Here is a 72089-nt window from a genome sequence, read left to right as displayed (position 1 = left end):
AAATGAAACATAAAAGGGCTCATTTCTATGTGCTGTTTATAAAAGTCCTTGCTCAATAGAAATATAATGCAAGCCATGTATGTAACTTTTTATTGTCTACTAGCCATATTTACCAAAATCAAAGGTGAATAAATTAACTTTAAGAACATATTTTATTTAATCTACTATATCCAAAATGGGTAACATATTTGCTATCTTTTTGGCATGTAATAAAAATGATTAATGACATAGTATACATTTTTTTCATAATAAGTCTTTCAAAGCCTGTCTGTGTGTTGAACTTAAAGCATATCCTCTTTTGGATTGTCACATCTCCATTTTTCAGTAAGCCATAAGACCATGAAGAGAAATCATAGAAAGATTTCCCTATATCTTTGCTCTACATTGTGGGTCATTTCTGAGATACTATTTAGTCAACTGCTAAGAAACAAAGAAAAGTAGAACTGAAATTTGCTAGGAAGTTACTAATTAGCATATTAAGTAGTTGACCCCAAATTATTTGGAATACTCTATATTGTTTGATGACTGTCTCTCTCTCCCTTTTTTTATTTTTATTTTTTTATCTCTCTTTTTTTAGTGCTTTCTTTTTTAATTAAGGAAATGTCTCATTGTATTTGCAAAAAAGCACTTTTCAAACTCTTTTATATTTTGCTTCCTGTAGATTCTTTTCCCACATTCTTTAAATTTCTGTTCAAGTTTAATTTTCTGCTAAACTATTTCAAAAAGATTCCAACATTACCCTTGCATTTGTCAATGATTTTGCATGAAGAAAAGAACCTGTTCATGTGAGTTTTTTTCTTTGAGGATGGTGGGATTTTTGAGATTGTTCAAACTATGTGAATAACCCAAAAATTGAGTTGTCCAATTTAGTTATACTGTAAGAAAGTTATAATATGAAGGAATATTATGGTTTAAGATTTATAGAACCTATCTCTCCCCAATAAATTCTGTATTTATTTTAAAAGTTTGTCTTCAAAGGTAGGGCATTGATATGCAATTATAACCCAGATGATATTGGACAAGGAGGCATTGGATTGTATGATCCACTTTCTGCTGGTTCTTTGGTGTTGTTTAATGATGTAGTAAAACAAAGCATTATTTTAGACACTGTTCTTCCCAATAGGATATCCAGCTTCAGTTCAAAGTAGAGAATCTATCTGCCAAAAGATGCTAATAATATTCCTCTTATTCTTACTGCAAGACAACAAGAATTTGCTAGAGAGAATACCAAAAGAAGCACAAAAGCATAACAAGGTGTTACTTTGCACCACCACCCAGCCCTCTGCACCTTCCCCCCGACCCCCCTCCTCAGCAAATATTGTCTTTATTCTACCTGGAAAAATCTACTGGTTTCTTTTCAGAGAGAGTGAGAAAGAGAGGCTTGATTGATCGCTAAGTATCAGAGCAGAATTACTGAATCAGAATCTCTTGAGATGGGGTTCTGCAATTTGCATTTTAAATAAGATTCCCAATTGATTCTTATCTGCTTTAATGTTTGAGAACCTCTAGTTAAAGAAAATATTTAGAGGCATCATTCAGCCACTTTTTTGCAGGTCCGGAGAGGGGGTTTAATTTAACTAGGCAGATGTAATTTGCAGAACAGATTCAAGTGAACAAAGACTGATAATTGATTCTGTACTTACAGTACTTGAAGCACATGCATAATCAAAGAGTAGAGAATGGAGTGGAGACGCCCTGGCCCAGGGGTGTTTGGGGCTTCCCCAAAGAGTGTCCAAAGCCTTAAGGTAAATATTTTGGTCAATGCAGTATTACATTATAATGCTGTTTTGCTTTCCTCTCTCCCTGATTCTCTAAAATTATTAGCAACCAGAAAGAAGAGCATAACGTATGAATGGAAAATGTGCCTGCTAAATCAGTACTTGCTGACGTGAGAATATAGTGCTTCCACTCTTCAGGGAGTTGAGAGAGTATAGGAGGCCTGAGGAGTTTGAATACATTTCATATAATGTCCTTTTTGGATTCTTATTGCCTATAGCATTTAAAACAAACTTTTTAACCACAGACATGCATCTTACACAATGAGCCTCAAACTATCTTCCCAGCTTTTCTCTTCATTATTCCTCTCATAAATCCTGTGTCTGTCTAGCAACAATGAGCTCGGCCAGTCTTAAAACCACCCTCTTTTTAAAGAAATGTAGGATAATATTTTTAACAATAGTATAGATGCACAGAATTTAAAATTAAATAATTCCATAAAGATTTAAAGGGAAAAAGCACTTTCCTGTGAGTCTCCCATGTTCCCTGCTCACCAGAAGCAACCACTTTAAATAATTTTAGTTTTCTTCTCGTTGGTATATCTGTATTTTAGAATAACATGACTTTTTTTTTTCCTTTTATATCTGAAAAAAATGATGATTCTGCACTCCTTCACAATCCTTTTTCTTCTCCTATCCAACGTATTTCTGCTTACCCATTTCCACAAAAATAGTTTCATCATAATTTGTGGCTATATGTTCTCTGTAATATGACTGTTCACAGCAGAGACAGGTACTGTATTGGGATAACACCTCTTTCTTTCCACAAGTAATACTAAGTCACACCCCAGCAGTTCAATATAAATATAGACAACATATTCAAAACCATCAAGTATTATTTGTTGTTGCTGTTTTTCAGTTGCAAAGTCTCATCCCACTCTTTGGACACACACCAGGTTGTACTGTCCTCCACTATCTCCTGGAGTTTGCTCAAATTCATGTCCCTTGTGTCAGTGAAGCTATCTAACCACCTCATCCTCTGTCATCCTAGAAGCATCTTTCCCAGCATCAGTGTCTTTCCCAAAGAGTCAGCTCTTTGCATCAGGTGACCAAGAGCTTCAGCTTCAGGATCAGTCCTTCGATAAATATTCAGGGTTGATTTCTCTTAGGATTAACTGGTTTGATCTCCTTGCAGTCAAAGGGACTCCCAAGACTCTTCTCCAGAACCACAATTTGAAAGCATCAGTTCTTCAGCACTCAGCCTTCTTTATGGTCCAACTCTCACATCCGTACATGACTCCTGAAAATACCATAACTTTGACTACATGGACCTTTGCCAAGTGTTTTTATGTTTATAATATTGTAGATATTTCTAGAACCTCTGACCTCTGAACAGGTTATGCCTGAGGTTTGTTGCACAACTTTCATGGCCCTAAATCTCTTTACCATCAACTTGACTGTTGCTTTCTTCGGTCTCTTATATTTCATTTCCTGATTCCATGTGGTACCTTTTTATATTCTTTTACTTCGTTCCACATATTCTGTAACTTCCTGAAAACAGAAAATGTTTTGATAATTTGCCTGTCTGAAAATGCCTTTATTTTACTCTGTTTTACTGTCAGCTCAGGTGAGTAAAGTATTCTAGGTTGGAAGTAATCCCCCTTTTGCAAGTTGAATGCATTGCTTGAATTACAGCTTCTCACTTAGTTCCTGTTATCAATAATTCTCCTAATCTCAAGTATATCTAGAGTTCCTGAAACAAAATGCCTCTAATATATCACCTCTAAAAAGTAAGTTTTCCAACTGCTTCAAAGTGGCTAAGGTCAGTTGTGTAACTGAGGAAAGTTCAATTCAGTCGCTCAGTTATGTCCAACTCTGAGACCCCATGGACTGCAGCATGCCAGGCCTCCCTGTCCATCACCAACTCCTGGAGTTTACTCAGACTCATGTCCATTGAGTTGGTGATGCCATACAACTATCTTATCCCCTGTTGTCCCCTTCTTCTCCCATCTTAAATCATTCCCAGCATCAGGGTCTTTTCAAATGAGTCAGTTCTTCGTTCACATGAGGTGGCCAAAGTATTGGAGTTTCGGATTCAGCATCAGTCCTTTCAGTGAATATTCAGGACTGATTTCCTTTCGGATGCACTGGTTGGATATCCTTGCTGTCCAAGTGACTCTCATGAGTCTTCTTCAACACCACAGCTCAAAAGCATGAATTCTTCAGCACTCAACTTTCTTTATAGTAAGTCCAAGTCTCACATCCATACATGACTACTGGAAAAACCATAGCCTTGACTAGATGGACCTTTGTTGGCAAAGTAACATCTTTGCTTTTGAATATGCTGTCTAGGTTGGTCATAACTTTTCTTTCAAAGAGCAAGCGTCTTTTAATTTCATGGCTGATGTCACCATCTGCAGTGATTTCAGAGCCCCCCAAAAACTAAAGTCTCTCATGGTTTTCATTGTTTCCCCATCTATTTGCCATGAAGTGATGGGGCCAGATGCCATGACCTTAGTTTTTTGAATGTTGTGTTTTAAGCGAAGTTTTTCACTCTCCTCTTTCACTTTCATCAAGAGGCTCTTAGTTCTTTTCTTTCTATCATAAGTGTGGTATAATCTGCATATCTGAGGTTATTGATATTTCTCCCAGCAATCTTGATTCCAGCTTGTGCTTCTTCCAGCCCAGCATTTCTCATGATATATTCTACATGTAAGTTAAGTAAGCAGGGTGACAATATACAGCCTTGATGTACTCCTTTCCTGATTTGGAGCCAATCTGTTCTTCCAAGTCCAGTTCTACCTGTTGATTTTTGACCTGCATACAGATTTCCTAGGAGGCAGGTCAGGTGGTCTGGAGTTCCCATCTCTTTCAGAATTTTCCACAGTTTGTGGTGATCCACATAGTAAAGGCTTTGGCATAGTCAATAAAGCAGAAATAGATGATTTTCTGGAACTCTCTTTTCTGATGATCCAGCAGATGTTGGCAATTCGATCTCTGGTTCCTCTGCCTTTTCTAAAACCAGCTTGAACACCTGGAAGCTCACGGTTTATGTACTGCTGAAGCCTGGCTTGGAGAATTTTGAGCATTACCTCGCTAGCATGTCAGATAAGTGCAATTGTGTGATAGTTTGAGCACTCTTTGGCACTGCCCTTCTTTGGGATTGGAATGAAAACTGACCTTTTCCAGGCCTGTGGTCACTGCTAAATTTTCCAAATTTGCTGGCATATTGAGTGCAGCACTTCCACAGCACCATCTTTTAGGATTTGAAAGAGCTCAGCTGGAATTCCATCACCTCCACTATCTTTGTTCTTAGTGATGCTTCCTAAGGCCCACCTGACTTCACATTCCAGGATGTCTGGCTCCAGGTGAGTGATCACACCATCGTGATTATCTGGGTCATGAAGATTTTTTGTCTAGTTCTTCTGTGTATTCTTGCCACCTCTTATTAATATCTTCTGCTTCTATTAGATTCATACCATTTCTGTCCTTTATTGTGCCCATCTTTATATGAAATCTTCCCTTGGTATCTCCAATTTTCTTCAGGCGATCTCTAGTCTTTCCCATTCTATTGTTCATTTTCCTCTATTTCATTCATTTTCCTCTATTTCTTTGCATCAATCACTGAGGAAGGTTTTCTTATCTCTCCTTGCTATTTTTTTGAATCTCTGCTTTCAAATGGGTATATCTTTCCTTTTCTCCTTTGCCTTTCACTTCTTTTCTCAGCTATTTGTAAGGCATCCTCAGACAACCATTTTGCCTTTTTGCATTTCTTTTTCTTGGGGATGGTCTTGATCACTGCCACCTGTACAATGTCATGAACCTCTGTCCATAGTTCTTCAGGCACTCTTTCTAGCAGATCTAATCCCTTGAATCTATTTGTCACTTCCACTGTATAATTGTAATGGATTTGATTTAGGTCATACCTGAGTGGTCTAGTGGTTTTCCCTACTTTCTTCAATTTAAGTCTGAATTTGGCAATAAGGAGTTCATGATCTGAGCCACAGTTCACTCCTTGTCTTGTTTTTGCTGACTGTATAGAGCTTCTCCATATTTGGCTGCAAAGAATATAATCAATCTGATTTTGGTATTGACCACCATGCCATTGACATACCATGGTGATGTCCATGTGTAGAGTCTCCTCTTGTGTTATTGGAAAAAGGTGTTTGCTGTGACCAATGTGTTCTATTGGGGTAACTCTATTAGGCTTTGCCCTGCTTTATTCTGTACACCGAGGCCAAATTTGCATGTTACTCCAGGTATCTCTTGACTTCCTACTTTTGAATTCTATTCCCCTATAATGAAAAGGACATCTTTTGGGGGTTTTAGTTCCAGAAGGTCTTGTAGCTCTTCACAGAACTGTTCAGCTTCACCATCTTCAGCATTCCTGGTTGGGGTTGAGGAAAGCGGGCCTAGAAATTTGGCATTCTAGTGCTTTCAAAGTGCTTTGCCTAGTCCTCTGGTTTTGAACACTACCTTTCTACACTGTCTTACCAGCTGATGCAATGGGACAGGTTTTTCATTTGTTTCCTTCCTTTAGTCAATTATTAATTTTTGGTAATTAGTTTTGAGAAGAACTAGATTATATGTGTTTTTTTATTCTCATTATGCATAGTTATATTTATTGCAGTGTTAACAAGTTAATATGACATATAATGTAGTGTATGTACCATATTAACTTCCTAAAGTCACACCTGTCAATCCTAATAAGATCAAACCAGTCAATCCTAAAGGAAATCAGTCCAGAATATACATTGGAAGGACTGATGCTGAAGCTGAAACTCCAATATTTGGCCACCTGTTGCGAAGAACTGTAAAAGACCCTCATGCAGGGAAAGACTAAAGGCAGGAGGAGAAGAGGACAACAGAGGATCAGATGGTTGGATGGCATCACTGACTCAATGGACGTGAGTTTGAGCAAGCTCTGGGAGTTGGTGGTGGACAGGGAGGCCTGATGTGCTGCAGTCCATGGGGTCACAGAGTCGGTCTCGACTAAGCGACTGAACTAAACTTCCTAAAACTCAAAAGTAAGATCTGAATCTTGATACTCATCTATTGTCAATTGATTCATATAAGTGATATGAATCTGAAATTTGCACTAAACAACTTTTGAGGTTTTTATGTAAGAAATCAAGTTGCATCTTGGCTTCCTACTCAGAAGGCTTATATTCAAAATTGTTCAGATATGGTAAATCAGCATTGCCTATCTTCCTGTTTCCCACCTCCATAATTTTTGTTTTCTTCCCTTCTATTTTCTTAGTATATGTGAGTGTGCATATGTGGAATGTGTGTACCCTTAATACAATCAGATAATTTTATTGTTATTCTAGTGAGGTTTGTGGAGGAAGATTGATTTAAGTTCTATCAAAGAAAGAAAAAAAAAAAGAATGGCTTCTCTTTACAACAGAAGAACTAGCACCTGTTGGATATCTTTTGGGGTGAAAGTTATGAGCATATGCATTAATAAATTTAAATGTTTAATTAGATAGAATTCTTTCTGCACTTTTCCTTCAATAATAAAAAAGTACATCACATGTTAGAGTAAATCCTTATTCTAATTTCTATTAGATATATATATATAGGAGTCTTTTCTCCATGAATCTCTTCTCCTTGATTGTTGGATTAATATTCTGCTGCCGAGAGAGAAAACATAGTCAAGCAAATAGAATCTGAATACAATTTTACCTCACTCTAACTTAGATCTCTTTATGGCTATATATTTTAAGGGCAAGAATAAATAATAAACAATGTAGTACTTACTTTATCTGTACCTATTTCTCCCACTAAAGAAAGTGAACTGACAATTTTTTGAACTTGTGAAAAATAAGTTCACAAATGATTTTACTAGCAATATATATATATTTACTAGCAATATATATATATATATGGTGCATTTATTTAACTTGTAATAAAACAAAATTTTATTATGAAAGGCATATATTCTAGAATATGCATGCACACTCCTCATGGAAAAACTAGTGATAACCCTTGCATGATGAAGGAAAAATCCCTGGTTTATTTAGTTGCTTCATAATCATTTATGCCTAACTAGCTTTTTTTGCTGTCATATGGCATTTTTCCAGTTTATTCTTCAGTTTATTTCATAGTCTATTGCTGGATAGTCAAAATACTTATTACCATTACACACTGCTTCTGTATACATATATTATTACTCAGATACCTTTAGCATATTCTTGATAATATGATATACAAAATTGCGCTTGCTCTAATGTCTATGTTTATTGCTAATCCCAAGATTAGAGTAGATTATAAATACTTTTTATATTATGTATTACTACTGCCATGATGAATAATGTTCACGTGACAGCCATTTTTATCTAGAAGTTTTTTCAAATATTTATTTAATTGGTTGTGCTGGGTCTTAGCTGTGGCATGTGGGCTCTTTTGTAGTTGCGGCATGCAAACTCTTAATTGCAGAATGTGGGATCTAGTTCCCTGACCAGGGATTGATCCCAGGTTCCCTGCATTAGGATTGCAACTTCTTAGCCCCTGGGCCACCTGGAAAGTCCCTGTAGTGAGGATCAATCTATAGAAGAGGCTTGAAACTGTGCCTAGCAGATAATAAGTGGTAAAGTATTTATTGAGCTTCTCCAGTGGCTCAGCAGTAAAGAATCCTCCAGCAATGTAGGAAACACAGAAGACACAGCTTCGATTCCTGGGTCGGGAAGATCCTCTGGAGGAGGAAATGGCAACCCACTCCAGAATTCTTGCCTGGAGAATCCCAGGGACAGAGGAGACTAGCAGGCTAGAGTCCATAAGTTTGCAAAGAGCCAGACACAACTGAAGTGACTGAGTATGCACAACACAGTTCTGTTTACTGTTGGTATCAAACAAGCTTGGATAAATTGGACAAATGTTTATGTCTTTGGGAAAGTGATTTTGAGGGAAGAGAAATGAGAAAAGGAAAATTGCTGATAATTGCCATTTTGTTTTTGTAAGAGAGCGAAGAAAAGATCAGGGATGGAATATTCCTCAAAAAGGTCAAGTTGAAGTCTAGATTAAAGTAAAATTATGGGGGGAGAAAAGCAAGAGTTTACAGAAGAAAAGAAATTATTTAAATTTAGAAAGAGAGGAAATTAAATAGAATTGCCACTTCTGTTTTTACAGTTGAGTTATATGTTTTGAAATATCATCTGATTTAGAAAGTGATTTAAAAACATATTTTAAAGATAAAATAATATTCAGAAATAATTTAAAAGTAAGATGATGGAATTTAAAAGTCTGAAATATATAACAGTGTGAGATTGATCTAATGCATTAATTTGACATTGAGAATCATTTTATTGAATACCTACCATGTGGTAATAGCTATAGTATGCAAAAAAGCTATTGTCTACAATCTACATAGCATGAGAGATTTTGGACATTCCTTTGTCATTTGCAGTTTTTAACACAGCTTGTAGACTTGAAGGGAGTTTCATTTGTTCTCTTGCTCTCCCAGCTTTTGGTGCTTCAGTCAGAATCTCCTTTTCTGGTTAAACTGACCAGTCTTTAGCAGACCTCTCCTTATCCTAGACAAAACCTCTTTCAGAAGAACTTGTTTAATTTACCCTAGAAAAACATTCACAAAACTGGTTATACCATCTTTATTCATCACAACTCAAACTTTAAATATCCAACCTTTCAATAGAAAAATGAAATAAAGTATGATGTATTCATATCATGGAGTATTACTGAGTAATAATAAAAGAAAACAAATAAATGATACCGGTACCACATGGATGTTCAAAAACACATTGAAAGGAAAAGACAGGGGCAAAAGAATACATTATATCATATAATAGCATTGAAGTTAAGGTCAACAAAAAGCAAACTTAAACTATGATGACAGGAATCAAAACAGTGGTGGTTTGGAGGTAAATGGGAAAGACATGAGGGAAATTTCTAAAGTGATGAAAATATCTTTTTCATGGTGTTAACATGAGTGTTCATAATTGTCAAAAATTCATTGAACTGAACACTTATGATCACTGTATTTTAGTATGTATTCTTGACCTCCAACAGTACCTTGAAGGCCACATCATGAACAATAGTTGTAAAAGCAAAGTCTGATTTGAAAATACCAGGATTGATGATAGAATGAATGGTTCTTAAGAATCAGAAGTCTTCCAAAGTAATATAGCATAGAGTTCAGCTTCAAAGTAATATGGCATAGAGTTCATAACGACCCAAGTATTGGACAAACTTTACAGAGCTAATCCCCAGGCAACCTATGTAAATGAGGAATTAAATTAGGCATAAGGAGAATTAGGTATTAGAGGAGGGTTGATGTGAAAGGAAAACTCATGCAGACAAGCAGAGAAAACATCAATAAGCTCCCTAGAATATGCTGAGTGCCCTAGAACATGGTGGGAGAGAGATTATAAATTTAGGCATATATTGACAAGTCACATCTTTGCTCTCAAGTCATTTACAAAGAACAGGTTCTGACCCTATCCCAGAAGGTTTAAGCATCTGTCCTTCCACCCTAAATCACTTCAGTCATGTCTGATTCTTCACAGCCCTATGGATCTTAGCCCACAGGGCTCCTCTGTCCATGGATTTCTCCAGACAAGAATACTAGAATGGGTTGCCATTTCCTTCTCCAAAGATCTTCCCAACCTGGGGATCAAACCCTTGTCTGTTAGGTCTCCTGCACCGGCAGGTGGGTTTTGTTGTTGTTGTTGTTTACCACTAGTGCTACCTGGGAAGCTCAGGATATTAAAAAACTTCAAAATATTTGGGATGGTTAAGGAGCAGACCTTCAGCTGAGCTTTTAATTATGATGTTCAAAGCCCCAGTTATACAACCAGGTCCCTAAGGGAGCCACTACTTCTGCCACAATCAAGAAATTCCCTGCCCAATCAGAAAGCTCATGTAATATGGGCTAGATCCAGAACCTGCCATCTCTGCTTTCCTCTGAAGCAGCTAATGTTTCTCAGAAGTGAAATTGATTCAGCAAACCAGAATCTCATCTATATACTTGAGGGGAATCCAGAAATCTATTTTCATTTTGTTTTGTCTTGTTTTAGCGTTTTAGCCTTTGCAGTGTAAGAAAATACACAATAAGCAGTTTGAAATACATATTGAGTAAGCCAAACCAAATATATCACCACTCACACGCTTTTCTTCCCATACTTAAACTTCCAAACAGCAATACCAACAAACAAACAAACAAACAAACCAAAATTCCCCCCTTTAACACAACATGAATATCCCAATAGAAACAACATGCTCATCCTTTCATAAAAGCAAGGAACAAAAGTCTTATCAAATATGACATCCATTTCTGAGTGATACTCTTTCAACTGCAATCTCTTTCTGACCCTGGGTAATCTATGGAGTAAACAATCAGTTTAATTACCATCAACATTCCATGTAAAAGAAGAGGAAAAGAAAAGAAATAAAGGGAAATGGATAATACTTGAAAATTTATAGAAATAGCACAGGAAAAAAATAAAGTAGGCAGAACACTCCATATTTCTACAAGTGAATATCTGTTCATAGACAGTATTCATAATTTGACACTCAGGAAGGTAACAATGTCAAGTTCAAATTCAGCAACTTTTACAACTAAATTTTGCATGTGATTTGGGTTTCCCTGGTGGCTCGGATGGTAAAGAATCTGACTAAAGTGTTAGTTATTCAGTCATGTCTGACTCTTTGTGACCCCCATGGACTATAGCCCACCAGGCGCTTTTGCCCATGGTATTCTCCAGACAAGAATACTGGAATGGGTAAGCTATTCCCTTCTCCAGGGGGTCTTCCCCACCAAGGGATCTAATCCACTTCCTCACATCTCTTCTGTATCAGTCAATATCCAATCAAGAGACAGAAAGGACATAATAATTTGAGCAAGTTTATAAGCTCTTCTAGGGGGTTAGTTACTCTGGGAAAAACAGAACTCTAAAGACTTCAGGAATAGCATGTGCAGTGAGCTCCCACATCCTTTACATCTGAGCAGAGCATATAAAGAAGGAACAGATTGGAAGACACCCCTACCTTCCCCAAACTGAGATGCAGACTTCCTTGCCAAAGGTTGAACTATGGCTCCCCAGGGTATGGACAATTTTCTTTACAGGCTATACAGTGGAGATAACTTGTAAGGCTCCCTCTAGAGTAATGGGAGAGCTGCCTACAGGGAGGTGCCACATATTTTGGTGAGTCTCACATCACTGGCCAGTACATACTGTTGGCTAATCTGCACTGCAGAAGCATGTCAAAAGGAAGATACTAGAACCATGAAGACTAGAGACCCTTTCATCCTTGATATGGAGAAGGAAATGGCAACGCACTCCAGTCCTCTTGCCTGGAAAATCCCATGGACGCAGGAAACTGGTAGGCTACAGTCCACAGGGTCGTGAAGAGTCAGACACGACTGAGCGACTTCACTTTCACTTTTCACTTTCATGCATTGGAGAAGAAAATGACAGCCCACTCCAGTGTTCTTGCCTGGAAAATCCCAGGGATGGGGGAGCCTGATGGGCTGCCGTCTATGGGGTCGCACAGAGTCAGACACGTCTGAAGTGACTTAGCAGCAGTAGCAGCAGCAGCATCCTTGATATCCCTCCAGCACCTCTCTATTGGCAAAGTTCAAAATAATGTTGTTCAGTTGCTAAGTCATGTCCAACTCTTTGCGACCTCATGGACTGCAGCACCCCAGGCTCCTCTGTCCTTTACTATCTCCCTGAGTTTTCTCACATACAGGTCAATTGAGTTGCAGATATTATCTAACCATCTCATCCTCTGCTGCCTCCTTCTTTTTCCTTCAATGTTTCCCAGCATCAGGGTGTTGTCCCATGAGTTGGCTCTTCATTTCAGGTGTCAAAGTATTGGAACTCTAGCATCAGTCCTTCCAATGAATACTCAGGTTTGATTTCCTTTAGGACTGACTGGTTTGATATCCTTGCTCTCAAGGGACTCTCAAGAGTCTTTTCAAGCACCACAGTTCAAAAGCATCAATTCTTTGGTGCTCAGCCTTCTTTATGGTCCAACTCTCACCTCCATAAATGACTACTGGAAAAATCATAGCTCTGACTATATGGACCTTTATCAGCAAAGTGATGTCTCTGCTTTTTAATATTTGTCTAAATTTGTCATAGCTTTCCTTCAAGGAGCAAGTGTCTTTTAATTTCATGGCTGCAGTCATTGTCTGCAGTGATTTTGGAGCCCAAGCAAATAAAATGTCATTGCCTCCACTTTTTCCCCTTCTATTTGCTGTGAAGTGATGCGACTGGATGCCATGATCTTAGTTTTCTTTAATGTTGAGTTTTAAGCTAGCTTTTTCAGAATCATGCCATCTGGCAAAAATGTTTTTCAGACTCAGCTTAACAATTATGGTCAGGCAATGAAACATGGACTTGGAGCTAAGAGGAAATAGGTTGACATTTGATCACTAACTGGATAGCAGTGATGTTGGAATAACTGCATCCCAGATATATGCCAGAATGTTAGCATCAGTTGGAAAAGATAACCATCTTTTCAAAACAGTAATGTTTGCCTCAGGCAGGTACTACAAACTTCAAATACGGAGCTTCTTGTGTGACTAATTATAGAAAGATATAATATAAATTGAAGTCAATATATTTCCTCTGATTCCTTCTGTAAAATAAATTTCACCAATGCTATCTTCCAAATTGACATGTGAGAACTTTGATTTTGGAGATTCTTTAATAGCAGAGTTTTAGAAGAAGAAGTGAAGCAGAAAATTCAAGACCAAGTGTCATTATTTTCCTCTCCATGTATAATATGTGGATATATTTATTTTTAACAATATAGAGTATAACAAGATGGTTTCTCTCTTTTCCTGGAAAGTTCCAGAATTGCATTTTCTCAAATTAAAATATTGGGACAGCATAATGTAGAGTTACTAACAAGTTATAAAAAATTTAGATTTCCTTATCAAATAAGTTTGAATAACTTCTGGGAATATAGGGGCGAGTTTGAATTATCACATTCTAGATAGTTGAATTAAAATAAATAGGTAGCATATACCTTCAGTTCATTGTGTCTTGAATTGTTTTTTTAAAAAATATTTCTTCAATATTGAGCTAAAGAATGAATATTATGAAAAATATACCTATGTTTGATGTGGAAAAGGGTTAACCATTTTTCTTTGCCCTATGGATTTCCACTCATGTGAAAGAATGTCCAACATTACTTCTGGGGTCCCTATAATCTTTCAGTGGATGATAATAATCATTAACATTTATTGAGCAAATATTATGTGCCAGGCACTCTTAGTAGACCTTTCCACATATTAATATATTTAATACTTACAAGAAATCAGTGAGATAAAAAATACATTATCATCATCTCCATTTTATAGATGAGGAAACTTGCCAAAACCTAACTTCCAAAAGTCAATGAGCTAGATAATAGCAGAAAAATTCCATTAAGTCTGGTTCCAGAATTTGCTATTTCTACCACATCCTATCCATAATAATAACAATAAAAAGTTATTGAAAACATGAAGACCTTTGTAGTGTACTTCTATTTTGTTCACAAATTTATTCTTTAGAATACTGAAGAACAAGATTAATGACCTCTTCAAGCCTTTAGCACCATAGGGATAGAAGGACAAAATTTTGCAGTCTGTGACAAAATATCTTATGCATATGAAAGTAATCTACTTTGTCTATTGGCAAATATTTTTGAGAATAAAATATTTTGTGTGTAATAACTGGGGAGGAATTGGTGATTAATGATTGAGTCATTGGTAAGTTGTCTAACTGCAAGCTCTTAATTTAGCAGTTGCTGATTCTGTTAAATTCTTTTCATTTTTTTTGCATATGGAAGAAAATTTTCCATCAGTCTGAGTCATTCTGGGTTTCCAGAAACCAACTTTGGGGTCTTAGAAAATCAATTTAAAAAAAGAAAACAAAAATACCTTTCTCTTTGAATTTTGAAGTAGGTAGAAAATACAGGTTCCCCACTAGTAATAATATGTATGGAAAATACCAAAATATATTTATCTTGAAGATAGATGAACTTTGTATAAGATTACTTAAAAATACTGGACAGAACATGCTCTGTTTATTGTTCCAAATGTATTCTGGTGATTATTCATTCCTCTTCTACAGGATTAGTGTAGATGTGGAATATTCTTGCAATATTTTAGCTCATGCACTAGTGAAAAAAATGCACTATCAGAAACCTGATGATCAGACTATAAGCCTCAGATGGCAAGGGGAAGAGCCAAGACTCTTTGTGTCTAAGGGAGTCAGATTTTATTGTGAATCTGTAGGGAATTATGTCTCAATAATGTGCAGTACTGGCAATGCAGACTGGCAATGCACAGTTCAAGGAGAGCACAGAAAACTCAGTGCTTTCCAATAATGTCTTTGCTCATTGGAGAAAGAAGAGATCTTAGTACAAACCAGTGGTTTTGCCCAAAGTGCCAGAAATATCTAGTCCAAATATGAGATCTGTGTGATCCAAGGGATAAACATGTCCACATGGATACTTACTTGGAAAACATCAAGACAGCAAGTCACTGTCAGTAGGCCTAGACTCTCTGCCCTTGCAACCTGGCAGATAGAAGCTTGGGACATAAGCACCTCATCTAAGGTCAGAAAAAATAAAAGATGCTTGACAATATTGGGAACAAATGAAATTTTCTGCTAGAATTTATCGAAATTTGATGTGAGATTTTGAATGTCACCAACTTCTATCTACACCTCACTACAGTATTGAAATCCAAACCTACTGCTATCATCCACAAGGAACAGAGCTGGGTAGGTTGGCAATTTCCCCAGTGTGGAAAAGAGCAGCACAGAAAGAAGCGAAGAAACAATTTATACTAATAATGTTCTGTGAAGACAGATATTATCAACTTTGCTCATTGTCTCAGCTGTGTTCATTGTCTCATGATGTTTAGGATGTCTATCAGGTGTTTCTATTCTGTGAGTGATGGAGGTAAAATGTCAAGGGTGACTATGGTTCTTGGAACACATGCTTTCTGTTTCTTTGCATTGCAACTTATTCAATTCTATGGTGCAATTTCTTAATCAAATCAAGAATTTGGAGGATGGTGAAATACTGTTCTCATTTTCACATTGACTTATAGTTAGCCCTGTGTCCTTATTATCACACACATCAGTAAAGGAATTGGGAAATTCAGGATGAACATATGACAGAGGTTGAACATTTTCATTATATGTAATTTGAGCTTTTCCTTCCTCCTATTTCTTTTCTACATGGAAAGTTACTAATTAATTACAGTAGGCTCCCCTTATCTGTGGTTTTACTTTCTAAGGTTTTAGCTCCTGAGGTTAACTTCAGTCCCAAAAATATTAAATGGAAAATTCCAGAAATAAAAATCCATATGTTTTAAATCACACACCGAGTAGGATGATGAAATCTCTTGCTATCCCACCTTGTCCCACCTAGGAAATGAATTGGTCCTTTGTGCATCACGTTCTGCCAGTCAGTCACTTAGTATCTTCTGTTATCAGATTGACTGTAGAGGTTGTGTTCAAGTCACCATTATTTTACTTAATAATGGCCCAAAAGCAGAAAAGTAGTGATTCTGGCAATTGGAATATTCCAAAGAGGAGATATAAAAAGTTTCCTTTAATTAAAAAGGTGAAATCACATGACTTAAAAAGGAAAAAAAAATTGTATGCTGAGATTGCTAAGATATAAGGTAAGAACAAATCTTCTCTCTGTGAAATCATGAAAAAGGAAAAATTAATTTGTGCTGGTTTTGCAGTTGTATCTCAAAGTGCAAAAGTTATATCCACAGTGCCTGGTAAGTGCTTAGTTAAAATGGAAAAGACATTACATTCACACAATAAGATATTTTGCAAGAGAGAACATGTGTAACTTTTATCAGTGTATTATTATAATTGATATATTTTATATTAGATATTGTTGCTAATCTCTTAATGTGCCTTATTTATAAACTAAATTTAATCACAGGTATGTATGTATGGGAAAAAACATAGTATATATAAGATGTGGTACACCCTGAGGTTTCAGGCATCCACTGGGGGTCTTGGAATGTAACCACCACAGATGAGGAGAAACTACTGCAACTCAAGAGATTCCAAGAGATCTTCTCTTGGTCACACTAAGTTTTTAACTTGTTTTCCTTGCTCTCAAGTCTACGCCCTACTTAATTTTTTTTTTTTTTAATAGTCTTGGCAGCTATGAGCATCTAAGGTATTCCGGATCTAAAGCAGCTGGTCTGAATTAATGTATGGGCTTCTGGAGAGTGACTAATTGATGACAGTCAAGTGTAATCCTTCTAGATTTTTCCTTCAGTATAGTTATACTTTTTTCAGGTCAAATTTCCTTTATGATATCCCCCATGTGAGATTCAGACACAATAATAAAATAAATTATTTTACCTCTTGAAGATACTAAAGCAAACACATGCAAATCTAGGGACAAGCAATAATTATGGGGAGATGGTGGGGAAATGCAGTCTGAGCCCATTAATAAAAGATAATTTTTCTTAGTTAATATTGCTTATCTATATGAAATATTTTAAATGATCACATATTATAGTTGTAATAGGAAAAACTAAAAAATAAAATTATTATTATTTTAAAAATAGCATTTATATTTCAAGATCTCAAGCACCTTGCTTGGATTGCTTACTGTTCTTCAGAGTTTGGAAAAAGGTTATTGAGTATTAACAGATGGTCAGGTACTAAATGTTATGTTCAAGCTCAAGGGGAAAGACAGGAATCTAAAATAATGCCATTTCTTTAAAGCTGAAATTGACAGCTAAACTTATTGATGTAGAAGAAAAAGCTGGAGTATCTGAAGGGAAATTTCTCAGCTACATCACAGTTGAACTGTCTTAGATTTTGACAGTTCTCAACATTGAAATAGTGATGTGCAAGACCAAAAAAGAATGAGTCTACAACTTCCTAGGTTATGCCGGCATGTGGTTTAAGTAGGAAGACAATCTTTTATGCTTATTGAGAGCATGGTCTCTGGGATCAAACCATCTGGACATAAATACCTGCTTGTTCTATTTAGTAGTTGTGAGACATTGGAAAAGTTCATCAGTCCCCTATACTTCAGTCTCTCCAACTGTAGATTAGGTGTACTAATGGTTCTTACTGAAGAACTATAGTTTGAACACTAAATGCAATACTATATGTATAACATAAGCTAGGATTATGTTCAGAACAGCGTGACAGAGGTACAGAGTCGCAGTGACTTAAAACAAGCAAACATGCAGTGAAGCTCATTTATCTTTCATGAAGAAGTTTGGGGTAATTTGGAATTAAACAGTCCAATGTTGATGTGGCAGTTGGACTTTGCAAAGTACATGGACACCCAGACTTTCCCCTTGGTTCATGAATGAATCATGATTCAATACATTTTTTTTTCTCCCCCTTATGTCTACATTCCAAGTTACAGGAAGGAACAACACGCGAGAAAGGGGGATGAGGGGTTCACAAGTGCTGTCTTTTAAGGAAGGTTCTTAAAAAGTTCCCTGTGACTCTTGCCCAGCCATATTTCATTGGCCCAAGTCTGGCCACTTGTCTGCAAGAAAGCTGGACCATGTGATCCTTGTCTGGTGGCTTACGTGCACAGCTAATTATACAAAGTCCAGATACTATGAACTATTGCTGAACAATAGCTCCCGATATATAAAAAGTCCTCAGTAAGTGCTAAACACTTGTATAATAGGTATAAATTACCAACCCACTTTATTTTAACTAATATGTAGTGATTCAAATTATTTAAATTGGTCCATTTTGCTAGTTAAACTAATCAAATTTGCTGATTATTGGAAAGAAAGCCTGCCTACTTCCCTCCCCCCTTCCTTTCTTCCTTTTTTTCTCTTTCTTCCTTTTTCTTCTTCCTTAGAAATATTTAACAGGGAGGAGTTTCCTTCTACTTTCAGTGATGAGCACTTCCTTAATTTTAGTAAAGACAAATTGTTTGGGAAGGTGCAGTCTATTTATTTGTGGGAAACAGCACTGCACCCTTGAAGTCAAACTTCAGAAAGGAAATTGTTTAGGAAAGAGGACTGAAAGTATATTCAAATCAGAATTTTCAAGGAGACCATGATGAGCAGAGCTATATCTTAGTATAAGGATCTAGCTAGTCATTACTGCAGAAAATTGAGTTTAGAAGAATGGTCTATTAATATGGATACTGATTTCCCCAGGTGCACATATGTGCATGTCTCCTTGTATCTGTGACAATGGTCTGTAGCCTAAACTAATATAATGCCCTTTCATCAGAGTGTTATCCTTCTCACAAGAATTTAATAATCATATTTTATCACCCAGAATACTTTGGCCTTTATATTTCACATTGTGGATTCAATGATGGATCCTCATTTGATGATTCTTTATTATCCTCAACCACTGCCAAGGAGGACAGAAAGAGGATGTGATTAATGCGCCAGTCTAGGAACTGTTAAATAGCAAAGAGAAACACAGTGATGGTAAAGCAAACTACTATTCCTATCTCTGGCTTTCCATTCATTATGTACAATATTGGTATTCTGTTGGCTCATTGTCGTTCAGAATTATTAAATGCCGTGAATGGTGAAAGACAATGAAACCAAGCTATGATACAGTTGTAGCTGTTGTTAAGTACATAACTCAGCATATATGCCTCCCATATTGTTGGATGAAATAAACAACAGAAGGAGGAAGAAAGCTGTAAAATAGAACATACAAAGCTTGCTAGCAGCAAGCTAATTTTTCAGTATTCAAATTTTATAGCTTTATGTCTATTGGGTTCAGGTTACAATCTCTGTAATATAGTTTTTAATTATTTGAAACTTATTGAAACTTATTTTATGGCCCAAACTTTAGTTTATTTTGGCAAATATCTCCTGTGTGTTTAAAAACAGTTTATATCCTGCACTTGTTGAATATGATGCTCTATAATTACCAATTAAGTAAAATTAGATAATTTTAATCTTCTATAGCCTTAATAATTTTTTCTACTTATTCAATACTTTACTGAGAAATTAGTGTTAAAATCGTCAATATTTAATTTTTGTCACAGATTTTTTTTAATTTTTTATTTATTTATTTATTTTTATTAGTTGGAGGTTAATTACTTCACAACATTTCAGTGGGTTTTGTCATACATTGATATGAATCAGCCATAGATTTACACGTATTCCCCATCCCGATCCCCCCTTCCACCTCCCTCTCCACCCGATTCCTCTGGGTCTTCCAGTGCACCAGGCCCGAGCACTTGTCTCATGCATCCCACCTGGGCTGGTGATCTGTTTCACCATAGATAGTATACATGCTGTTCTTTTGAAATATCCCACCCTCACATTCTCCCACAGAGTTCAAAAGTCTGTTCTGTACTTCTGTGTCTCTTTTTCTGTTTTGCATATAGGGTTATCATTACCATCTTTCTAAATTCTATATATATGTGTCACAGATATTTTAAAGCTGTGCTATGGGATGTATAGGCATTTAAGACTATTATATCTTCCTGATGATTTTAATCTTCTGTCATTATAAAGTATCTCTATCTTTGATAATATTTATAACTAGCTCATTGGGTATGTAAGTTACTATAAGTTAGGCTATAGTCATTATTTTTTGCACACCATTTCTAATTCTTTAATTTTCAGTTTTTCTGTGCCCTTAAAATTAAATTCTGTCTCTTGTTAAAATCATACAGTTTGCATTTTTGTGTTCATTTTGGTGATCTCTGTCTTTTAAAGGTAATATTTAGTATATTTGAATTTAATTTAATTATGACATAATTGACATTAAACTACCATTTTGCAGTTTATTTTCTTTATGTACTCTCTGCACTTTTATCTTTTCCTATATTTGCTTGAATTAATCAAGTTTTTATTTACTATCTTTTAGTATTCTGTGTTGACTCATGAGATTTTTAGGCATACATCTTTGTACATTTTTAGTGGTGTTGAAAGGATTGCAATACAGATTCTTAACTTATCAGAATCTATCATAAGATAATATTAGATCATTCTGTGTACAGTATAAGAATCTTACAAGATTTATAACTATATGGACCTACCCTGGTGGTACAGTGGTTAAGACTCTGCACTTCCACTGCAGGGTGCATGTTCTATCCCTGGTTAAGAAATTAAGATCCTCACGTGCTGGCCAGTGTGTGCGATTAAAACACAACAAATGCATCTGAGTCAGTTCTAGAGAGGTGGATGAACTTAGAGCCTATGATACAGAGTGAAGTGAGTCAGAAAGAGAAAAACAAATATCATATATTAGTGCATATGTATGAAATCTAGAAAGATGGTACTGATGAACCTCTTTGCAGGGCAAGAATAGAGACTCAGACACAGAGAACAGGCTCATAGACACAGAGAACAGGCTTATGGACACAGCTGGGGAAGAAGAGGATGAGCCGAATCACGAGAGTAGCACTGAAATATACATATTACCATGAGTAAAAGCCAATGGGAAGCTGCTGTGTAGTGCAGGGAGCCCAGCCTGGGGCTCTGAGTGGGATGGGGTGGGAGTTGGGAGGAAGATTCAAGAGGAAGGGGACAAATATATAATTACATGACTGACTCATGCTGATGTATGGCAGAAGCACAGCATTGTAACACAATTATCCTTCAGTTAAAAATAAATAAATTTTAAAATGTGTCTTATAATACAAAAAATAAGAGTATACAAATAGTCTTTGCTTTGCACATCTCTGATATGTAAGAATTTCTGTTACCATGATTTAAATAGCGTGAGGTCCCAACTCACAGTTTAAATTTTATCAATAAATACTGCAGCATACTAACTGTGAGCAAATAGTAAGTTTAGCTAGCGCCTCAATCCACAAAGCACTGTGTAAATAACAGGTGTGCTTCATGATCAGTATCTACTGCATATCTGCTTTTTTGGTTCATTCAGACAGGAAAGCATGCAATTGAGCTGTTTCCTTGTCTTCCAGTGATAAAACTATGTGTCATTTTACAAAGTGGATGACCAAAAGAGGGAGCTGAGCAATAAAGTTGAAGGAGCCAGAAAGAATCAAAAGTTACAATGTTGCAATTAAATTTGAATAAAACAGAATGAAGTTATGTAAGAAATAGCTGACCAGGGGATGTTGACCCTGTCCCAATTTGAGAGATGTTAAATGTGCAGCCAGAGAAGCTCAGTGAATGTTAATTATTGATATAAATGAGGGAAGTTAAATAAACGCTATAACATAAAGGGTAAAGATGTCCCAGAGTAAATGACTGGCAAAACTTTAAAGAACTTTTGGAGATATATCATGACATTTAAAATGCAAGGGGGAAAATGTAGATAACTTATTCATGCTTAGAAAGTATCATGACACTTCAAAAGGACAGAAAGATGCTCACACAACATCCTAAGTCATAAGACAAGAAGGCAAGAGTTTTAACAATTGCTCAAACTATATTCATACTTTTTTTTAAACAAAAAAGACTATTGTTTTAAATCACAATGTACTAAATAAACAATAGGGATTTTAAAATTCCCTTACATGTTTAACTTTTAAGGTCACTTTGCAGTTTCAACTTGCATAATTGAAACTGCCTTTGACCCTTTTTACAGCATCTTCACACCCATCACTGGAAAAGACCATGATACTGGGAAAGAATGAAGGCAAAAGTAGAAGTGGGGTGGAGGAGGATGAATTGGTTAGAGACCATCACCAACTCAATGGATGTGAATCTGAGCAAACTCCAGGAGACAGTGAAGGATAGGGAAGCCTGGAGTGCTGCAGTCCATGGGTCACAAAGAGTTGGACATGAATTGACAACTGAACAACAAGAATAACGCCCATCATTCTGTGCTATAGTTTTCATATATTTTACTTCTATGTGTATTATGTATACTAGGGTGCATTGCTATTATTTTTTAATATTTAATACTATTTTAAAGAAAAATTATAATAGTATTTATATTCACTCACATATCTACTATTTGGTATTCTCTTTACTTTTTTTTCCTTGAGATCTCAACTTCTACTTTGATTATTTCCTTTTAACCTTTAAACATAACATTCTTCTATAATTAAGAAAAAATGATTAATTCCTCAAGTCTTATTTGTCAAAAATATTTATTTAATAGAAATTTTAAAATTTAAAATTTTGAATGAAATTTTAACTGAATATGGAATTCTAAGTTGACTTTTTTCTTTCTTTTAGCACTTTAAATATGCTATTTCTTTGTCTTCTGGCCTTCACTACTTTTGAATAAATGAGAATTAGTATTTTTCCCTTGAATATAATATTAATTTTTTGGAAGAGATTTCTTAGTAGATTTTTTCCTTGTCTTTATTTTTTAGCAAATTACACCTGTGTACCCAGGTGCAATTTCCATACTTATCTTTCTTAAACTATAAAGAGCCTCTTGGATCTGAGGATTTGCATCTTTTATTAATTTAGAAAATAGCTAAATAGCCATTATCTCTTCACATATTTATGCTGATCAATTCAGAGTATTTCCTCTGTTCATTCCTCACAGTCCATTTTCCAATGCTTGAAAATAGTTGCTTCGTATACTTTGACTAATGTTTCAAGTGTTTATATGGGATATGTCTAATATTAACTGCTGTCTATCTTGGCCAAAAATAGTCCATATGGCATTTTAATGGATTTATTTTCCTGTTCTCCTACCAGACGAAAGAGTTTATTTTGTTTTCATATATTTTCTTGGCATCATTATAAGTGAACATAGTCATTGAAGAAAAATATTGTAAGTGATTACTTAAAGATTTTTTTTATGACCCTATCATCAAATGATTCAAGGTATTATTAGTACATTTATTGGAAAATATATTAAAATTCTCTAAATCCAAAGGCTGCATTTCAGTTAGTACACTGATACATTTATGATCTATAAAAAGCCTTTCATTTAACATTTTTCTCCTTCATATTGTTCATGTGAGAACAATGAAATCAGTATAAGTTTTTATTAGTTTATTCCTTATTTCTAATTTTTAATATAAGTAAAATATTTTTAAAAAGTGTAAGCCAATTAGTTTACATTTAATTTAATTTCATTATATTTGTTCATTAGACATTCATGGCAAAATAAATTCCAATTAATTAACTCTAGTTTTCTACTGTATACCAATTATTTTTAGCCCCATAAAACTTTTTGTTATATTGCATTTCCAATTTTCAGTCAAAGATCTTTTGATATAAATTTAGGCTTTTTGTTTACTTCCTAACAGGAAAAACACTATCATTTTCTTTCAAGTTAAATTAACAACTATATAACTACATTATTTTTAATGTACATTTGAGAAAATTTTACTAAAACAAGAAAATATAGTTATCATTTTTGTTTTTTTGAGACAAGGAATATAACTTTATTCAGAAAGCTGGCTGACTGAGAGGATGGTAGACTAATGTCTAAAAGTAATCATCTTGTTATCACCTTTAACTGCAGAAAAGATAACAATTAAAGCTTTATACCTAGGTATTAATAAAATAAACATACAAAATAATTTAAGTTCCTCCATATAATATTACAAAAATTGCCAACTGCCTTAACAGTCACTATTCCCTTCATTGTTAGAGTTTTAAAACACCTCAGATTTTCCCCAGCTCGTTCTGATTTATTTCTTTACTCTTATATTGCATGTAACTTTATATTTGTCTTTGTGATTATAAAACTATTGTATTGTTGACAAAGACAAACAAATATTCAATGTTCCAGAGAGGATGAGCAAAAGAGAGAAAAATAGCATTTGTCTTTTGCATTTTATTGGTTTATAGTATTCTTTTTTTATCTCCATTTTAGCAAGTTTTAATATCAATATGATACTAAATTGATAAAGAGAAAAACTGCTTTTTTCTTTTCTAAAACTGTCCTAGAAAAATATCTTCTCTTGTAGGTTTGAAGGTGCTCATCTGCCTTCAAATGGTAGCTTGTAAGTATATCTGTAGCTGTCTAAAACCATTTTCTAAATTTTCACTCAGAAAAGTCAACTCAACCCAGCAATGTTTTACTTGCACATAATAGGTACTCAGTAATAAATTAAGTAATGAATTTGAAATCTTGTTAATAATTAACTTGGTAAAATTCATAAGCATTATTCTTACCTTTAATTTAATAGAAAGCCAGAAATACTTTATTACCAATTTGTATAATTAACACATATATATCCATAATTTCTCTAGAATATATTCTGTAATTCAGACTTTTCATCATTTTAACACTGGTTCTTTTTTCTCTTCTCCTACTCAGCTTTCTTGGAAACATTACTGAGCCTTTACAGCAAATAAATATGGTAATATCTATTTTGGACTTTCTGAATGTAATCACAACAGCTGTGCTTTATTTCTGGGAAGGATTCATTTTTCAGCTTATAAAATTGTAGGGAAGATGATGAGATAAGTAGGAAGTAAGTAAAAACTCCAACCTAAGAATGGGAAACATTTTGGTATTGCTCCCTAAAGATGATGATAAAGAAAATTTGTTGTACCCCTGATGGATGGAATTTTAAGATGGAAACTGTAATAAATGTATTCAATCATAAGTTTCTTTAAGCATATTACTGACTTGAAATTATTGAAATTCTTTCAATAGCCATCTCCTAACCATAATATTAAATGATACATGGATCACTGTAGCTTTATATCTTTTTATTAATTTTGTTTATTTTGGGACAACAAATTATGACGTTGATATAACTCTAAACTAATAAGTCAAAAATGATGTTGAATAAATATACTGAAAAATTAAGCACAGGGAATTTATGAATATTATTCTCCAGAAGCAAAATAAATTATATGCTAGAAAGTATTCCCACACCTACCTTGTGCCTTTCACATCCAAGTTTATTTTTATAATGAGATCTCTTAATTTCTTAACCGTATTTTCTGCTAGCCAAGTTCTTAGAACACAATTATTTATCTCTAATTTATAATTTATCAAACTATTCATAAAAATATTTCCAGCTTTATATGATCTTTTGGAAATTTGTCATGTAATAATCAAGAAGTGAATCATATGTCCCTTTCTCTTGAGCCTGGGCCAGCTTTTGTGATATCTCATCAAGAGCCTGGAAGAAGAAAAGTAATACAACTTCCAAGGCTAACTCATTAAAGGCAATTGAGTTCCCATCTGTCTCTCTCTCCCTCAGAATAATTACCCTTGGAAAACAGCCACTATACTGTAAAGAACTCTAAGCTACTGGGATTGGAACAAAGTCCCAAAGTCTTCAGCCATATCAGAGATCCCATTAACAGCCAACACTGACTTACCAGCTCTATGAGCAAACCTTCTTGGAAGTGGATTTTCCAATCCTCAGCTAAGTTGCTATGTGGAACAGACCTCTTCTCCATTTTGTGTTCAAATTGCAGATTTGTGTGCAAAATATTTAACTGATGTCTTTTGCTTGCTTTTTATTGTTTTTTTTTAAAGATTTTTTTTAATGTGGACCAGATTCAAGTTTTTATTGAATTTGTTACAATATTGCTTCTGTTTTATGTTTTGTTTTTGTGTTTTGTTTGTTTTGTTTTGTTGCAACAAGGTATGTGGGATCTTAGCTCCATGACCAGGGATCAAACTTGCACCCCCTGCATTGGAAGGTGAAGTCAAAACCATCGGACTGTCAGGGAAGTCCCATTGCTGTTGTTTTAAGTCACTAAGCACTGAAATGTTTTGCTTTTCAGCAACAAATAACCAGAATAACTATAATGAGAAAGATAAAGTTACCAACTTTCAACTAGATATGCAGATAAAGGCATAGAAATAAATTCAAAAGAAGTTTTGACTCCGACAACCAGTACATTAAATCTCTGTCTTGTCTTTGAGAATCTGTTCATTTTCCGTAATTTTTATAAACAATCCACCAACTACCCAACTGATATGTAAAAAGTGTGAGACAAGTGAAATGCTTTCTATGAAGTTTTAAATATCAAACTCTGTAAGTCAACGACAAAATTCTCTCTTGTCTAGAATTTGCAAAAGTAATGCTGACAATATTAAGCTCTACCTGAGCGCAGTACTCCTGTGAAACGGGAATAGTTACCAAATTTGCCCCTCCCCAGTAGTTGTTCAGTAGCTCAGTCAGGTCTGATTCTTTGCCACTACACAGACTGCAACACGCCAGGCTTCCCTGTCCATCACCAGTTCCTGGAGTTTACCCAAACTCATGTCCATTGAGTTGGTAATGCCATCCTCCCATCTCATCCTCTGTCATCCCCTTCTCCTCCTGCCTTCAATCTTTCCCAGCATCACAGTCTTTTCCAAAGAGTTGGCTCTTTGCATCAGGTGGCCAAAATATTGGAGCTTCAGCTTCAGCATCAATCCTTCCAATGAATATTCAGGGTTGATTTCCTTTAGGATTGACTGGTTGGATCTCCTTGCTGTCCAAGGGACTCTCAAGAGTGTTCTCCAGCATCACAGTTTGAAATCATTGATTCTTTGGTGTTCAGTCTTCTTCATGGTCCAACTCTCACATACATACATGACTACTGGAAAAACCATAGGTTTCACATATAGTGTTTCCCTACAAAACGTTTTACTACAAAGAATTACCTTCCTCATATCACTTAGAGAAGACATTCATAAACGGACCCTTTGTTTACCTGTGACAGGACCTCCAAATAGTCTATGTTCCACAAATAATTAACCTAACTGTTTGACTCCTCTAACTGATGTGGACAAAATTCTTGCAGTGGAACTCAGACAACCCATATTGAAAAATATTCTTTTGAACATCTTCTGGTAACAAGTAAAGCTATTCTCTGATGAACTATCCAACTACATCACTGTCACTCCTCCCCCATCCAGTTCTTTGTAAATTTGTTTAATCCTTCTCGCTTCCCTGGTGGCTCAGACGGTAAGCAGTCCACCTACAAGGCAGGAGACATGGGTTTGATCCCTGGGGTGGGAGGATACCCAGGAGGAGGAAATGACAACGCACTTCAGGATACTTTCCTGGAAAATATCATGGACGGAGGGGCCTGGCAGGCTACAGTCCATGGGATCGTAAAGAGATGGACATGACTGAACGACTTCACTTTCTTTCTTTCTTTTCTCATAATATAAAAGCTTTTTTCCACCTCGCCTTTGATATTCTTGCAGATCTTCAGGTAAGCTGCAGCTTTCTCTTCATTGCAATGCTTCCTCTCCCTATTATAATAATATTTTAAAATAAAGTCTCTCCTTTATCTACATCTGGATTTGTTTTTACCTGAGAACCAATAGTGGTAATTTGAGAATTTCCCAGGTGGCACTAGTGGTAAAGAAGCCGCCTGCCAACACAGGAGATGTAAGAACCGCGGGTTGGATCGCTGGGTCCGGAAGATCTGGAGGAGGGCATGGCAACCCACTTCAGTATTCATGCCTGGAGAATCCCACGGACAGAGGAGCATGTGGACTAATATCCAGACACGGCTGAAGTGACCTAGCTCGTAAATGCAATCCTACAACAAGATTAATAATGCAACAATAATACAATAATCAAGAAACATAAATCAATTCTATCAATATCATATTGTATCTATGATATCTACATCTGGAGTAGATGATGAGCTTCTTGTGAGCAGAAAAATTGATGTTTTTATCCCTCTAACCTAATTTTGTGATCAATAATTTGAAATTGAACCATTCTTAGGAAATTGAGAAATGAAAAAGAGGTAGAAAAGATATATGTGGCAATTCTTTACACTTTCTCTACACCACTGACCTGAAAAGAATTTGTTCATGGTTAAATCTGCTCTGTGCATTCAGTAATTTGTCCTGAAAAAAATTTTAAAAAACCCAAAACATGAAAACAAGCTTACAGTGTGTGCCAGAAATAACTGTGAGGAGCTAGATATCCTAAACAGAGAAAGTTGATGTCTTGAATAATTTCGGTGGTATTTGAAATCTGCCAAAACATAATGAACTCCTCTGAAACAATGCCTTATAAAAGACCAATATCCCCTGACAGGTGGGGTGGGGATGTTTCAGGTTACTATACAACAGGAGGCAGCTTAACATAGAAGTTGTGCTACCCACTAGCCACAAGATTTGAGCCCAGGTCCTGGAGTCACTACTTATAAATGTTTGAGATCAGCAGACTAGTAAATTTCTGAATCATTTCATGTAACAATTAATTTGCCTGATGAGAAATATACATATTCACTTCAAATGAATTCAAACACACAGAACGCAATGTGTGCAGTGGCATCAGTTTTCTGAGAAAGAAAAAATTAAAATCTCCACAAATCCCTGATTTTTAATGTTTACCAATGTGTGTGATGTAAATACTTCTATCGTTGCCAGTTTTAAATAATCAAATAGAGATTGATTGAACATCACATGACTCAATATATACTAATATATGCATTTATATATGTGTGTATGTGTACTTCTACATACCTATGTACTTACATCTACTCACATATATAGTCAGTGTATATATTCTATGTATTGTGTATTTTGCACCTATGTTCAGTATGTGTGTGTTTTATATATGCTACAGAGCAGAAAAGGAGAAAGGTCTTTCTAAAGCTGGAAATATAGTGACAGATTTTGAGTAAAGATTAAACATGACATTAAGATGCAAAACCTCAAGGAACTAACAACCTTTAAGAAAACTTAGAAAACATACAGTAATAAAAAGTTAATAATTGTCATACTTCTGTAATATTTATCAACATATATAATGCACTGAAAATACTCACTGCAATATTCTAGTATTTGTATTTCTAAATACATCAAAGCAGTACAGAACACGATCTCTAAATACATAGAAGCATTACAAACACAGTTTGGTCTCTTGCTCAAATGTCTCACAGATTTTGTATATAAATTCACTGTTAAACTTCCTAAAATTTTGGTCCGGATTATTGTAGTAAATTTAACATATAATGACAACATAATGAGACAGTGATAAAAACAGCTCTTTTGCATTTACCTTCCAGAAAAATACATGCAGAATTCACAAAAGCCAGCAACAGGTTTTGACCAATAGAGATTTACTGCATGCAATTAAGTCAGCACTGCCATTACTATTACCCAAGTGCTTTGAAAAATTGAGTGAACCTTTTTTCTTTCTTTATTAAGAGGAAGAAATTGATTAATCTTTGGGAGGAACGTTGTAATCTTAATTTCCAAAGAATGGCTATAATTCCATTGTACAAAACCCGAGTAGATATTCATAGAATTAGAATGGCTCATTAAAAAGTTGCATGTACCATGAAAAAATCATGTAAACATTTTCTTCTACTCTCCCTATTCAAATAAATTAGGAAAATCTGATTACATCTTTTTTTTTTTCCTCTTTCAAATCTAACTACACTTTCAAAGGCCAAAAGCTGAAATCAATCTCCACTTCAATTAGGAAAAAAATGATCTGAAATAAAATAATTTCAATCACAGAGACACAAAGAGAAAGTCAAGTAAACTGGGGAAGTTCTTCAGAGACTACCTTTTGGAAGAAATGATCACTGAACATACTCAGAGAGTGGCAAAGAAAATGTGTTTTTGCAAGATTATTTTTTGGCATATTTATTTTAAAGTAGTGAAATGGGGCAAGTTATGTGAGAAGTGTACTAAAGTGTATCTCTTACTGTTTCATTTTATTTAATTTTCTTCTTTAAGGTGTCATGTATTGATAAAAGATTATTTTAAAAGTGCATCATGTAAAGGAGAAAATTTTGAACTAAAGAAGAATAAAGGACACTTGAATGCCTCTGCAAAGGTCATGAGTTTTTTTTAATTTATTTTAACCTGATATTGTGAGAAAGTCTCAATATAAAATTGATTGCATGAAAAGAGGACATGACACATCATATAGGTAATAATACCTGAAAAATCATTTTGGATTACTAGGACCTGGGCCTTTTTAAGAAATGTCACTCTGCCTCATCTCTGGCCCTCCAGTTCTTTAATATTGTTGGGTTTCTGCCAAGGAAGCTATCTTTTCCTTTTCATTCAAGTGCAGCAATGAGTTTTGAGATATTAATGTCTGGGAGTAGGGTCCAGGGTGAACCAAATCAGAATAACCTGGACTGTCCATCATTTCTTGAGGCCTCCTTGAAACTGCCTAGATCAACTACTTCAGATTTCAGTGGGATTGGACTTGGGAATCTCTCATTTTAACAAACACTTCAGTGATTTTATGTAATAAATGTTTGAAAACCTCTAGCCCAGGGGAACGTTGAAGTTACCTGTCCTGTACTCATTACAAATTTGTGGAAATGCCTCATTAACCTTCTTCCAAAAACCAGCTTTAATACTAGCAAAACCATTTAATTAATACAAAATATGACATAGATGGAGGATAGTGTTTTCACCCCATTTTACCTTGGACATAATTAATATTTAATTTTCTTTCCCATTGAAATGTTTAATGAAAATTAGTCATTTGCTGGACTGTAGGATATGAAAATTAGTGAATATCATGTGTCAGAATTCCTAGGTTTTAATACTCAGTTGAGCACTAATTAGGTCTTTTACCTTGGGAAATTCACTTAAATTTCCTTTTATTTAAATATTAATTTTTATTATTAAATCATACATGAATATGTTATCCTCTTGAAAAAGGGCAATTCAATTATTATATAAGGAGCTAAATTTCCCTTTGACAATCTCTTTTAATTTCAGTTTCTTCCCAGAATTAACACTTATTATTTTGGTTTATATCTATCCAGGTACATATTTTGTTGTTGCTCACTCACTAAGTCATATCTGACTCTTTGTGATCCCATGGACTATAGCAAGCCAGGCTCCTCTGTCATCTACTGTCTCCCAAAGTTTGCTCACTTTCATGCCCATTGAGTTGGTGATGCTATCTAACCATATCATCCTCTGCAGCCCCCTTATCCTTTGACCTTCCATCTTTCCCAGCATTAGGGTCTTTTCCAATGAGTCAGCCCTTCACATCAGGTGGTCAAAGTATTGGAGCTTCAGCTTCAGTGCCTGTCCTTCCAATGAATATTCAGGGTTGAATTCCTTTAGAATTGACTGGTTTGATCTCCTTGCTGTTCAAGGGACACTCAAGAGTATTCCCTATCACCACAATTTGAAAGCATCAGTTCTTAAGCCATCAGCTTTCTTTACAGTCCAACTCTCACATCCATACATGACTACTGGAAAAACCATAGTTTTGACTAGATGGATCTTTGTTGGCAAACTGATGTCCCTGCTTTTTAATATATACTATGCAGGTTTGTCATAGCTTTTCTTCCAAGGAGCAAGAGTCTTTTAATTTCATGTGACTGTAGTCACAATCTGCACTGATTTTGGAGCCCAAGAAAATAAAATTTGTCACTGCTTCCATGGTTTCCCCATCTATTTGCCATGAAGTGATGGGACCAGATACCATGATCTTAGTTTTTTGAATGTTGAATTTTAAGGCAGCTTTTTTACTCTCCTGTTTCACCCTTATCATCCTGTGATTCATCCAGCCCAACATTTCATATGATATAAGTCCATAAGATCACAGAGTCAGACATGGTTGAAGTGACTTAGCACACAAGAGCACTCAGTATATATAGGCTTCCCAGGCTACCACTAGTTCTTTACTAGTGGTAAAGAACCTGCCTGCCAATGCAGGACATAAAGATGTGGGTTCAATCCCTGGGTTGGGAAGATCCGCTGGAGGAGGGCATGGCAACCCACTCCAGTATTCTTGCCTGGAGAATCCCGTGAACAGAGGAGTCTGGCAGGCAATAGTCCATAAGCTTGCACAGAGTTGAAGACAACTAAAGTGACGCACACACGCATGGACTCTACATGTGTTATATAACCGGGGTGACAATATAGAACCTTGTCATACTCCTTTCCCAACTTGGAAGCAGCCAGTTGTGCCATGTCTTATTCTAACTGTTGCTTCTTTATCTGCATACAGGTTTCACAGGAGACAGGTAAGGTGGACTGGCATTCCCATCTCTTTAAGAATTTTCCAGTTTGTTGTGATCCACACAGTCAAAGGTTTTAGCATAGTTAATGAAGCAGAAGTAGATGTTTTCTTGGAGTTCTCTTGCTTTCTCTATGATCCAGGGGATGCTGACAGTTTGGTCTATGGTTTCTCCGCCTTTTTAAAATCCATCTTATATATCTTGAAGTTCTTGGTTCACATACTGTTGAAGCCTGGCTTGAAGGATTTTGAGCATAACTCTGTTAACATGTGAAATGAGCTCAACTGTACAGTAGTTTGAACATTCTTTGATATTGCCCTCCTTTGAGATTGAAATGAAACCTGACCATTTCTAGTCCTGTGGCCATTGCTGCATTTTCTAAATTTGCTGACACTTTAAAGTGTAACACTTTAGTAGCATTATTTTTTTAGGATTTTAAATGGCTCAGCTGGAATTCTGTCACCTCCACTAGCTTTGTTCATGTAATACTTCCTTAGCAAAACTTCCTTGACTTCACAGTCCAGGTTGTCTGGCTATCATGATCATCTGGGTTATTAAGATCTTTTTTGTATAGTTTTTCTGTGTATTCTTGTCACCTCTTCTTAATCTCTTCTTCTTCTGTTAGGTCCTTACAGTTTTTCTGTCCTTTATCATGCTCATTCTTACATGAAATGTCCTCTTAATATCTTAAGTTTTCTTAAAGAGAATTATTTGTTTTCCTATTCTCTGTTTTCCTCTACTGCTTTCATTTAAGAAGCATTAAGTTACATCATTACTGTGTTCATTTAAGAAGGCCTTCTTATCTCTCCTTGCTATTCTCTGGAGCTCTGCATTCTGTTGGGTATAACTTTCTCTTTCTCCTTTGCCTTTCACATCTCATCTTTCCTCAGCTATTTGTAAAGCCTCCACTGATAACCTCTTTACCTTCTTGCATTTTTTTTTTTCATTGGGATGGTATTGGTCACTGCCTCCTCTACAATGTTACAAATCTCCATCCGTATTTCTTCAGGTACTCTTTCTACCAGATCTAATCCCTTGAATCTGCTCATCCTCTCCACTGTACAATCATAAGGGATTTGCTTTAGGTCATACCTGAATGGCCTTGTTGTTTTTCCCTGTTTTCTCCAGTTTAAGCCTGAATTTTGCAGTAAGGAGCTCATGATATGAACCATAGTCAGCTTCATGTCTTCTTTTGCTGACTATAGAGAGCTTTTCAATCTTTAGCTGCAAAGAGCATACAATATGATTTCGGTAATGACCATATGGTGATGTCCATTTTTTTAATCTATTTATGTATTTTTAAAATGTATTTATTTTTTATTGAAGGGTAATTGCTTTACAGAATTTTGTTTTCTGTCAAACCTCAACATGAATCAGCCATAGGTATACATATGTCCCCTCCGTTTTGACCCTCGCTCCCATTTCCCTCCCCATCCCACCCCTCTAGGTTGATACAGATCCCCTGTTTGAGTTTCCTGAGCATACGGCAAATTCCCATTGGTTATCTATTTTACATATGGTAATATAAGCTTCCGTGTTACTTTTACCATACACCTCACCCTCTCCTCTCCTCTCCCCTTGTCCATAAGTCTATTCCCTATGTCTGCTTCTCCAATGCTGCCCTGTAAATAAGTTCCTCAGTACCATTCTTCTAGATTCCATATATATGTGTTAGAATATGATATTTATCTTTCTATTTCTGAATTACTTCACTCTGTATAATAGGTTCTAGGTTCATGTATCTCATCAAAACTGACTCAAACACATTCTTTTTTAAGGCTGAGTAATATTCCATTGTGTCTATGTACCACAACTTCTTTATCCATTTATCTGTTGATGAACATCTAGGTTGCTTCCATGTTCTAGCTATTGTAGATAGTCCTGCAAAGAACAATGGGATACATGTATCCTTTTCAATTTTAGTTTCCTCAGGGAATATGCCTGGGTCATATGGTGGTTTTATTCCTAGATTTCTAAGTAAACTCTATGCCATCTTCCATAGTGGCTGTATCAATTTACATTCCCCCCAACAATGCAAGAGCATTCCCTTTTCTCCACACCCTCTCCAGCATTTATTCTTTGTAGACATTTTGATGATGGCCATTCTGACCAGTGTGAGGTGATATCTCATTGCAGTTTTGATTTGCATTTCTCTAAAAATGAGCGATGTTGAACATCTTTTCTTGTGTTTGTTAGCCATGTGTATGTCTTCTTTGGAGAAATGTCTGTTTAGGTCTTTTTTCCATTTTTTGATTGGGTTGTTTGTTTTCTCACATTGAGTTGTATGAGCTGCTTGCAGATATTGGAAATTAATCCTTTGTCAGTTGTTTCATTTACTATTATTTTCTCCCATGCTGAGGGTTGTCTTTTCACCTTGCTTATCGTTTCCTTTGCTGTGCAAAAGCTTTTAAGTTTAACCAGGTCCCACTTGTTTACTTTTGTTTTTATTTGTTACTCCAGGAGGAGGGTCATAGAGGATCTTGCATTGATTTATATCATTGGATGTTTTGCCTAAGTTTTCTCCTAAGAGATTTTTAGTTTCTGGTCTTTCATTTAGGTCTTTAACCCATTTTAAGTTTATCTTTGTGCATGGTGTTAGGAAGTGTTCGAATTTCATTCTTTTACATGTAGCTGTCCAGTTTTCCCAGCACCATTTATTGAAGAGGCTGTCTTTTCTCCATTGTATTTTCTTGCCTCCCTTGTCAAAAATAAGGTACCCATAGTTGCCTGGGTTTATTTCTGGGCTTTCTATCTTGTTCCATTTGTCTATATTTCTGCTTTTGTACCAGCACCATACTGCCTTGACGACTGTAGCTTTGTAGTATAATCTGAAGTCAGGAAGGTTAATTCCTCCAGCTCCATTCTTCTTTCTCAAGACTGCTTTGGCTATTTGGGAGTCTTTTGTGTTTCCATATGAATTATGAAATATTTTGTTCTAGTTCTGTGAAAAACGTCATTGGTAATTTGACAGGATCACATTGAATCTGTAGATTGCATTTGATAGTATAGTCATTTTCAAAATATTAATGCTTCCTACCCAGGAATATGGACTGTTTCTCCATCTGTTTATGTCATCTTTGATTTCTTTCATCAGTGTCTTATAATTTTCTGTGTACAGTTCTTTTGTCTCCTTAGGTATGTTTATTCCTATATATTTACTTTGTTTTGTTGCAATGGTGAATGGGATTGATTCCTTAATTTCTCTTTCTGATTTTTCATTTTGTGTATTGATTTCTGTATTGATTTTGTATCAATACAAAATGCAAGTGATTTCTGTGTATTGATTTTGTATCCTGAAACTTTGCTAAATTCACTGATTAGCTCTAACAATTTTATGATACCATCTTTAGGATTTTCTATGTACAGTATCATGTCATTTGCAAACAGTGAGAGCTTTGCTTCATCTTTTCTGATCTGGATTCCTTTTATTTCTTTTTCTTCTCTGATTGCTGCAGCTAGGACTTCCAAAACTGTGTGAATAATAGTGGTGAAAGTGGGCACCTTGTCTTGTTCCTGATCTTAGTGGGAATGCTTTCAGTTTTCACTATTGAGAATAATGTTTTCTGTAGGCTTATCATATATAGCCTTTACTCTCTTGAGGTAGGTTTCGTCTATGCCCATTTTTTGAAGAGTTTTAATCATAAATGGGTAGTGAATTTTGTCAAAGGCTTTTTCTATGTCTATTGAGATTACCATATGGCTTTTATCTTTCAATTTATTAACATGGTGTATCACTTTGATTGATTTGCATATACTGAAGAATTCTTGCATTCCTGGAATAAACCCAACTTGATCATGGTGTATGAGCTTTCTGATGTGTTGGTGAGTTCTGTTTGCTAAACTTTTGTTGAGGACTTTTTGCATCTATGTTCCTCAGTGATATTGGCCCGTAGTTTTCTTTTTTGTTTGTTGTTTTTGTCTGGTTTTGATATCAGGGTGATGGTGGCAAAGGAGAATGAGTTTGGAAGTGTTCCTTCATCTGCAATTTTTTGAAAGAGTTTTAGAAGGATAGACGTTAGCTCTTCTCTAAATGTTTGATAGAATTATCTTGTGAAGCCATCTGGTCCTGGGAGATTTTTGATCACAGTTTCAATTTCAGTGCTTGCAATTGGGTTGTTCATAATTTCTATTTCTTCCTGGTTCAGTCTTGGAAGATTGAACTTTTTTAAGAATGTCCATTTCTTCCAGGTTATCCATTTTATTGTCATATAGTTGTTCATAATAGTCTCTTATAATCCTTTGTATTTCTGCATTGTTTTTTGTAACCGCTCCTTTTTCATTTCTAATTTTGTTGATTTGATTCTTCTCTCTTTTGTTCTTGATGAGTCTGGTTAAAAGTTTGTCAGTTTTGTTTATCTTTTCAAAGAACCAGCTTTTAGTTTTATTAATCTTTTCTACTGTTTCTTTCATTTCTTTGTTATCTCTGCTCAAATTTTTATGATTTCTTTCTTTCTACTAAATTTTTTTTTTTTTTTTTGTTCTTGTTTTTTGAGTTGTTTTTGGTGTAAAGTTAGGTAGTCTATTTGATGTTTTTCTTATTTCTTGAGGTAGGATTGTATTGCTATAAACTTCCCTCTTAGAACTGCTTTTGCTGCAGTCCATAGGTTTGGAGTTGTCATGTTTTCATTGTCATTTGTTTCTAGAAATTTTTTGATTTCCCTTTTGATTTCTTCAATAACCTGTTGATTATTAAGAAACGTGTTGTTTAATATCTATGTATTTATGTTTCTTACAGTTTTTTTTTTCTTGTAATTTATATCTAGTCTCATAGCATTGTGGTCAGAGAAGATGCTTGATATGATTTCAATTTTCTTTAATTTACTGAGCTTTGATTTGTGACCCAAGATGTGTTCTATCCTGGAGAATGTTCCATGTGCACTTAAGAAGAAGGTGTATTCTTCTGTATTTGGATGGAATGTCCTGAAGATATCATTGAGATCTATCTCATCTAATGTATCATTTAAGATGTCTTTCCTTATCAATTTTCTGTTTTGACGATTTGTCCTTTGGTGTGAGTGGGGTGTTAAAGTCTCCTACTATTATTGTGTTACTGTCAATTTCTCCTTTCATGTCTGTTAGTGCTTTGGCAACCCACTCTGGTACTCTTGCCTGGAAAATCCCATGGACAGAGAAGCCTGGTACAGTCCATGGGGTCACAAAGAGTCAGACACGACTGAGCGACTTCAGTGCTTGTCTTACATATTGAGGTGCTCCTATGTTGGGTGCATAGATATTTACAATTGTTATGTCTTCCTCTTGGATTAATCCCTTGATCATTATGTAGTGTCCTTTCTTATCTCTTGAAATATTCTTTATTTTAAGGTCTATTTTGTCTAATATAAGGATTGCTACTCTAGCTTTTTTTTTTTTTTTTTTTTTTGGCTTCCCATTTGCATGGAATATATTTTCCACCCTCTCACTTTCAGTTTACATGTGTCTTTAGGTCTGAAGTGGGTTCTTGTAGATAGCATATATATGGGTCTTGTTTTTGTATCCATTCGGCCAATCTGTGTCTTTTAATTGGAGCATTTAATTCATTCACATTTAAAGTAATTATTGATGTATATGTTCCCATTACCATTTCCTTAATTATTTGAGGTTTATTTTGTAGATCTTTTTTTCTTCTCCTGTATTTCTTGACCACATAGTTAGTTAACATTTGTTATAAAGCTGGTTTGGTGGCACTGGATTCTCTTAACTTTTGCTTGCCTGAAAAGCTTTTTATTTCTCCATCAATTTTGAATGAGATCCTTGCTGTGTACAGTAATCTTGGTTGTAGATTTTTCCCTTTCAGTACTTTAAATATATCCTGCCATTCCCTTCTGGCCTTCAGAGTTTCTGCTGAAAGATCAGCTGTTAAGTGTACAGGGTTCCCCTTGTATGTTACTTGTTGCTTCTCCCTTGCTGCTTTTAATATTCTTTCTTTGTGTTTAGTCTCTGTTAGCTTGATTACTGTGTGTTTTGGTGTGTTTCTCCTTGGGTTTATCCTGTATGGAACTCTTTATGCTTCTTGTACTTGATTAACTACTTCCTTTTTCATGTTGGGGAAATTTTCAACTATAATCACTTCAAACATTTTCTCAAACCCTTTCTTTTTACCTTCTTCTTCTGGGATCCCTATAATTCAAATATTGGTGCATTTGATAGTGTCCCAGAGGTCTCTGAGACTATCCCCAATTCTTTTCATTCTTTTTACTTTATTCTACTCTTCAGAAGTTATTTCCATCTTCTCATCTTCCAGCTCACTGATTCATTCTTCTGCTTCAGATATTCTGTTATTGCTTCCTTCCAGAATATTTTTAATTTCAGTAATTATGTTGTTTGTCTCTGTATATTTATTCTTTAATCAATTAACACAGATTTGTTCATTGATTCTTGCAATTTTTCCATTTTGTTTTCAAGGTTTTTGATCATCTTTACTGTCATTATTCTGATTTCTTTTTCAGGTAACTTGCCTATTTCCTCTTCATTTATTTGTACTTCTTTATTTCTAGTTTGTTCCTTCCCTTGTGTAGTATTGTTCTGCCTTTTCATTATTATTCATTATTATAATTATTTAATTTCTTGTTTTTGAAGTCTCCTTTTCCCAGTCTTCAAAGTTGAATTTTTCCTTCCTTTTGGTTTCTGCCTTCCTAAGGTTGGTCCAGTGGTTTGTGCAAGCTTCATATGGGCTGAGATTTTTGCTCAGTTTTTGTTTGTTTGTTTTTCCCCTGATGGGCAAGGCTGAGTGTGGCGGTAATCCTGTGTGCTGATGGTTGGGTTTGTATTTTCGTTTTGATTATTGTTTAGATGAAGCATCCTGCTTAAGGTGCTACTGGTGTTTGGGTGACGCCAGGACTTGTATTCAAGTGGTTTCCTTTGAGTGAGTTCTCACTATTTGATACTCCCTAGGGTTAGTTCTTGTTATTCTAGGCCTTGAAGTCAGGGCTCCCACTCCAAAGTCTCAGGGCTTGATCTCTGATTAGGAACGAAGATTCCACAGTGGTTTGTTATGGTATTAAGTGAGATTAAAAGAAATATCCAAAAATGAAAAACCAAAGATGAACCCCAGACAAATGGCAATTACAAAATCAGGCAAATAAGAATTAAAATAATGGAATATGCACATGTACATATACACCCATGAGCAACATCAAAACAGTCCAACAAAAATAAAGTACAATAGATTGACCTGGAAAACAAATGAAATCAAAAATTATATTTAGCAGTTAAGAACAAAACTAACTAAAGCATAAAGTGGAAAACAAAGCTAAAGCAAGGTGGCAAGTGGGGAATAAAGCAATGAAAATAAAATTAGCAAATAAATTGAGAGGAAAGGAACGAAAGAAAAGAAAAAAAGAATAGATATGCAAAGTTAAATAGAGGTAGATGAAGAAGATTTATATATATAAAAGATTAATTACAAGGGGAAAAGAACAGTAGGAAAGTAACAAATGAATAAATATAGAAAAATATAATAGGCTTTTTAAAAATTTAAAATTAAAATTATAAAAAAAGGAAAAGAAAACAGAAGAAGAAAGGAAAAAAGGAAAACTCCACAGAACTGCAAAAGTCCAATGTAGAGGCAGAGGTTTATAACAACAGTAAAAAGTATACTGAATATACACATATACAAATACATCCATTAACAAAATCAAAACAGTCCAACAAAAATAAAGGACAAAATTAACCCAATGAACAAAGGAAACCAAAAATGATGTCTATCAGAACAAAGCTAACTAAGCACAAACTGGAAAACAGAACAGAATTCCACAAGGTGCCAATTGGGGAATAAAGCAATGAAAATAAAATTAATAAATATGTTGAGAGGAAAGGAAAGAAAGAATAGATATGCAAGCTTAAATATAGGTAGATAAAGAAGATTTATATACATTAAAAATTAACTGCAAGGGGGAAAGAACAGTTGGAAAAGCAAGCAAAAGAATAATGTAGAAAAATAATAATAGGTTTAAAATTTTTTTAAAAAGAGAGGAAAAAAAATAAAAAAGGGAAAACTCCCCCAAATTGCAAAGCCCAACACAGAGGCAGGGGTTTAGAACAACAATAAAAAATGTGACTGAGAAAAAAAAAGGAAAAAAAGAAACTCAAAAGTTTAATTAGATTTCATAGTGCCAATAAAATTGACAACTACTACAGAGGGGGAGAAAAAGGGAAAAAAAAGAAAAGAAAATAAATCCCAAAGAATCTACAGAACAAGTCAAAACATAAGAATAATAAATGTTTTTCTTGAGTCCCTGCTGTCAGAGTCTTTTCCCTCCCTGGGAGTCACAGTCCACCTCCCCTCCCTAGGACGCCCTCCGACACTGTGCTGACCTCTGGACCTGCTGTGGGGGCAGCTCAGATTCTAATCTGGTCCTCCTCCTCTGTGTTCTTGCCTCCAGTGTCCACAGCTATCAGAGCTAGTGTGTTTCCTTTTGTGGAAGCTCTCAATGACCTTTTTATATATTCCTTGGACGCAGAGTCTGCCTAGTTGATCGTGTGGATTTAATCTGCAGCTTGTGCAGCTGGTGGGAAGGTTTTGGGTCTTCTTCCTTAGCCACACTGCCCCTGGGTTTCACTTGTGGTTTTATTTCCACCTCTGCATGTGTGTCCTCCACTGGGGTTTGCCCCTGAGGCTGTCCTGGAGGACTGGGGTTTGCCCCTGTGAGGGCCAGGTGTGGAGGTGGTGCAGCTGCTTGGGTCGCAGGGGCTCCGGCAGCACCAGGAACTCAGGGGAGTTGGCAGCTCGGGCAGCAGGAAATATAGTGCTCTGGAAGGGGATGGAAACCAGTATTGGCCAATACGCTCCAGTATGCTTGCCTGGAGAATCCCCTCCCTGACAGAGAAGCCTGGCGGGCCACAGTCTACAGGACCGTAAAGACTCGTACCCTATGGAAGCAACCCTGCATGCATAGATGCAAGACTTTGCCTGTGGCAGCTCTGCCCCAGTGAGAGTCGAGCATGAAGGTGGCTCAGCTGCTTGGCCTGCGGGGACCCTGGTCGGCGCCAAGTGTGCAGGGACACGGACTGCCTCTGTCGCAGGGGTTATGGCCCTATCAGAGTCTTTGCTGAACCTCCTGTAGCTGGCGATCAGAAGGCCTTTTTGGCCAGTCTTTCTCTGTAGCTTTGCCCATTCAGGCACTTAGCGGGCTCCCTTGTCTGGGGACCTTCTCTGTTGTTCAGTAGGTCAGGCACATAGAGGGGGCCCCCCTGGCTGGGGTCCTACTCTGTAGATTTGTGCATCAGGCACTTAAAGGGGCATCCTGGGTGGGCTCCTATTTTGTATTTCAGTGCATCAGGTGTTTGATTGGCCAGCGTCTCTATTGTTCAGTTGCCAAAGCTGGCATGTAGGAAGAAAGAGGCTATGGTGATGGCCCCACTCCCTACCTGTGACTCTGCAGTATCGCCTTGCTTCCATGGCTGCCTCTCTTTCCTGCAATGGCATTTCCCACCATGATCACCTCCCTCACATCCCCTCGATCCATCTCTCTGCAGTCAATAGCAGCCCTTGCCCTGGGATTGCTCCACAAATCCCTAAACTCCCAGCTCTGGGCCACTGCACCTTTCAGGGGACCAGCATTCCTGTCCAGGTTATGTATGGCTGCAGCAAAGACTGTCTGATTCTCATCACATTTAGGCTGCCACAGATCAGCTGTTTCACTCTCAGTCTTAAATGTTTCTCCTCTGACTCTCTTCTTGCCCCGATATGGGGATCAGACCCTTGCTTCATTTCTCCCACCAGCAAGGGTGGTTCCAGTCCTACTAACACTCTCGTTTCCCCCTAGTTCCTTCATCCTAACTAGTTTCACATGGTTCCATATATTCTTTTCCCCTGTCAGGTACTCCTGTCCACTCTCCACTGGTGTTCTGCATCGTCTTCTGTGTCTGAAGGTGTATTCCTGATGTATCTGTGGAGAGAGATGTACTCCACATCCACCTACTTCTCTGCCATCTTGTTCTCCCAAGTGGTGATGTCCATGTTTAAAGTCATCTCTTGGGTTCTTGGAAAGGGTGTTTGCTATGACCAGCATGTTCTCTTGATAAAGCTCTGTTAGCTTTTGCTCTGCTTCATTTCGTACCTCAAGGCCAAACTTGCCTATTTTTCCAGTTGTCTCTTGACTTCCTACTTTTGCATTCCAATCCCTTATGATGACAAGGACAGCTTTTTGTTTGTTTGTTTGTTTTTTTCTCATGTTAATTCCAGAATGTATTCTAGCTTTTCATAGAGTCATTAACTCAAGCTTCTTTGGCATCAGTGGCTGGGACATAGACTTGGATTACTGTGATGTTGAACAGTTCTTCAAAACAAACCCAGATCATTCTGTCATTTTTGAAGTTGTGCCCAAGCACTACGTTTTGGACTCTTTGCTGACTGTGAGAGCTAAGGGATCCTTGCCCATGGGAGTAGATATAATCCTTATCTGAATTAAATTCACCATTCCTGTCCATTTTAGTTCACTGATTCCTAAGATAGTGATTGAAGAATGGTACCATCTCCTGCGTGACCATGTCCAATTTACCTTGATTCGTGCACCTAACATTCCAGGTCCTAGGCGATATTGCTCTTTATAGCATCGGACTTTACTTTCATTGGCTTCCCTGGTAGCTCAGATGGTAAAGTATCTTCCTGCAATGCAGGAGACCTGGGTTCAGTCCCTGGGTTGGGAAGATCCTCTGGAGAGGGAAATGGCAACCTGCTCCAGTACACTTGCCTGGAAAATTCCATGGATGGAGGAGCCTGGTAGGCTACAGTCCATGGGATCGCAGAGTCGGACACGACTGGGCGACTTCATTTTACATTCATTACCAGACACATCCACAACTGAGGGTCATTTATAATTTGGCACAGCCTCTTCATTCTTTCTGGAGAGATTAATAATTGCCCTCTGCTCTTCCCCAATAGCATGTTGGACACCTTACGACCTGGAGGACTCATCATCTGGTGTCATATCTTTTTGCCTTTTCATACTGGTCATGTGGCTTTGTGGCAAGGATACTGGTGAGGGTTGCCATTTCCTCTTCCAGTGGCCCATGTTTTGTCAGAACTCTTCACTACTACCCAAATGTCTTGTGTGGCCCTGCGCGGTATTGCTCATACATTCACTGAGTTATGGGATCCCTTTCACGGCCATTTGAACAGGGATATATCTCATTATGTTCTTGATTTGCATTTCCCTGATGATTGGGGACACTGAGCAACTTTCACGTACCTGTTGACCATCTGCATGTTTTTTTTGGAAGTGTGTACATTCAGGTGCTGTTCCCATTTTTTAATCAGATTGATTTTCTGCTCTTTAATTGTATGAGTTTCTTATATATTTTGGGTATTAACCCCTTATTAAATATTCTATTTGTAAATATTTTCTTCCATTATGTAGTTGCTTTTTCATTTTGGTAACTCATTCTTTTGCTGTGTGGAGTTTTTTTTTAATTTTATACAGTCCCACACTTTTTTATTTTTGGTGTGGTATATTTTCTTCTCAGACTTCTACAGTTTCAGGTCCTATGATTAAGTATTTAAACTATTTTTGAGTTAACGTTCATGACTGGTTTATGGTAGGAATCCTAGTTCATTCTGCTGAAGTTTACCCAGTTTTCCCAAAATAATTTAGCAAAGAGACTCTCCTTTTCCCAATTAGTACTTTTGATTGTTTCATCAGTATGAGCTGACTTCATGTGCAAGGGACTATTTCTGGGCTGTAAATTCTGTTCCATTGCTTAGTGTGTATATTTTTATACTCGTACCACATTGTTTTGATTTCTATAGCTTGGTAGCAATCAGGATGTCTGATATAAGCCTCTGGTTTGGTTTCCCTCAAGCTTACTTTGGAGATTTGGGGTCTTTTGTGGTTCCCTAAGAATTTTAAGATGCTTTTTTTTTTTCTGTGAAAAATGTCATTGAAATTTTAATCTAATTTGCATTGATATAGTTTGAATTTAATTCAACTATTTAGGTTTAAGTAGTATGAACATTTTAACAATATTTATTCAATTCATGAACACATGGTAGCCTCCAACTTCTTGTGTATTCTTTAATATTTTTCATCAAATTCTTACAGTTTTCAATGTACAGATCTCTCACCTCCTTGTCTAAATTTATTCCTAAGTACTTTATTGGTTTCAATGCTATTGTGAAGGGGATTATTTTCTTTGTTTCTTTTCCAGATGTTTCATTGTTAGTGTATAGAAATGCAGTTGATTTAAGTGTGTTGATTTTGTACCTGTAAACTTGTTGATTTTCTATGAATAAGATCTTATCATCTCCAAACAAAAATAATCTTACTTATTCCTAAGTAAAAAGAATAAAATTGCCTTCTGATGTTACTTTATCTAATTAAGCTCCCAGAATCTTAACTGCATGACTATAGCACTCAAGCCTGCTCAATGATCAGCAGTAAAAATGATTCCCAAACAATTAAACAATGCTTACTTAGAAATTTCACTGATAGCTGTTGAGCTTTTGTGGGATTCATTTTCAATTCTCTGACATGCATATGTCTTAGCTTGGTAAGCATTGTACCTACTACTTCATACTTTCTATATCTAATATTGTCATTAATTCAGTGGGTCAATATGATACCTTTTGAAATTGAGAAATATTTATGGCCCTTATGGGCTAAATTATAATAGAGAGTTGGAAAGTTCACATATGTCTAAGGCAACAAGTTTAACATATAAGCTATCTCTGCCAGATGAAAAGAAAACCAGTTAGGCTATTTTCAGTCTAGTTTAATGTAGAAGGAAAGCATAACTTCCTTGTGCAGTATCTGCATTTCAATTGCATTAAACTGAATTCATTAACTACAATAAAGAGACCATATATGAAATAATAGCGAGTTATTGTTACTATATTTATTCCTCCACCTGTCATATATTTACATTGGTCAAATTAGAGGATTAAGAGTAGATGTCACACCACAGAAGCTGGGACGAGAGAAAAGCCTGCCAAAGGTAAAGCTTCCTAATTGACTCTGCTCCTTCCCTTCTTTCTGCAAAGTCTTGCTGGGAGTCCCTTGACCTCTGAGGTGCACTATATGGGACAGAGGGAAGTCCATTCTGATTCTGTTTTGGGGTTAAAGCCCAGAATAGCTTCTGGAGCTCCTTGGAGCTCCAGGGAACATGAGATTCAAATATCTGTTTAAATCCTGATTTCACCAAGGATTGTGTAATCTTGAGCAAGTTATTTAGTGGCTTCCAGGCGTTGAATGTCCACTGTGTTCCAGGAACTTCGTGTTTATCATTTCGTTTAATTTCTCACAGTAACTCTGAAAGGTAGATCATTCTACCCCCTTTCTGCACAAAACCTAGGAGGCATTGTGCAGGCAGAAATGTTCTTGTATTTGAGACTTAGACTGTCTCCATTTGAATCCTTTCATGGGACCTTGGATAGGTTTAATCTTTTGTGTTTTAAATCTTTTTATGTGTAAAGTTGGATAATTCACCTACTTTCAAGGCTTGTTGTGAGGTCAAATGGAGGAGTACATGACATGTTTGGGTGCGTGTGTGTGTGTGTGTGTGATGTCATTAAGTAACCTCTGAAAACTACAACAAAAGTGGATGTATTAGGAATCAAGAATCCATATTACTTGAAATTTTGCTTGTGGCATTAATCCAATCATGTCATTTTTTTTTTTTTTTTCTATTCTTGCAAACCTCACTCAAGATTCAGAGTCAGTTCAAAGTGTTTTTGTTGTTGTTGTTAAATTCTGTCTTACAATTAACCACCAGCAAAACTGAGGAGGTAGGAGCAAGCTTCTGTCCCATAGGCCATCACAGTTTGGGCACACACTCGCATATGCCATTCCAAAAGGAAAAGTGATATATTTTAAAAAGAAGAACGGAGGCTTTGAGCCATAAAGTAGACAATGCCCACTAAAAGTATTATTTTTCACGGTGTTCTCTTTGCTCAAACATTTGTGACATATTGATTACACGTCTATTTTTTGTAATTTAGAGCCCATGCTACACCATTGAGCATATCTGTATTCTGAAGACTAATAAGGAGAAAAGGGGATATACAGTTAAGGCTTATCCTCTGTTCCATTTTTACTGGAAAGGAAAAAGAAATGGATTCCAATCATTTAGAAAATAAAAAAAAAAAAATTTGAAAAACTATTTCACACCAAATTTTCACTTGCAGCTACTGAATATTAACCTGTATGCAAGTAAAAGTAGCAATAATGGGCTGCTACTTTAGAAGCTAGGGAGATGATATTTGTTAACTCAGAAGCAATCAAAAGAATAACTTTTTCTTTTCTAGGCCCCCACCCACCCATCTGGACCCATGGGTAGCAAAAATGTTGGCTATCCTTCATCTGATATTGGTCCTATGTCCTTCTATCCATTTTACACATCTGCATTTTTAAGCCAAATTTTTAAAAGTATATTAAAGAATCTGCCTGCAGTGTAGGAGCCCCAGGTTTAATCTATGGGTCAGGAACATCCTCTAAAGAGAATGGCTACCCACTCAGGTATTCTTTCCTGGGGAAATCCATGGACAGAGGAACGTGACAGGCTACAGTTTGTGGGGTCACAAAGAGTTGGGTGGGCACGACTGATCAAATCTCTGTGTGTCTGAAGAAGAAAATTTTGTGTCAGCACTAAATTTCTACCTTTCATTGTGAATTTAAATACTGGAAATTATTTCATTTGATTATACCAAAAAGATCCTCAAGTTCTAGAAATATGCACCAACTATAATTGCTACATAAATTAAGCATATTGAAAACCCATAAACCACATATTTTTATACTAATGACATTTCCCTTAACTCAACAATGAGTCTGATTTTAGGAAAAAGCTTCTCCTTATTTCTTTGTAAAGATATATGTTACAGTTTTAAATAAAAATAAACCTGTTACTAAATAAACAATTTTTTGTTGTTGTTTCATTACTAAGTTGTGCCCACATCTTTGCCACCCCATGGGCTGTAGCCTGCCAGGCTTCTCTATCCTTGGGATTTCCCAGGCATGAATACTGGAGTGGGTTGCCGTTTCCTTCCCCCAGGGAAACTTCCTGACCCAGGGATTGAATCTACATCTCCTGCTTATCTGGTGAATACTTTATCACTTTTACCACTTCTTTGCTACCTGGATTCTTTACCAGGGAATTTGTGGAAAAATTATGAAACTGAGATAAACCAATTTTTTTTTTTTTTTTTAATTACAATCATGAGAAATGTTCCTAATGTTTAACAGCCTGTAGGGTATGGATCCTGTCAGTCACAATGGACACTGTCTGGAATTAATACTGTAAAAATGTGATCTGGCTATGGCTAGCTATTGATAGCTTATGGAGAAAGATGTCAGATTCATGATCTCCTAAGAAGAAGAATTAACTTTGGGACCAGGGACCAGTCTTGATCACTCAAAAGCTTTTGTGTAGCAAAGTTTTATTAAAGTATACAAAGGGACAGAGAAAACTTTTGACACAGCCATCAGAACGGGGGCGGAGCATGCCCCGTCACTAGTCTTAGCAAGGGAGCGACACACTTTGTTTAATTGGTTATTCAGTTCAGTCTCTCAGTCGTGTCTGACTCTTTGTGAGCCCATGAACCAAGCACGCCAGGCCTCCCCGTCCATCACTAACTCCCGGAGTTCACCCAAACCCATGTCCATTGAGTCGGTGATGCCATCCAGCCATCTCATCCTCTGTCGTCCCCTTCTCCTCCTGCCCCCAATTCCTCCCAGCATCAGGGTCTTTTCCAGTTAGTCAACTCTTCGCATCAGGTGGCCAAAGTATTGAAGTTTCAGTATCAACATCAGTCCTTCCAATGAACTCCAAGGACTTATCTCCTTCAGGATGGACTGGTTGGATCTCCTTTCAGTTCAAGGGACTCTCAAGAGTCTTTTCCAACACCACAGTTCAAAAGCATCATTCTTCACAGTATAACTCTCACATCCATACATGACCATTGGGAAAAACACAGCCTTGACCAGATGGACCTTTGTTGGCAAAGTAATGTCTCTGCTTTTTAATATGCTGTCTAGTTTGGTCATAACCTTCCTTCCAAGGAGCAAGCGTGTTTTAATTTCATGGATGCAATCACAATCTGCAGTGATTTGGGAGCCCTCCAAAATAAAGTCAGCCACTGTTTCTGCTGTTTCCCCATCTATTTGCCAGGAAGTGATAGGACCGGATGCCATGATATTAGTTTTCTGAATGTTTAGCTATAAGCCAACTTTTTGAGTCTCCTCTTTCACTTTCATGAAGAGGCTCTTTAATTCTTCACTCTCTGCCATAAGGGTGGTGTCATCTGCATATCTGAAGTTATTGATATTTCTCCCAGCAATCTTAATTCCAGCCTGTGCTTCCTCCAGCCCAGCGTTTCTCATGATGTCCTCTGCATATAAGTTAAATAAGCAGGGTGGCGATATACAGCCTTGACGTACTCTTTTTCCTATTTGGAACCAGTCTGTTGTTCCATGTCCAGTTCTAACTGTTGCTTCATGACCTGCATACAGGTTTCTCAAGAGGCAAGTCAGGTGATCTGGTATGCCCATCTCTTTCAGAATTTTCCATAGTTTATTGTGATCCACACAGTTAAAGGCTTTAGCATAGTCAGTAAAGCAGAAATAGATGTTTTTCTGGAACTCTCTTGCTTTATCAATGATCCATCGGATGTTGGCAATTTGATCTCTAATTCCTCTGCCTTTTCTAAATCCAGCTTGAACAATTGGAAGTTCACGGTTTGAATATTGCTGAAGCCTGGCTTGGAGAATTTTGAGCATTACTTTACTAGCGTGGGAGATGAGTGCAATTGGGTGGTAGTTTGAGCATTCTTTGGTATTGCCTTTCTTTGGGATTGGAATGAAAACTGACCTTTTCCAGTCCTGTGGTCACTGCTGAGTTTTCCAAATTTGCTGGCACATTGAGTGCAGCACTTTCACAGCATCATCTTTCAGGATTTGAAATAGCTCAACCGGAATTCCATCACCTCCACTAGCTTTGTTCATAGTGATGCTTCCTAAAGCCCATTTGACTTCACATTCCAGGATGTCTGTCTCTAGGTGGCTGATCACACAATAGTGATTATCTGGGTCATAAAGATCTTTTTTGTACAGTTCTTCTGTGTATTCTTGCCACCTCTTCTTAATATCTTCTGCTTCTGTTAGGTCCCTACAATTTCTGTCCTTTATTGAGCCCATCTTGGCATGAAATGTTCCCTTGGTATCTCTAATTTTCTGGAAGAGATCTCTAGATTTTCCCATTCTATGGTTTTCCTCTGTTTCTTTGCTTGAACACTGAGGAAGCCTTTCTTATCTCTCCTTGCTATTCTTTAGAACTCTGCAATCAAATGAGTATATCTTTCCTTTCTTCCTTTGCTTTTTGCTTCCCTTCATTTCACAGCTATTTGCAAGGCCTCCTCAGACAGCCATTTTACTTTTTTGCATTTCTTTTTCTTGGGGATGGTCTTGATTCCTGTTTCCTGTACAGTGTCACAAAGCTTTATCCATAGTTCATCAGGCACTCTATCAGATCTAGTCCCTTAAATCTATTTCTCACTTCCACTGTATAGTCATAAGCGATTTGATTTAGGTCATACCTGAATGGTCTAGTGGTTTTCTCCACTTTCTTCAATTGCAGTTTGAATTTGGCAATAAGGAGTTCATGATCTGAGCTACAGTCAGCTCCTGGTGTTGTTTTTGCTGACTGTATAGAGCTTCTCCATCTTTAGCTGCAAAAAATATAATCAATCTGATTTTAGTTTCAACCATCTGGTAATGTCCATGTGTAGAGTCTTCTCTTGTATTGTTGTAAGAGGGTATTTGTTATGACCAGTGCATTCTCTTGGCCAAACTCTATTAACCTTTGCCCTGCTTTATTCCGTACTCCAAGGCCAAGTTTGCCTGTTACTCCAGGTGGTTTTTACTTCCTACTTTTGCATTCCAGTCCCCTATAATGAAAAGGACATCTTTTTTGGATGTTAGTTCTAGAAGATCTTATAGGTCTCCATAGAATTGTTCAAATTCAGCTTCTTCAGCGTTACTGGTCGGGGCATAAACTTGTATTACCGTGATATTGAATGGTTTGCCTTGTTAACGAACAGAGATTGTTCTGTCGTTTTTGAGATTGCATCCAAGTATTGCATTTCAGACTCTTTTGTTGACTATGATCACTACTCCATTTCTTCTAAGGGATTCCTGCCCACAGTAGTAGATATAATGGTCATCTGTGTTAAATTCACGAGTTCCAGTCCATCTTAGTTCGCTGATTCCTAGAATGTCAATGTTCCCCCTTGTCATCTCCTGTTTTACCAATTCCAATTTGCCTTGACACATGGACCTAACATTCCAGGTTCCTATGCAATATTGTTCTTTGCAGCATCAAACCTTGCTTCTATCACCAGTCCCATTCACAACTGGGTGTTGTTTTTGCTTTGGCTCCATCCCTTTATTCTTTGTGGAGTTATTTCTCCACTGATCTCCAGTAGCATATTGGGCACCTACCCACCTGGGGAGTTTATCTTTCAGTGTCCTATCTTTTTGCCTTTTCATACCGTTCATGGTTATTACAGTAACCGTTATATAATTATATTACAGTATAATTGGTTATTACAGTTAATGAAAAGAATGTCTCAAGGTTATAAAGGTCTTACTAGAACTGTTCCCACAATTTACATTTTAAAATGCAGGATTAGAGCTAACAATAGAAAGATCTTTCCAAACCCACTCCCACAATATACATTTTAAGATAACAGGATTAGTCAGAAGGTTCTCAAGAAGGAGAACATGTCCTCAAGCAGGAGACATTGTTGTCATATAATGCTTAGTACAGAGTTTAATCTGAGTTGCTTTGTTGTGTATTCATCAACTCTGGGTTAAAAAAAAAATGTTTTGTGTGACTAAGACTAAGGAATATAGGGGAAAAAAAAAAAAATTGTCCGTTTTTCCTTGAGAACTCCAGACCTGTGCCGCCTCCTTGAGAGACCCAGACTCCTCTCTCCTCAGCATCCGGGGACCCCCAATTGTTATCAACCAACCTAGAAATTGACTCTCTCATTCCCCATTTTTCTTTTAGGAGAATTATGTTGCCAAGGGAAAGGAGCATAGTTTTCATTCCATAACTACTCCCTGCTCTTGAGGGGTGTAGTCCCTAAATTGTTGAGGCATCATACTCTCCTAACCCTCACACTGAGGGTCTCTGTCAGGGGCCCCAGGTAATAGTTGGAGGAGGCTGTGGTGAAGGAGGAAACAGGACAGGCTCCATCTTGAAAGCAGGACTCCATCTTGGGCTGGACTGTGGACTTTGAGCTCTATGACCAGTATTTATGGAAACTACATACGGACTGGAAAACCAGGCCCCTGGAAGGAAGAGCCCCAGGGCTCTCTGTCACCTAAGACAATACCTTAATTATCTGTGTAACCGAATAAAATCATGCATTCTATTATGCTTATTGTGGTATGACCACAGGCCTATTGATAATTGTCCACTGTTAACTACCTAGAATTAAGACATATGAATCACGGGTTAACTTTGATTGTATCTTTCTTTTTCCTTTGTTCAGATTAGTTTCAGGGAACCTTATACACTTAGGGTATATAAGGTTTTCACAAAAACTGGTCGGGATCCTTGGCCAAGAGGAGACTCTGCCTTGGGCCCGCCGGTGAAATAAACTGCACTCCACTATCCGCACTGTCCTTCTGAGTGAGTTTGTTTCCTGGAACGCGTGGCTTCAACAGCGGCACTCTCTGTTCCCCTTCTGATGTCTATGTCAGAAGCTTTCTCTGTCCCTTTTTATACTTAAATAAAACTCTGCTGCACAAAAGCTCTTGAGTGATCAAGCCTAGTCCCTGGTCCTGAAGCTAAATCTTCTTCAGAGATCATGAATCTGACATCATGACATTAAGTAAGTAAGATGTCACCATGCCCAAAATATTATACTCCAGGCATTAATTACTTTTAAACTTTGAATGCAAATCTCATGAGATGTGGAGATCTTATTTTGAGTCTAATGCTGCTGCTGCTGCTGCTAAGTCACTTCATTCGTGTCCGACTCTGTGCGACCCCATAGACAGCCCACCTGGCTCCTCTGTCCCTGAGATTCACCAGGCAAGGCAAGAATACTGGAGTGGGTTGCCATTTCCTTCTCCAATGCACGAAAGTGAAGTCTCCCAGTCATGTCTGACTCTTAGGGACCCCATGGACTGTAGCCTACCAGGGTCCTCCATCCATGGGATTCTCCAGGCAAGAATACTGGAATGGGTTGCCATTGCCTTCTCCGTCTTCTAGGCTAATAGTTTTTAAATATTAATATGTATAAAAATCTTCTGAATATCTGTTAAAGTTACAGATTCCCAAAGCCAGTCTTCACAAAGTCTGAAGTTGAATCAGACAAATCCTAGATTACAGAACTATCAAACCCTTTAGGGAAGTTTGATATGATTTGGACAAAAACTCCTCTATACCATGCTGATCTTAAACCCCATCTTCCACATGCTTATAATATTGATTTCTATCAACTCAAGCGATATAAGAATATTGTTTGATCCCTTACTAAGTGTCCTAATCCCAGATCAGGTCAGAACTCTATTCTGCTGCCACTTGAATAAAAGGAAAAAGATGATTTATTGGCAGAAACCAAGCAGTTTTAAAGGAGTGGGGTGAGGTAAGAGAGACAGAAAACAAACTTTCCTTTTAAGAATGGATGAATGTAACTGGTCTTGATTTCTCAGGATCTTTTTAATGCAGCCTATCCCCTTTTTGTCAGATCAATTTTACATTAGAAACTTCTCATATAATTAGATATTTTAAATGACTGTACAGGAGCATTTAAGTGGCTTTTTCTGTCTATGTTTTTTGAACTTTTCTCCTTTTCAAAGACAAACATGCTTCTTAGTCTTTTATTTATCAATTCTTAAGCACCTTAAGGAAATAATAAAACAATGATAACCATATATTAGCAAGATTACCATGACCTATCCCAGTCTAATTTTTTAAATAAAATCATGTGAACTAAAAGATCTTGCAAAGGAACATTTCCTTGACCATTTATTGAATAGTCAGTGATCATGTTTTCTGAAAAGTAGTCTTCAATTTTTTTTTTTTTTTTTTCTTCTTTGGGGTGGAGGTTAATTTCAGTTAACGTCAGGCATATGAGTCCTTTGAAAGTATACCTAGCTTTGCCCAATTTTCATGTAAGCACAGAGTTCATGATTTTTATTGCCTACATTTATTCTAATAAACATGTATGACTAAAGTTCTAACATAAGATAGATAAAGTCTTTCAATATATTTCAAATGAAGTCTATTACATTAATATTTAAAGAAGTGTTTAAAACTGAAATGGGAAATAATAGTTTTCTTAATAATAATGGGCTCTTCCTGATTACAGTGACTTCTTATACATTATAATTTGTTTTGCTATGAGGAAATTTTCAAAAAAAATATATGGATAAAAAGATAAAAAGAACTTTAAGTTAACTAGTATGTGAACTTTTAATAGAATGTGATTATCTTGCATACACAGTCCAATCTAACAAACACAATTATTTATTGGGAACTAGAAATAAGTGTTTGGTTCCAAATCTGAAACAATCACATATTTAAACCTAATTTAAAACAATCCGTAAAACAATGAGTGGTTTGTGAACTTTAATGTATCTAATTTTGAAGTTGTTAGAATCAGCTTGAGTCTTTCTGGGATCATCAGATCCGTTATTTTGACGTTCTTTTGATGTCCACACAATCACTAACAGAATAAAACATTGAGGAGATTTGGGCTTGGGAATTAATCTGAAGGATGTTGATAAATAAATAAAGAATGAAAGTTTCATGGTTTTTCATGTCTAACTTCTCAGTAAAGCCAATCCATTAATTACAAATAGTGAAATGAAAGTGAAAGCAAAAGTGTTAGTTGCTCAGTTGCATCCAACTCTTTGCGACCCCATGAACTGTAGCCCCGCCAGGCTCCTCGGTCCTTGGGATTCTCCAGGCAAGAATACTAGAGTGTATTGCCATCCCCTTCTCCAGAGGATCTTCCTGATCCAGGGATTAAACCCAGGTCTCCCGAATTGCAGGTAGATTCTTTACTGCCTGAGCCACCAGAGAAGTCCCTATGAAGGCTAAGAAATCCTATAATCTTCAATATTCAAGTTGAAGGCTCAAGAAAACAGTGGTGAAGTTCTAGCCTAAGTCCACTGGCCTGAGTACAAAGGGAACCAATGCGTAAGTCCCAGTCAGAGTTTGAAAGGTCAAGAACAAAGGAAGCTATTGGTGTAACTCTTGGTTCTTCTGCCAAAAAAAAAAAAAAAAAAAAGGCAGAGGTCCTAGCTCAAAGACATTCAGACAAAGAGCAAATTCTTACTTCCTCATCCTTTTTGTTCTATTCATACCCTGAGTAGACAAGTGATGCTCACGTGCTTTAGGGAGGGCATTTGCTTTACTCAGTCTACCAATTCAAATGCTAATCCTTTCTGTAACATCCTTATAGACATACCTAGAAAGAATGTTTTGCCAAATATCTGGGCACAACATGTCCCAGTGAAGTTGACGTAAAATTAACCATCACAACCCACCCCTTTGTCAACCTGATACTCAAATGTATGTTCTAAAGTCATATTAAATCTGCAAACAAAGACAGTAACAAGGTCATAATTCCACCTGACATGATACACATACTGTGTGTATTCTTAGCAATTTAGTGACTGTTGTTTCTTCTGTAAGATCTAGCCAACAGAGAAGAGCTATCACGGAGTTCTTCAAGGATGCCTGGACAACACTCGAAAATTAATTTCTCACAATATTGGCAAAAAGTACATATTCTGTGCCCTGCCTATACTGGTGAGTAGGTCTAAATGACAAACCCCACCCTAAAATTACAATCTCCCTAAATCTTTGAATTCCTGTGTGTGTGCATACTCAGTTGTGTAGGACACTCTGCCACCCCATAGACTGAGCCCACCAGCCTCCTCTGTCCATGGGATTCTCCAGGCAAGAATACTGGAGTGGGTTGTCATTTCCTTCTCCAGGGGATCTTCCTGACTCAGGACTTCCAGCTGGTGCTAGCAGTAAAGAAATCACCTGCCAATGCAGGAGACATAAGAGATGTGGGTTCAATCCTTGGGTCAGGAAGACCCTCTGGAGGAGGTCATGGTAACCCACTCTGGTATTCTTGCCTGGAGAATCCCATGGATGGAAGAGCCTGGTGGGCTACAGTCCATAGGGCCACAGTCAGACACCACTGAAGTGACTTAGCACTCATACATAGGTCTAAAACAAAGAGGGGTAACAGGAGTGGGTCCTGAGGAGAATCAGCATTTTTTGTAACTGCTTCAGGCAAAAACACACTACGGTTTCTTCCAGCAATGCAGAGTTAACCTCCTCAGATGGGAATGGAAAGGCTAATACTTCTAGGGCTTTGGAAGGCCACTTCCACTGCAAAGAATGCTCATCAGTGTTTAGGGCCTCAGTATCCCCAGCTTCATCAGGGTCATGTCTCCATCCTAAATTACAGGATCTCATTCTTACCCCATCAATGCCCTCAAATTAGTAGTAAAGACCCTGGGAGGCTGGGAGTTCAACTTATATTTTAATTATGAGAGTCTGTTCTGGATTTGATTCTCAGCAATCTCATCCCTGCAGCTATAGGAAATAAGTATCTTCTTCAGGGCATATTAATAAAGGTCATATATTTGGTGCTTGATTGGGAATTCAAATCTCTGTGCTCATCCTTTTCCTTTATGACTTTGTCCAGCAACATTAGGAACAATCATCTAACCCCATTATATTTTTCTGAAAATTTTCAAAAGTATCATAAACACAGTCACCCAGCTTCTTGCTTTTTATAAGTCATCAATTAGAAGTATCCAATGAAGATATTTTATGTATTTCTCTTGCTGGTTCACCTCATGGGCTATCAGTGCTCCATAATTACAGACAATAAACTCCTTAGCATCTTTAAACCTAATTAGATCCTCAATTCCAAAACCCCCAGAACCAATTCCATAAATGTATCTTTAGTTATTATTTTTCTGCTCTTTTCAAAAATTAATTTTATTGGAGTTTAGTTGATTTACAATGTTGTGTTAGTTTCTGCTCTGTGGTGCTAAGTCACTTTGGTTGTATCCAACTCTTGCTGACCCCATGGACTGTAGCCCACCAGGCTCCTTTGTCCATGGAATTCTCCAGGCAAGAATACTGGAGTGGGTTGCCATTTTCTCCTCTGGGGAATCTTCCTGACCCAAGGATCAAACCCACAGTGCCTGTAGATCCTGCATTGCAGGCAGATTTTTTACCACTGAGCCACTGTGGAAACTATAGTAAAGTGAATCAGTTATACATATACATAGATCCACTCTTTTTTAGATTCCTTTTCCATATAGGTGAGTACACAGTACTAAGTAGAGTTTCCTGTGCTATGCAGTAGGTTCTTATTAGTTATCTGCTTTATGTATAGTAGTCAGTATATGTCAATCCCAATTTTCCAGTTTATCATTACTCCTCTTTTCTATCTTAAAAAATGATGCAAGTGAACCTATTTAAAAAACTGAAATGGAATCACAGATGTAGAAAACAAGCTAAGACATATCTTTAAAATTATGTAATTATGTTCTTCTAGAACGATTCATATTATACTTTCAGTTCCCAAAGCAATATTAGCCATTTTTTCAGAGAAAAACCAATAGTATATACCTATATCTATACCTATATCTACATATCTATCTAATCTGTATATTTCCTCTATTTATCCATCTACCTATATATCTATCTACCTATGTACCCACCTACCTTTGTAGAGAGAGAGAGAGAGATCGAGATCTTTTTCATAAGGAATTGGCTCATATGAGTATGGAGGTTACAAACTCCATATGAATATGGAGGGCCAAGAAAAAAAGATGGTATAGTGCCTGTCCAGTCCTAAAGGCCTGAGAACCAGCAGAACTGGTGATGCAAGTCCCAGACAGAGTCCAAAGGCTTAAGAACCAGGGGAACCAAATGTTTAAGTCTCAGCCTAAGTATGGGAGAAGGTCCCAGTTCAAGTAGCCAGAAAGAGAGGAAATTATTTCTTCCTTTCTGTTCCAGTCAGGCTCTCAAAAGATTGTATGTTGCCCACCCACGTTGAGAAGAGTGATCTGCTTTATTCAGTCTACTGGTTAAATGCTAATCTCATCTGGAAGCACTCTCACAGACACACCCAGAAATAATACTTGCCACGTATCTGGACACCTCTTGTCCTTTTCAAAAGTGAAAGTGAAAGTTGCTCAGTAGTGTCCAGTGTCCAACTCTTTGCGACCCCATGGCCTATACATTCCATGGAATTCTCTAGGCCAGAATACTGGAGTGGACAGCCTTTCCCTTATCCAGGGTATCTTCCCAACAAACCAGGGATCAAACCCAGGTCTCTGCATTGCAACTGGATTCTTTACCAACTGAGCCACATAAAATTAACCATCATAGAATCCTCTGAAAAAATTCTTGATGATGCAGCCAAACTTAATCATGTACTTGAGATGATTAAGAAATAGGAGGTACTGGATTTCCTTTAGGAAAATATAGCTAAATGCTTAATTAAATTAAAGCTAAATTTTAAAAATTAAATTAAAACTTGAATAAATGCTTAATTAATTTAACAGTAAAAATGCCAAAGATTTTACTGCAGTGTTTCTTCATAATATCAATGGAAATTCTCTAAAGATATATTATTTAGCTTGCAAATATTTATGATTTTTCATTCACTGCTTTCTTCCTCATCATCTTAACTTTAAGCCACCTAACAACTCATCATCATCATCTTTAGTGTGAGAAGACACATAAAAAGAAAAAAATCTCCTGTTAGCTAATATTGCTGTATTTTTTAAGATGAGGTGATTTTAAAAGTCTTCTATAACAGGTAGCTTACTGATGCCTTCCTTCTGCTTAGAGTTATCTCAATTAATTACTAAATCATATTACTTATATATTTTTAAAGGCAGAAAAATGTCATTGGCGCAGGAAAAATTGAACTGCCACAGAGACGGATGCAACTTTATTTAAATTATATTGTGTGCTCAGTCACTTCAGTCATGGCTGACTCTTTGTAACCCTATGTATTGTAGCCCCCAGGCTCTTCTGTCCATGGGATGTCCAGGCGAGAATACTCGACTGGTTTGCCATACCCACCTCCAAGTTATCTTCCCACCTCAGGGACTGAACCTGCATCTCCTGCATCTCCTACATTGCAGATGATTCTTTACCTCTGAACCACCGGGTAAGCCTGTGGCTCAGTGGTAAAGAATAGGAAATTATATTAATAAAATATAAAATCTAGAGACACAGACATCCAACAAGTCAAGTCATTAATAAGGCTGCTTCTACTGTGTTATACTTTATGTTGGTAGACTATCAACCACAGCTTCCATAAAGTTCATCTACATAATAGGGTAATAGTACCAGACAAAACTGTGATTTGAAAAGATACATGAACACTTATGTTCATACCAGCAGTATTTGCAATACCCAAGACATGGAAACAACCTAAATGTCCAACAACAGATGAATGGATAAAGAAGCTACGGTGTATGTTTACAGAAATGTTACTCAGTCATAAAAAAAGAATGACATAATGACAGCAACAAGGAAAAACCTGGAGATTATCATATTAAGCAAAGTACATCAGAAAGAGAAAGACAAATACCAGATATGTGAAATTGAAATGAAGGCACAGATGAACAAATGAACATATCTATAAAACAGAAACAGACTCACAGACATAGAGAACAGATTTGCAGTTGCCAGGGAAGAGGAGCATGGGGGAGGGAAGGTTTAGGAGCTTCGGATTAGTGGATGCAAACTGTTATATATAGGATAGATATACAGCAAGGTCCTACTGTATAATACAGGTAACAATATTCAATATCCTGTGATAGGCATAATGGAAAGAATATAAAAAATTATGTATATGTATATACAACTGAATCATTTTTTTGTATAGTGGAAATTAACACATATTGTAAATCAACTAAACTTTAATAAAGTATTTTAAAAAAACAATAGGTCTATAATAATATAGTGAATTTTGCTAATCATTTTCATATGGTATGACAGTCATTTATAATATACCAATATTAATCAGAATAATGTATTCATTCACAGAACAAGGAATATTTATCAAATTAAATGTCCTTAATTTTATGTATTTAAATTTCTCTTTAAGAGCATTGGCTTAAATCTTCATATGTATGACTCTCCTAATTTTCTTGACTGTGATTTAAAAACTGTTGAATATATACAGTTCTACATTTAAACTGGAGAGGTCTAATTATGTGTGGTTTTAAATATTTTATGATTATCACATACATCTTTAATGTCCAGACATAAGGGGTGACTAAAACACAGAATACTTAATTAAGCCCGATATTTTTGTCTAGAATTTTCTTCATTTAATTTCCTATTCATTTTCTACAATATTTTCAGGTATGATTTAGTTGAATATTTGTTTCAGTAACTTTTATTTAGAAAACAATTATTTCTAGAAAACCAGAAAATAATTTTCAAAGTGTACATGCTCCTGGAGACAATTAACACATTCACTCTATCAGAAGAGACTCTGATGCTGGGAAAGACTGAGGGCAGGAGGAGAAGGGAGCGACAGAGGGTAAGGCGGTTGGACGGCATCATCAGCTCAATGGACATGAGTCTGAGCAAACTCCAGGAGATAGTGAAGGACAGGGACGCCTGGCATGCTGCAGTCCATGGGATCACATAGAGTCAGACACGACTGAGTGACTGAACAACAATAATCGTATTGGAACCGACATTTGTGTCTCCTCACATCTGCTCAGGTCTAGTAGTGAGCCAGGCCACAGCCACTTTCTGGCTTTCTGGAAGGAAAGTCTGGAAGGACTCTAATGATAGCTCATACTTACAGTAACCATTCCCTCCTCATAAATTCTAGGCCACCTTTCAAATAGATTTAAGCAGTTGTACACTCCTGAAGACTTGCAAAGAGAGAGTGCTAACCCTCCGCAGTAGTAACATTGCACTTGTTGGAAATATGATTTTGCATATTGGTACCCGGAGAGTGGTACCCAGAAAGTCAGGTAACATAGCCTACAAATGTGGGAGAATCATTGCCTTCTTGGCTAGTCTTAGACCAATAAAAGACATAAGTCAGGCAGAAGCCATCAGATAAATTGTTCTTCATGCCCCAAAGTACTGTCCCAAGATCTGTCAGGAGCTATTGATATCTCTAGAGGTATTTCACATGATCCAGCTCCCAACTGTATTTGTTGCAAAGCTGTGAGGGACTCTCTAACTCTTGTATTTGCTCTTTCACCATGCCTCACTTTATTTTGACTTTAACTCTCAGTTCCCATGAATTGCACTTCTAACAAAGAGTTAGCACACAAGATTTTGTTTCAGACTCTGTTTACTAGGCTACAGTCCATGGGATTGCAGAGTCGGACACGACTGAGAGACTTCACTTTAGCGTAAGAAAGCTTCAATTGGGAAAACGCCATTTCACTTATTTCCCAACTGAGAAGCACAGCTTTATAGAGTTATATTCCCTACATTGATTTCAGTAAAAATAATAATTTAGTAATAAGCTGATGTGGACTTAGTTGTGAGGATTTTTTTTCTGATTACATAATAACTGAGAAAAGTGAAAGTGAAGTCACTCAGTAATGTCCAACTCTTTGGGACCCCATGGACTCTAGTCTACCAGGTTCCTCCATCCTGGGGTTTTCCAAGCAAGGGTACTGGAGTGGGTTCCCATTTTCTTCTCCAGGGAATCGTCACGACCCAGGGATTGAGCCCAGGTCTCCCATGTTGCAAGCAGATGCTTTACCGTCGGAACCACCAAGGAAGCCTGTATTGCTTACATTGATTTCAGTAAAAATAATAATTCAGTAATAAATTTATGTGGATTTAGTTGTGAGTTTTTTTTTTCTGATTGCATAATAACTGGGAAGCAATAGCTTAAAAATGTGCATATTTAATACATGTGAGTGCTATCACATATAGAGTAATGTAAATAGCAATGCATTAGACTCTCAGCTAGGAGTATATGACTCTGAGAACTGAAGAAATGTACATCTACATATGGAGAGATAAAACTATCTTACATGAAGTAATTATTGAACAATTTAGCATTAAAACTGAGATATTAACTATCAGTGTAGTGGGGATTAATATAAAGTAGTGATCATTTAGCACATTGGAAATGACTTAAAAGCAAGCATAATGGTTCAAATATTTCTACTTTAGTAGTCGAAAAGCAACCAGAATGAGAATAGTCAAACTATCCCTTTGCCTCTAATGATCAGAGGTATGGCCAAGAAAGGACAAATTAAAATTAATAGGAGACAATAGCTCACATACAAGAACCATTTAAATATATGAAGTAACTGTATCAATTAACTAAAATAGAGGGAATTTTAATTCTAATAAAGTAGCTTAGATAAGCTAAAGCTCAAAGCAATGTTTAATGCAATGTATAATTCCTTATTGATTCTGAAACATCTCAAATTGATTTACTTAATTTTGACATTAATTATAATACCCTTAGATTCTCTGATTTTATTCAAAACATCTAATCAGCCTTAACCAATAAAAACAGGATTATTTTTCACTAATAATAATTATAGTGCCATTATTTGTATCTTTATTATAGGCTTTTATTTAATCTAGTAATTCAAAAAGTCAACTTTTTAATTTAAATATACCCATTTAAAATACCATTATTCTTATCAAATGAAACTGAAGATAAGAAAACTAAGCTATTGTTTACATTAAAAGTCAAAGTAAGCTTCTATTTTCAGATTTATTTAATATAAAAGCCCAGGCATTTAATCAACATTCTAATACTAGCCAGAAGTTCAAACTATGTCAAACTATGTGGTGATGGAGAAGACTCTTGAGAGTCCCTTGGACTGCAAGGAGATCCAACCAGTCCATCCTAAAGGAAATCAGTCCTGAATATTCATTGGAAGGACTCATGTTGAAGCTGAAACTCCAATATTTTGGCCACCTGATGCGAAGAGCTGACTCATTTGAATAGACCCTGATGCTGGGAAAGATTGAAGGGAGGAGGAGAAGGGGATGACAGAGGATGAGATGGTTGGATGGCACCACCGACTTGGTTGGATGGCATCACCGACTCAATGTACATGAGTTTGAGTAAACTCTGGGAGTTGGTGATGAACAGGGAGGCCTGGCATGCTGCAGTCCATGGGGTCGCAGAGTTGGATATGACTGAGAGGCTGAACTGAGTGGAACTGATACCATTCTTGGGCTTCCCCAAGGGCTCAGTGGTAAAGAATCCACCTGCAGTGCTTAGGAGATGCTTGAAGGATATATGGGTTCAATCTCTGAGTGGGGAAGATACCTTTCAGGAGGAAATGGCAACCCACTCCATTTCATCCTTTTACTCATTCTTGCCTGATAAATGCCATGGACAGAGGGGCCTGATGGGTTACTGTCTATGGGCTCGCAAAAGTGTCGGAGACAACTGATTGACTAACACTTTCACTTTGGTACTAGAAGGTCACACAAATCAACATTTAAATTTTTCAATACAAAGTATTAAACATAGACAAAGATGTAATGAAAAGTGACTCTAATATCCTCTGCTGGGAAACCCTTAGGTCCATGAAAAGCAGTGAAAAAACCAAATGCCACTAGTAAGGGAGGGAGTAAAAGTAGTAAAGATAACCACAAATAACTTTAAAATAAGAATGCCTAATCAAGTGAAGATGCTTCCCTAGTGGTTCAGATGGTAAAGAATCTGCCTGTAATGGAGACCCGAGCTCAATCCCTGGGTTGGGAATAACATTGATAAACTATTGGTTGAAGCATATATATGTGATATTACTCTAAAGACATAAAAATGAGAGGTATTTTCTTTGATATTTTCTCCCCAAATGGGGAAATAGTCTCCCCTTATTCAGTTAAATTGATTCCTTTTATTTTAACTCCCATTATGCTACTGAGTCTCAGTATTTATTGATGAGAATTTAACATATGCAAAATCAATAAATGTGATATACCACATTAACATAATGAAGGATAAAAAATCTTATATCATCTCAATAGAGGAAGAAAAAGACAATTTGACAAGATACAGGATACTTTCTTGATTTAAAAACAAAAAATAAACTTTAACAATTTAGGGCTAGAACAAATACACCTCAATAAGATAATGAACATGTAAGTCAAGTCAGCAACTAACATCATACGTAATAGTAAAAAGTCAAAAGGCTATCCTTTAAGAGCAGTAACAAGACAAGGATCCCCATTCTCACCACTTCTATTTAAAGTAGTATCTGAAGTCCTAGCCAGAATAATTAGGCAAAACAGAAATACAAGGCATCCAAATCAGAAAGGACACATTAAAATTATCCATTTTCCTGATGACATGATCTCATATATAGTAAATCCTAGACTTCACCAAAAATCTGTTAGAAATAAAAAAAAAAAAATTCAGCAATGTTTATAGATTCAAAATAAACATATCAAAATAAGCTGTGTTTCTTTTTTTAAATTGAGATATCAGTTTAGTTCAGTTCAGTTGCTCAGTCATGTCTGACTCTTTGTGACCCTATGGACTGCAGCACACAGGGCTCCCTGTCCATCACCAACCCCCAGAGTTTACTCAAACTCATGTCCATTGAGTCAGTGGTATCATCCAACCGTCTTATTCCTGTCATCCCCTTCTCCTCCTGCCTTCAATCTTTCCCAGGATCAGAGTCTTTTCCAATGAGTCAGGTCTTCACATCAAGTGGCCAAAGTATTGGAGTTTCAGCTTCAACATCAGTCCTTCCAATGAATATTCAGGACTCATTTCCATTAGGATGAACTGGTTGCATCTCCTCGCAGTCCAAGGGACTCAAGAGTCTTCTCCAACATCACAGTTCCAAAGCGCTCAGCTTTCTCTATAGTCCAACTCTCACATCCATACATGACTACTGGGAAAATCATAACCTTGACTAGATGGACCTTTGATGGCAAAGTGATGTCTATGCTTTTTAATACTTTGTCTAGGTTGGTCATAACTTTTCTTCCAAGGAGTAAACGTCTTTTAATTTCATGGCTGCAGTCACCATCTGCAGTGATTTTGGAGACTCCCCCCCCAAATTGAGATATACTGACATTAATTTTAGGTGTGCAACAAAAGAATCCAATATTTGCATGTATTGTGAAATGATCACCATAATGACACCAGTTGATCCATCATGGTACATAGCTACATGTCTTTTTCTTGTGACGAGAACATTTAAGATCCACTCTCCTAGCAACTTTCAAATATACAGTATAATATCTTTAGTTATAGTTGCCATGATGTACATTATATCCCGAGGACTTATTTATTTTATAACTGAAAGTTTGGTTTATATTTTTTGGATGACCTTCACCTTTTTTTTTCCCAGCCTACATTGCTTGGCTCTTGCAACTACTTGCAACTACCAGTCTATTCTCTGTGATCTATGTTTTCAAGGGTTTTGTTATTTTTTTTTAGATTTCAAATATAAGTGATATAATATAGTATTTATATTTCTCTTTCTAAATTATTTCACTTAGTATGATACCCTCTAAGTTGTTGCTGCAAATGGCAAGATTCCACTTTTTTAATGGCTGGATAACATTTTATTATTATATCACAGTTTTATCTATACATTCTTCCATTGACAGAGGTTGCTTTCAAGTTTTGGCTATTGTAAATAATGCTGCAATGAACACAGGGGTGCAGATATATTTTTGAGTTAGTGTTTTCACTTCCTTCAGAAAAATATCCAGAAGTGGCATTGCTATATCATATGGTAGCTCTATTTTAAATTTCTTGAGGAAACTTCATACTGTTTTCCATTGTGACTATGCCAATTTATGTTCCCACAAATAGTTCACGAAGATTCTCTTTTCTCCACAATCTCCCCAGAGCTAGTTATTTCTTACATTTTTTATAATAGCCATTATTACAAGTCTAAGGTGGTATCACATTGTCATTTTGATGCACATTCCCCTGGTGATTGTGATTGGAACACCATTTCACATATCTCTTGGGAATCTGCATGTCTTCTTTGAAAAAACATCTATTCATATCCTCCAGCCATTTTTTAATTGGATTGTTTGTTATTTTGCTATTGAGGTGTATGAGTTCTTTATGTAGTTTGTATGTTAGCTCCTCAACAGTTATATGGTTTGCAAGTATTTTTTTTCCCATTTGGTAGGTTGTCTTTTTACTTTGTTTTTGGGTTCCTTTGGTATATAGAAAAGTTTTTAGTTTGATGTAGTCCCACTTGTTTATTTTTGCTTTTGTTAACTTTGATTTCAGTGCCAAATCAAAAACCAATTACCAAGACTAATGTAAAGGATCTGCCACCTATGCTTTCTTCTAGGAGTTTTAAGGTTTCTGATCTTATGATTGTCTTTAATTCATTTTGAGTTTATTTTTGTGTATGTTGTATGGTAGCAATCCAGTTTTATTCTTTTGCATGTTGCTGTCTAGTTTTCCCATTAATTGAAGAGACTATCAACTCTTGACTGGACGATTATAATATATTACTGCCAGACACCTGGTTTTCCCTTTTGTTCTTCAATATATGCTGCTGAGAGATGGAGAATGGTGGTTTAATCACTAAGTCAGGTTCAACTCTTTTGTGACCCAATGAATTGTGACCTGCCAGGCTCCTCGGTCTTTGGGATTTACCAGGCAAGAATACTGGGAGTGGGTTGCCATTTCCTTCTCCAGGGGAGATGAAGAATGAGAAAAAATGAATAACCATTAGTGGTAAAGAACCCATCCACCAATGCAGGAGATATAAGAGATGTGGGTTCGATCCCTGGGTTTGGAAGATCCCCTGGATGAGGGCATGGCAACCCACTCCAATATTCTTGCTTAGAGAATCCCATGGACAGAGAGCCTGGCAGACTGCAGTCCACAGGGTCTCACTCACTTGGCAACATGGTGTTTGATATTCCTGCAAAACTTGTTTTAGAGGAATTGACTGACTACTGCAGAAAATTCCAGGTTGCTTGATAGTAGAAGGTTTGTTTTTTTAATAAACAATTATGAGTTTAACTTCTTTTCTGAGCATAAAAGCAAACATGGAAGAAGTAAAACTGAAGTTTTCATTGCCTTCTTCATCACAAGATGGAGCTAGGTGGCTGAGTCTATTGACTCAAAGCAACAAATTCTTTCATGTGGCCATTTCTGAACACCTACCACTATTATAATAAATATTTCTAATATACTTCTTGCACTTTCAGATGCGGGGTGGTAAGTGCTCAGAAATAAAAGGTGCTAGTATACTTTATCTGTCTTTTCCTTAAACTCAGACTCTCCTCAGAACTGCTCAGTTTGAATATGCCAACTGTCACCTAGGACACTACTGATTCAAGTTTTTAAGAAAGAAAGGGTAGCCTCAGTTGATTAGTTTCAGCATGGTCAGATGAATGCTAATCTCAGGAGCAAATAAACTTGGTAACATTTCAGATATTATTAAGTAGCAAGAAGAAAATAAAACATTTTTTAAAGAAGGGAAAAGAGTAATTTAATTTGGCAGGATTTATTCTAGTTGAGGTATCCAAAAAGGTCTTTCTGAGTGACATATTGAAAGAATGCTACCTTCTGAGAAGGAAAGAATTATCAAAGGATATAAGCCAAACATATTCTAGACAATGACAAATGGCTTTCAAATGATTAATAATCTGGGAAATCTAACAGTAATTGAAAATCAGAGAAGCAGAAACTTAGTTGAGGAAGAGAGCAGAAGATAAGTTCAGAGGTTTAAACAGAAGCATACTAGGCAGGTTTATGTTGGCAACAATAAATAGTTTAGAATTCTAAGAGTAATGGGAAACTGTTACAGGTATTTAATTAAGGAAGGATGTGCTCTGATCTTACTTGGGTTTCTCTTACCTTGGAAGTGGGGTATCTCTTTATGGCTGCTCCAGCAAAGCACAGTCACTGCTCCTTACCTTGGACGAGGCATATCTCCTCCCAGCCACCCCTCCTGACCTTGAACGTGGAGTAGCTCCTCTCGGCCCTCTTGTGCCCGCACAGCCGCCGCTCCTTGGATGTGGGGTTGCTCCTCTCGGCCACCATCCCTGACTTTGGGTGTGGGCAAGCTCATCTCAGCAGCTGCCCTTGACATCGGGCATATGGTAGGTGTTGCAAGAGGGCATCAGAGGGCAGACACACTAAAACCATAATTACGGAAAACTAGCCAATCTGTTCACAGCACCACAGTCTTGTCTAACTCAATGAAACTAAGCCATGCCATGTTGGGCCACCCAAGACAGTCGGGTCATGGTGGAGAGGTCTGACAGATGTGGTCCACTGGAGAAGGGAATGGCAAACCACTTCAGTATTCTTGCCTTGAGAACCCCATGAACAGTAGGAAAAGGCAAAATGGTACGATACTGAAAGAGGAACTCCCCAGGTCGGTAGGTGCCCAGTATGCTACTGGAGATCAGTGGAGAGATAACTCCAGAAAGAATGAAGGGATGGAGCCAAAGCAAAAACAATACCCAGTTGTGGATGGGACTGGAGATAGAAGCAAGGTCCGATGCTGTAAAGAGCAATATTGCATAGGAACCTGGAATGTTAGGTCCATGAATCAAGGCAAACTGGAAGTGGTCAAACAGGAGATGGCAAGAGTGAATGTAGACATTCTAGGAATCAGCAAACTAAAATGAACTGGAATGGGTGAATTTAACTCAGATGACCATTATATCTACTACTGTGGGCAGGAATCCCTTAGAAGAAATGGAGTAGCCATCAGCATCAACAAAAGAGTCTGAAATGCAGCACTTGGATGCAATCTCAAAAACGACAGAATGATCTCTGTTCGTTTCCAAGGCAAACCATTTAATATCATAGTAATCCAAGCCTATGCCCCAACCAGTAATGCTGAAGAAGCTGAAGTTGAACAGTCCTATGAAGACCTACAAGACGTTTTAGAGCTAACATCCAAAAAAGATGTCCTTTTCATTATAGGGGACTGGAATGCAAAAGTAGGAACTCAAGAAACACCTGGAGTAACAGGCAAATTTGACCTTGAAGTATGGAATGAAACAGGGTAAAGGCTAATAGAGTTTTGCCAAGAGAATGCACTGGTCATAGAAAACACCCTCTTCCAACAACACAAGAGAAGACTCTACACGTGGACATCACCAGATGGTCAATACCAAAATCAGATTGATTATATTCTTTGCAGCCAAAGATGGAGAAGCTCTATACAGCCAGCAAAAACAAGACTGGGAGCTGACTGTGGCTCAGATCATGAACTCCTTATTGCCAAATTCAGACTTAAATTGAAGAAAGTAGGGAAAACCACTGGACCATTCAGGTACGACCTAAATCAAATCCCTTATGACTATACTCTGGAAGTGAGAAATAGATTTAAGGGACTAGATCTGATAGAGTGCCTGATGAACTATGGACAGAGGTTCATAACATTGTACAGGAAACAGGGATCAAGACCATCCCCATGGAAAAGAAATGCAAAAAGGCAAAATGGTTGTCTGAGGAGGCCTTACAAATAGCTGTGAAAAACAAAGGTGAAAGGGAAAGATATTCCCGTTTGAATGCAGAGTTCCAAAGAATAGCAAGGAGAAACAAGAAAGCCTTCCTCAGAGATCAATGCAAAGAAATAGAGGAAAACAACTGAGTGGGAAAGACTAGAGATCTCTTCAAGAAAATCACAGATACCAAGGGACCATTTCATGCAAAGATGGGTTCGATAAAGGACAGAAATTGTAGGGACCTAACAGAAGCAGAAGATATTAAGATGAGGTGGCAAGAATACACAGAAGAACTAGACAAAAAAGATCTTCATGACCCAGATAATCACAATGGTGTGATCACTCACCTAGAGCCAGACATCCTGGAATGTGAGTGAAGTGGGACTTAGAAAGCATCACTACGAACAAAGCTAGTGGAGGTGATGGAATTCCAGTTGAGCTATTTCAAATCCTGAAAGATGACGCTGCACTCAGTATGCCAGCAAATTTGGAAAACTCAGCAGGGACCAGAGGACTGGAAAAGTTTTCATTCCAATTCCAAAGAAAGGCAATGCCAAAGAATGCTGAAATTACCACACAATTGCACTCATCTCACCTTCACTTTCCTGCATTGGAGAAGGAAATGGCCACTCCAGTGTTCTTGCCTGGAGAATCCCAGGGACGGGGGAGCCTGGTGGGCTGCCGTCTATGGGGTCTCACAGAGTCGGACATGACTGAAGCGACTTAGCAGCAGCAGCAGCACACGCTAGTAAAATAATGCTCAAAATTCTCCAAGCCAGGCTTCAGCAATATGCGAAACGTGAACTTCCAGATGTTCACGCTGGTTTTAGAAAAGGCAGAGGAACCAGAGATCAAATTGCCAACATCCACTGGATCATCGAAAAAGCAAGAGAGTTCCAGAAAAACATCTATTTCTCCTTTACTGACTATGCTAAAGCCTTTAACTGTGTGGATCACAATAAACTTGGAAAATTCTGAAGGTGATGGGAATACCAGGGCACCTGACCTGCCTCTTGAGAAACCTGTATGCAGGTCAGGAAGCAACAGTTAGAACTTGACATGGACCAACAGACTGGTTCCAAATAGGAAAAGGAGGACGTCAAGGCTGTATATCGTCACCCTGCTTATTTAACTTATATGCAGAGTACAGCATGAGAAACTCTGGGCTGGAAGAAGCCAAGCTGGAATCAAGATTGCCGGGAGAAATATCAATAACCTCAGATATGCAGATGACACCACCCTTATGGCAGAAAGTGAAGAGGAACTAAAAAGCCTCTTGATGAAAGTGAAAGAGGAAAGTGAAAAAGTTGGCTTAAAGCTTAACATTCAGAAAACTAAGATCATGGCATCTGGTCCCATCACTTCATGGAAAATAGATGGGGAAACAGTGGAAACAGTGTCAGAATTTATTTTGGGGGGCTCCAAAATCACTGCAGATGGTGATTGCAACCATGAAATTAAAAGATGCTCACTCCTTGGAAGGAAAGTTATGACCAACCTAGGCAGCATATTAAAAAGCAGATACATTACTTTGCCAACAAAGTTCCGTCTAGTCAATGCTATGGTTTTTCCAGTGGTCATGTATGGATGTGAGAGTAGGACTGTGAAGAAAGCTGAGCGCCAAAAAATTGATGCTTTTGAACTATGGTTTTGGAGAAGACTCTTGAGAGTCCCTTGGACTGCAAGGAGATCCAACCAGTCCATCCTAAAGGAGATCAGTCCTGGGTGTAGATTGGAAGGACTGATGCTGAAGCTGAAACTCCAATACTTTGGCCACCTCATGTGAAGAGTTGACTCATTGGAAAAGACCCTGATGCTGGGAGGGATTGGGGGCAGGAGGAGAATGGGATGATGGAGGATGATCTCATCTGGCTGGATGGCATCACCAACTCAATGGTCATGAATTTGAGTAGACTCTGGGAGTTGGTGATGAACAGAGAGGCCTGGTGTGCTGTGATTCATAGGGTTTCAAAGAGCTGGACACGACTGAGTGATTGAACCAAACCGAACCAGGTGCTCTGATCAGCATTTTACAAAGATAGCTGATTTCTATTATGTTTGGAGAAAAGATTGAGAAAGGGAAAGCTCAGAAGTACAAAGGTAAGGTATAATGTTATTCCTATAGTACAAGTGAGAGATGATGGCAGAAATAAGAGATGATGGTGATGGAGAAAGGAATTTTGTTTTGGTGGTAAAAAGCAGAGAACTTCCTGATTATAATTTATGTGGGGATAGGAAAAAGACTTGGTCACCTGAACATGTGATGGCACCATTTTCAAAACGGGATAGATTACAAAAAAATATAATATTTGATTAAAAAGAAATAATTAGGAGTTACATTTTGATAATGCTAATTTTTACAAAAATCCGGTTAGAATAGGCAGAAGAAACCAATAGTTTGTTTTTGATATATTTGAAGGAATTTCTTATTATGGGAAGTAAAAGAAATTTCAGAAGAAATCGATTTAGAGACTTTACATGGCCTAAAGTTAAGACTAACATAAATATCAATAAGTTTCAATTCAATCAAACTTCATCCCTTCATCAATTCTGGCAACCACACTGCATGTGTTGTTTAGCGTACATTCACCTGGTTTAAGGAGGTTCTAGTCCAAAATCACTGCAGATGGTGATTGCAGCCATGAAATTAAAAGATGTTTACTCCTTGGAAGGAAAGTTATGACCAACCTAGGCAGCATATTAAAAAACAGAGACATTACTTTGTCAACAAAGTTCCATCTAGTCAAGGCTATGGTTTTTCCAGTAGTCATGTATGGATGTGAGAGTTGGACTATAAAGAAAGCTGAGTGCTGAAAAATTGATGCTTTTGAACTGTGGTGTTGAAGACTCTTGAGTCCCTTGGACTGCAAGGAGATCCAACCAGTCCATCCTAAAGATCAGTCCTGGGTGTTCATTGGAAGGACTGACGCTGAAACTGAAACTCCAATACTTCAGCCACCTGATGCTAAGAGCTGACTCATTGGAAAAGACCCTGATGCTGGGAAAGATTGAGGGCAGGAGGAGAGGGGGGTGACAGAGGATAAGATGGTTACATGGGTTTGGGTGAACTCCAGGAGTTGGTGATGGATAGGGAGGCCTGGCATGCTGTGGTTTGTGGGGTCGCAGAGAGTCGGACACGACCGAGCAACTGAACTGAACTGAAGTGAGAAAGAAGCCTA

At 37.0% G+C, this 72089-nt stretch overlaps 1 long non-coding RNA gene across 1 annotated transcript; it reads left to right on the top strand.

Annotated features, from left to right (window-relative positions):
- Positions 1-43318: 43318 nt before the first annotated feature.
- On the top strand, positions 43319-59551 carry LOC122673557. The gene is made up of 3 exons (XR_006334717.1): positions 43319-43450; positions 54095-54099; positions 59539-59551. It is a non-coding gene; the product is annotated as an uncharacterized LOC122673557 (long non-coding RNA).
- Positions 59552-72089: the final 12538 nt, after the last annotated feature.

Source organism: Cervus elaphus, chromosome 17, assembly GCF_910594005.1.
Source record: "Cervus elaphus chromosome 17, mCerEla1.1, whole genome shotgun sequence".
NCBI lineage: Eukaryota > Metazoa > Chordata > Mammalia > Artiodactyla > Cervidae > Cervus > Cervus elaphus.
The sequence above is the reverse complement of the archived record's forward strand: the minus strand, read 5'-3'. Positions and strand labels throughout refer to the sequence as shown.